The sequence below is a fragment of the Euleptes europaea genome, chromosome 10 (genome assembly GCF_029931775.1).
Source record: "Euleptes europaea isolate rEulEur1 chromosome 10, rEulEur1.hap1, whole genome shotgun sequence".
NCBI lineage: Eukaryota > Metazoa > Chordata > Lepidosauria > Squamata > Sphaerodactylidae > Euleptes > Euleptes europaea.
The window spans coordinates 28077630-28149718 of NC_079321.1; the positions used below are offsets into that span (position 1 = coordinate 28077630).

At 44.2% G+C, this 72089-nt stretch overlaps 1 pseudogene; it reads left to right on the forward strand.

Annotated features, from left to right (window-relative positions):
• Positions 1-35598: 35598 nt before the first annotated feature.
• LOC130483393 (uncharacterized protein K02A2.6-like) lies at positions 35599-39656 on the forward strand (annotated as a pseudogene).
• The last annotated feature ends 32433 nt before the right edge of the window (positions 39657-72089 follow it).

The following is a 72089-nucleotide window of genomic DNA, read 5'->3' on the forward strand; positions in this document are numbered from 1 at the left end:
CCACAATCGTGGTTCACTTGACAGAAATCCTTTGACCTAGGGCACGTCATTCAGGCCTATCGATCACAGATCATACCCACCTGCAGCTTGATTTCTGTAATTTTGAATAATGTGGATCATTTGTCATGGACCACCAAGTATCTGAAACACTGAGAACAGCATGTTTTTCCAGCTGTCAAAGTTTTGCACGCAGAAGTTGCTCAGCACTCCCTGGCCAAATCAGAGAATCTGTGTGAAATTCCTAATCGCATAACTCTGTAGCAGAGGCCACCTACAGTAGCTCTCATGTATTAAAGAGGATTATGAGAGAATAAAAACCAGGTGCGTTGTTTGGATTTAATAAGCACGAGTCTTATGACATTATTAATGGTGTTAAGGCACTGACTTTTCAGAATTTCTAGAGGAAATGGAAACTATTATTACAAGTTTCACTGTGACATGGAAAATAACATGCTAATCAAAAATGTGCAAGTGCATTACTGATTTTTTTTTTTTTAGGAGCACGAAATAATTTTAGTTCAGTGTCTTCAGGAAGAGGAAGAATTTCCATTCCGACACCTTTAACATCATGCTGATGCCGGGAAAAATGACATATTTAATTAAGAGAAGAAATTCTAACTGCTGACGATTGTGTGGTACAGTATTCAGATGCTCTTTGTGAACACTGCTATATACCTGTTTTCTCAAGGGAGATATGTAATACTGAGCTCTGGATTTATTCTTCCCCTCTCGACAGTTCACATTATCCCATTATTAAAGGGAGAGTCCTGTTTCAATGTGATGCAGCTGTACAAAAGGGGAAATAAAATTCTTGCAAATACCGGGTATGTCATTCCCTGTTGTAATAAGGAACTATTAAATAATGCAAAGATATGATGGGCTTACAAAGTTTGATTTGCAACATTATTGGTTGGGAACCAAAAGGCCCTCTTGGAAATTGACATGGGTCTTAATGAAGCTGCTCACACTCCGAAAAAAGTAACTCCTAAATTAGGGGACTTCTGGACCACTGACCCAGACACTATAGGGAGAAATTAGGAAGCCTTCATGCATGATGCAGAATGTGTCAAGCATGAGCACAGAATTAGTTGGAAGGATCACAGTTATTGTCCAGTTATGCAGAGATGGAACTGCTATTTTATTATTTTAGAGGCTTCAGCTTGGAAAATAGACAGCGGATAAGGAACACCATCACTGTGTAAATAAATCAGAGGAGGAAATACAGTAGAGCAGGATGAGTATTTAGTTGGAAAAGAAGTTCTAATGTCAGGATTTACTAAATGTCTCGGGGGCCACACGTGGCCAGTCCTCCTCAAAAACCGCTGATCCTTCTCTGCAGCTTCAGAATTCTCATCCCAGCACCAGGCAGCCACACAGGAGTTTAGCAAGCTGGCCACAGTGGGGTGGGGGTGATTTTATTCCCCTTTATCCATGGCCAGCTAGCTATCCTCTCGGCAGTCTTGGGTCTTTTTTGCATGGCTGTTTCACTCACCCTCACCCCTCCAATGGCTTCAGGTCTTCGTGTTGATTATGCATGCCGTTTCCGACTGTCAGAGGTCGCCTCGCTCTCCCCCTGTGTTTCCCTGTGTTTTGTCCGCATTTTCAAATTCGAGATAAAACAGATCCCTCAAAATGCAGGGAAGTGCAGGGGGAGAGCGAGGCGACCTCTGACAGTCAGAAACGGCATGCATAATCTCACCTCAGCTACTGTGCCACATGCTGAGGAGAAAGTGAAAAGAGAGGGGGGAGGGATGCCCTTCCCTACAATTCAGACATACAAGAACTGGTTAAGTTTCAACAGTGGTGAGAAAAGATCACCCTACATGCTCAGCAATTAAAAGCTTACACATGCATCGTAGCTGTATCATATTATTATATGTATATGTTCAAGGTGGTGTGCAGGCTATATAGTAGTCACATGGCTGTTTTGGTTGATGGTGATTGCAAATTTGGCTCTCTGTGAGCTGTGGAATGTACCACTGTCCAACAGGAAGTGTAAGTATAGATTGCAAAGTAGGTGGGGGCTATTAAATATATAAAACAATGTTTACTTGTTTTTCATAATGCAGCTAATTTCTTCATTCTTCTCATGATAAGCCTGTAATGTTCAGCAAAGAAATGATGGGTTGGATGGCCCAATCACTACAGAGAATTCTGGAGTAATATTGCAGAGGCTGTTATAGAAAAGAAAAACACTCTCCCTTAAAAATTGGCCAGGAGAAATGGCTTGGGGGTCTTTTACGCATGGCTGTTTCACTTGCCGCCACCCCTCCAATGACTTTGGGTCTTTGTTTTGATTGTGCATGCTATTTCCAACTGTCAGAGGTCGCCTCACTCTCCCCCTGTATTTCCCCGCATTTTGCCTCTGTTTTCAGAGACCTGATTTATTTTGAATTTGAAAATGTGGGCAAAACGCAGGGAAATGCAGGGGAATAGCAAGGCGATCTCTGATCGGTCGGAAACGGCATGCATAATCAACACAAAGACCCGAAGTCATCGGAGGGATGACGGCGAGTGAAACAGCCATGCATAAAAGACCTTGGTTGAAATTATGCCTTTAGCATTAGGTTTGATAATTTGATTGAGAACTTTTTTACGTTGACTCTATTGAATATTGAGGCAGGAGACTAGAATCAGAATGCTATTGTACATTCACATTCAAAACCCAGTTTGATCCTTCCACACATTTTCAAAGATGAAATATAAAATGAATTGTATTGTGAATTGTGAATGGAGACCTTCTTTACATTGTGCTTTATTATAGTACAATTAAATACTGCATTCAGATACATTTAAAAATGGAAGAGTCTCCTCAGAATAGCTAGAATCTCACTTTTTTCAGAAGTGCATGTGTAATTTATGTAGCACAATTTTCATTGTGCTGTATTCTTCGTGACCCACAGTGATCTGAAAGGGTTCCAATCCTTAAGGTATTACTTTCCCTCATTTTCCCCTGGAACTGACAAAACTATATTGTGGAGAAGCTGGATGTGTGCAGACGCTCAACTCATCAGCTTTGTCATTCTCAAAGTCCAACTAGTTGACATATCTGGAATGTGAAATATATTTGTCTCCAGGCTTATGGCCATAGTAGTTGGTTATTCTTTTGTGTTGAGTGTATCTTAGTCTATACAATTGTGGTTCAATTCAAACTCTATACCTAGGGGTCCCTTTGTGGAATGTGGGATCAAGCCAACAAATGCCCCAACTATATATCAGAGATAATGCATCAGGAGCCCTCGCCTTTTGAGATTAGGTGAATGCCAACCCAGAAGAGGCCATCTTCTGCCCGTGGGTGAAGACTTTTTTTTGTTTCATCTGGCATTCTCTCAGTTCTCCCACCTTCCGCTTTATGTTTTAATTGTTATTTTAATGTTTTTGTATGTGCATTTTATGTTGGTTTTAACTGTTTTGAATTAAGTATTCTGTTTGGTTTTAATGGTTTTTAGGATGTGTTTTGATTACGTATGTTTTTAATCTGTTAGTTGCTTTGGTGGCCCTGATGAGGGCAGAAAGGTAGGATATAAATTCAGTAAATGAATAAATATTGTGTGATGGTGCTTGAATACTGTTATAGATGATGAAATTATACAACCTTTCCCTTTCAGAAAATGATACAAATAATGTTTTGGATTGACGGTAGTGCTTGTGCCACAGATTACCTCGTTCTTGCATGTGTCTTTTCCTCTGTGGTTTGTTTAGGATCTTGCTGGTAAATTCATGAACCAGCTTAACTGCATTTATTTGCTCAACTTGCACTTACACTTTCATGTTTCCTGCACATTGTGAAGTAAGTTCTGTGACGTATTTGGGATGCTGATGATTTGAATATCCTGGGTAGTATCCTGTGATGTATGGATAGGAAGGACAATATTATGATTCTGTGCCTTAGGCTGGACTATTTGCAATTTAAAAGAGAATGATGCCTCAAAAAAAATTAACCCTCTTCCAACCATGGATCATTCAAAAGCAGAACTGCTGAGACAGGAAATAATGAAATGGATCCTACACCGAAAAGCAGGGCTGTAACATACACTTTGAAGATGCAATAGGCTCAAATTAGTGTATGCAGAAACTCAAGAACCAAATTAAATCTAACATAATGGCTCTGGATATCCTGTTTGCTGTTAGCCAGGCAAAGGTGGATGGATTCTAGAAATGAATGTGATAATCCCTCACAATGAATGTCAAACAGGCAGGACTGATTATTTTTTAGCAGTTAACATGATTGGTAGAAGTGCTTATCTGCGTCTCTTCTAAACATTTAAATTCCTGATAGTCTGATGCAAAATTGGGGGCGGGGGTAGGGGGAAAGGGGCTTAAATTGCATTATTAACAATAGGTTAAGTCTTGACAATGTCGATTAAATCAGCTGGTGCTTGATAAAATCATAATAGGATGCATCTGTATCTCTCTGACAAGAGACATGTCATTGGTAATGTTTAGTGTTGTCTTTAATGAGTCCGATTGTCATCTTCAAAAAAGGGGGAAAGCACATGAGGCACCTGCAGGTCTGCATGAAAAGAATCACTTATCGATCGAGTTGTCAAGCCTGTCAGGCACTTAGTAACAGCAACACCACTACATAAAATCAATGTGACGGTGTATTTATATGGAGGCTCCTAAGACTCATCAGAAGCTGGTGTGTTTTATAGATCCAGTGACGTCCAAGATACCGCGACTCTCTTCCCCTCCCCACCCCAGCTCCCTAAAAGGCTTGACTATAAGGAAAGTGATGGCTCATTTCACAGAGTTTAAAATACCCACACTTAAGGAGAATGCAAAGTACATTTATCCTGTGTGAGTCCTCTCTCTATGGAGAGATGTATCCTAATAGCCGCTATTTGTCTTCTTGGTGTTTGGAAGGTTTCCAGGTTTCTAGAGTCTGGCCTTCTAGACTCGGTTCCCCAGGATGCTCAGGGAAGAAAAAAGATGGAAGAATAAGAAAGAAGGAAGGGTTTAAAAACAGAAGAAAGATGATGCACTTTCAGAATGATTTCTTTGCCAAGAACAATAAAAACAAAAAGTTTCACCTTGACATTTATGAAGCTTAAATGACTCCCAGGTTGACAATCTCTGAGGCGGGACATTTTTAAAATTTTATTGAAATGAATTCAAGAATACAAGTGATTAGCCAGTGGTTTTCTGGTGTGTGTCCCCATTTAATGCTTGGATGTTCATTTCTAAGTCATTGGTATTTTACCTTTGAGTGTGCCTTCATTTCATTGTACTTGATGCTATCACCAGCTCTCTGAAAAATCCCTAAATTTCTGCATAGAAACTAGAGTTGGAAGGGATCTCCAGGGTCATCTAGCCCAACCCCCTGCACAATGCAGGAAATTCACAACTCACTCCCTCCCATACACCCCAGTGACCCCTATTCCATGCCCAGGAGATGGCCCCCCCCCCAAAAAAAACCACCCTCAGGATCCCTGGCCAATCTGGCCTGGAGGAAAATTGCTTCCTGACCCCAAAGTGGTGATCAGCATTTCCCTGGGCATGTAAGAAAGGGCCACGAGAGCCAAACACTGACGTAATTCTTCCTGCCCTCCCTTTCATGATCTGCCTAAGTTCATAGAATCGGCATTGCTGTCAGATGACCCTCTGCATAAAAACCTCCAGTGAAGGAGTGCCCACCACCTCCAGGGGAAGACTGTTCCATTGTCAGGAAATTCTTCCTAATGTTTAGCCGAAAACTCTCTTGATTAAATTTAAACCCATTGGCTCTAGTGCGACCTTCTGGGGCAACAGAAAACAACTCCACACAAGCCTATATGAGAGCTCTTTAAGTACTTGAAGATGGTTATCATATCACCTCTCAGTCATCAACTCTCCAGGCTAATTATACCCAGCTCTTTCAACCTTTCCTCCTAGGACTTGGTCTCCAGACCCGTCATCATCTTCGTTGCCCTCCTCTAGACACATTGCAGCTTGTCTTCATCCTTCTTAAATTGTGGTGCCCAAAACTGAACACACTGCTCTAGATGAGGTCTAACCAGAGCAGAGTAAAGTAATACCATCATTTCACCTGTTCTGGATACTATACTTCTGGTGATCCTAGGCTGCAACTCCCTTCCCTCATCATGTGTTCTATTTTCCCTCACAAGAGAAGACTGAGGAAAAGTAAGAATTAAGCAGTGCTGCCCTCTCTTCATCACCTGTTAAAATTTCACTTTCCTGTCCCCACAATGAGCCTACCATGTCCTTACTATTTTTCTTTCTTTGAACATAACAGAAGAACCCTTTTTTGTTATGCTTATCATCTCTTGCTAGCCTAAGCTTTAGCTTCTTCATCTGAAAGTCTCCCCAAAGTACATCCCGTATTCTTAAAATCCATTGTACACTGGTTGCCTTGGTTATGTTGATCAATTTATCAGAGTCATTCGTGTGTATATGTGTGGGTGATGGATTCTGTTGACTGAGAAATCTTCTCTGACATCATTGGCAATGTTGCAAACAGCAGAATTGCTTCTGGGTTTGGATATGTTCAGCTCACATTGACGGACAAGTGTTCTCTGATCCCATAGGCTCTATTGCACATTCCATTTGCTTCCGCATCGCAGGCCTGTGACCATTGCTAGATTGTCTCAGTATGAATTCACACTATGTAGTTCTGGTGCAGTATAGCACTGTTACATGTAAAATGTATTGAGAATGAAGAGATTGCCCAGATGATTTTATTTTACAAAAATATTAGTTACATTATTTCTTTATTGATAACTTTTTTCAAGCCCTTCTTCAGTGGGAGATCAAGGGAACTTTGTGGGGTTTTCCCATTCTATGATTAACTAGTTATACTAGAACAGCCACTGGTTTAACTCACATTCACTGGTCGTGACCCAAAAATCCGTAATTTCATGCATCCAACCAAATTCAGTTGAGCCCATTGGTATGAATAGACTGCCATCCCACCGCTGTCAGTACCCTATCCATCTGCTGCTGCTTTCAATGATTAAAAGGCACGTTTTTTAAAAAAAAAAAATCTGTTTTTGAGTTGATACTTACTACTTAGATACCTCACTTTTGCTATCTGTCTGCCAATGACCCTAGGTAACCTTACTATCAGTTCTTGTGATGACTTCATGAATTGATGTCTCTGATTGCACAGACACAAATAGCAGGTGATGAAATGTATCATTTAAAGAATGCACCCACCTTTTCACATGCAACGCAGTGTTTTCATCTGCACTTAACGTACCGTAATAGTAGTGGTTTCTGTGCAGCTTTACCTTCTCTGCTTGTAAGCTGACAAGCAGGTCTCCCTATGCATTCATTCTTGGAGCAAGACTTAGCAGAACAAGCTAAAGCTTGGTTTCCCTGTACATTTAGGATCTTTAACAGGGGTTTGACAGCATAACATGCTTAATGGTAACTATGGCTAAGTATAATGTTTTGAATCCAAAGGTGCCATTTTGTGAACAGAGACTCTTCTGCTTATTCAAGGAATGTCTTTAGACTTGCCAATTGAGCTTTGATTGCATCCCATACTTTTTTTGAAGACACTCAACTTCAGGGGGCTATTCCATGTGCAATTCTTTGGATATCTGCACTGAGTTCACATGTGTTATAGGCGAGGTCCAGGACTGCAAAATAGATTGCATTGGTAAGAGTGAAGAATTTATCAAAGTTCTTCTATTTTTTAATCACATATCTGTCTTCATTGTTTTCTTTTCTATTCCTAGTGATTTTCTCTCCAAAATCTCTCTCTGTGTGTTTGCCCAGTTTACATCACATCACACATTTACATCACAAATTTTCTCTTCTGGCCACTGTTTTGTTCCCTATTTATTGAAGGTCAGGTGAATTCTCTTTTGAAACTACTGGAACTCATAAAAAGGATTTGTTAAAAAAAGCAAGTTGCATTTTGTCAGTGTTCTGAATTATTTTATACAGCAGACATAGAGATGAAAGGAGAGGCTTACAAAAGTCCCCAAGGCTGCAGGGGTGACAGCTTACAAAAGAATCATTCTACAGCTAGCCTAGGATGCTATGACTCTGTCACTCTATGTCCTTTTTATACATCACAACCAGATCACCATGGGCGTAGATGGCGAACTAGTGGAGTCCCTTACTATAAGGGGAAAAAAGCTTATGGATTTTAAAACATAAAAAGGTGGAAGTGTTTCTTATTCTACACTGTAAAGATTAGCAGTAACATTTGCCTCTTACAGAATACAGTGGTTTAGAGAAAATAATTGTGATGCAATTGTTCAGCATTGCAAAAACCTGGAGAGTTCTCGTTAGCATACCAAACTTACACATTTGGTTAAGAGCTGGCTTGATGTAATTCATAAAGAGCTCCTTGCCTCCCTAGCAGTATCTTACACCATGCTCTTTGAGAAGCAACAGTTGTCTCTATGTTGTCCCTCCATGCATCCACAAATTCTGTTATAATTTTTTCTTCATGTATAGTACTTTAAAGCTAAAGGTAAAGGAGCCCCGTGGCGCAGAGTGGTAAGCTGCAGTACTGCAGTCCAAGCTCTGCTCACGACCTGAATTCGATCCCAACGGAAGTTGGTTTCAGGTAGCCGGCTCAAGGTTGACTCAGCCTTCCATCCTTCCGAGGTCAGTAAAAGGAGTACCCTGCTTGCCGGGGGTAAAGGGAATATGACTGGGGGAGGCACTGGCAAACCACCCCATAAAAACAAAGTCTGCCTAGGAAACGTCGGGATGTGACGTCATCCCATGGGTCAAGAATGACCCGGTGCTTGCACAGGGGACCTTTACCTTTACCTTTTTATAGTACTTTAACTTTATTGCATGGATGTATGTGCTTATGTGGCAGACATGTGTTTGAAAACAAATTATCAATCAGATCCACTTATCAGAGAATTATGGGACAAGCCAACACCCCTGTTGAATGCATACCCTGTAGCAATTAGGAATGTATTGTTCTTCAAAATAAACATTTATTCATTTCTCCAAGGAGCTCAGGGTGGCATGTTCCATTCTTCCCTTTGCCATTTTATCTTCACAACAACCCTATGAGGTACATTAGGCTTAGAGAGAGTAACTGGCCCCAAAGTCACCCAGCAAGCTTTGTGACACTGTGGGGATTTGAGCCTGGGTCTCTCAGATCCAACACTCTGACCACTACATGGGTGGTTTTATAACAGAACTGCATGGTTTACAGTGCATTGCTTGTATTGCTTGTCATTGATGAAGTTGATTCACTGAAGCCAAGCATGAGTGCTTGTCTCCCCTAATTGATTTTTTTTTACCCTAATCAGTGTCATGGTCTCCCATTATCTCCTGATCTATGAACGCGCCTCCAACTTTAGCATGAAAGCTTCTATGATTAAGCAGCACATTAGTTTTTGGCACAAACTTCATGCCCTCCTCTCTTTAAGGAGGAGTGGACGGACTACGAGTCAAGGAGTCTGAAGCTCTCTATCACTGCTGAGGGCTTTTGTATCTTCAGCATCCTTTGTCTGGGGTAATAAGCCTTTCTCTCTCTGAAGCATCCCATGCTATACAATATGGATGAAAAGTGCTGTTGAACTGCTATTATGATCCATTTGGATATATTTTGACAGATTTCATAGCTTTGCACTCTCCATTGAGGGTGAAATTCACTGGAACTCCATTAGGGAATGCTGAACATGTTGTTATTTCAATCCTGAAATGTTACAGAATCCCATCAGATGGCTTTTAAAGCTCTTAGGAACATTTGGTGGGGGGTGCCAAGTATGATTCATATCCTACAGAATATTCAGACATAATTCTCAATCCCTGGTTTCCACAATACTGAATTTCCATAATAACAATACCACAGTTTGTCCTTCCCTTATTATTATGAATATTTTCATAGAGTCAAATTGCATATGTATTGAGTTCCCACTCGTTATAAGTTAATAATATTTTTCAAAACATCCATAGCATTTATCTTCGAATGAGATCTTCTGAAAGTATGTCTTCTAATGTCTAGTTTGATTGAAATGATGTAACATCAGTCCTTGTTAATTTATTACTTGCTCCAGCATCTATACCTACCATGAAACCAAAAATGTGTTTTACAGTGCAATCCTAAAGAGAGTTACTCCAGGCTAAGCCCATTGAAACGAAGACTGGATTTTCACAGCTCTGACAACAACCTAGATTTGCAACCTAATTTTCACATTATGCTTTGCTCATGTGCAGACATATGGATGTTTCCTTTATGTATAAAATGTGTGATATATGCATTGGAACTTAGCTCATCTATGCTTTATTTTATTTTAAAGAAGACACAAGTGCAAACAACTGTATCGTTGGAGATGTGTAAACATAACTAGTTTGGGTATAGTAAACACAATTGTTTCCAAAGAAAGGCAAAACAATTTCAGGCCTCTCTCTGGAATTTTGCTTTGACTTGTTGCTTCCCTCTGAATCTGGCATGACACATTACATTTGTAGGGAAGATCCATCTAATATGGGTCTGTCATCCAGGCACTATTCACTACCCAATCAACTTCTTGGAGTGCTAAATCAGCAGAGGATGGGGACACTGGAGGATACACTGGAAGATAATGACCTGAGTAGATATGGCTTCCATCAATCACCTCCCATGCTGATGCTGCCTATGTCCAAGGTGACCTGACAAAGTGCTGCTTCTAGACCCCACTGTGTACCAGGCACAGAGCTGGAGAAAAATGCACCTGGGGCAGGGGGAAGGGAGGGGTTGTGCTGCATGCACACACTGCAGACAGGTGCTGGGGTAGAGACAAACATGTCGGGCAGGATGCATGGCGGCTGCCCCCGCAGAAACAAGACAAGAGGAAAAGTAGTGGGTGGTGTGTGCGCACCAGCAAAGTTGCGGGTAAGCAGCTGCTCCCTTGCCGCCACCGCATTCCTTCCCATGCCCATGCTCTCCATGGCCGGGAGGCTCAGATCAGTTTAAAGGGCAGCCCGAGCCTCTCCAGCGAAGCCCGCTGAAGGGGGGCGGGCTGCCCTTTAAACTCATCTGCGCCTCCGGCCGGGAGGCGCAGATCAGTTTAAAGGACAGCCCGAGCCTCTCCAGTGGAGCCCGCTGAAGGGGGGCGGCTGCCCTTTAAACTCATCTGCGCCTCCCGGCCGGGAGGCGCAGATCAGTTTAAAGGACAGCCCGAGCCTCTCCAGCGGAGCCCGCTGAAGGGGGGCGGGCTGCCCTTTAAACTCATCTGTGCCTCCCAGCCGGGAGGCTCAGATCAGTTTAAAGGGCAGCCCGCGCCTCTCCAGCGGAGCCCGCTGAAGGGGGGCGGGCTGCCCTTTAAACTGATCTGCGCCTCCCAGCTGGGAGGCGCAGGTCAGTTTAAAGGGCAGCCCGCGCCTCTCGCTGAATTCGGCCCCCCCGGTTGCCCGCCAGTTTTGAGTTCGGATCCGTCCGAACAGAAAATCACCGAATCAGGGGAAATTCGGTTGATTTTCAGTTCGGACCGAACCGAATTGACAGCCCTAGGTTTTTGTTCTCTACCACCTTTGGAGCAAAAAGAGTTAGTAAGGGGAGGGGGAGACATTCCAGGTATCCATTTTTTAAAGGTTCAATTTCTCAGTGTGTGGATGTGTGAATTTAGCTCATAAGGTGTTAAGTTTATTATTATCATTCTCATTTGCAACATTTATATCCCATCTTTCTGCCCTTACAAGGGCCACCAGGGGAGCTAACAATTTGAAACATTCATGGTAAAATCCCATTTTAAAACCATTACAATCAAGCCCCCCAAACATATATCCTTAAAAACAGAGTTAAAATATGTATAAAGACATAAAAATAGCAATTAAAACGTTGGTAAGGAAGGTGGGATCACCAAGCGAATGCCAAATAAACAAAAATATTTTTTTTTCACCAGCGGGCAGAAGATGGCAACATAAGGGGGACAGGCAAATCTCCCTGGGGAGAGAGTTCCAGAACTTTGGTGCCATGACTGAGAAGGCCCTCTCCCAGGTTTCCACCCACCTAATCTCAGAAGGTAGGGACACCTGAAACGTCTCATCTCTGGAATGCTCTCTCCCTTGAGGTTTCCCTGGTATCTCTTTTACTTTCTTTCAGGTGCCGGACCAAAACATATATATTTTACCTGGGCTTTTAATTAGAGGTTTCATTTTGCCAGTTTTTTTTAACGATCTGCCTCTGTTTTATGGATAGTCTTTATCCTGTCCAAAGGCCTGTTTTAAGGGCTTGTTTTTTAATAGGATGACATTTTAATTGTAAGCCACCTCAAGCAGGACTCTTAAGAGGCAGCAAAGAAATGTCTTAAATAAAGAAACAAAGACCTTCCCAATTACATCTTCAGAACCTATGGAGGGCACTTACAGCGCATTCCTCAAATGCTCCGGTGGCCCAACCCAAAGGCCTTAGGAGACTGGAAGACGCACGCCGGCGTGAGTGGCCCCAGCGCCGGCGTGCAGGCCCAGACGTCGGTCCCTGGCCGCCGCCATGCCAGAGCTGGGCCTGGCCGCCGCCGCAGCCTCCGGCCACCGGCACAGTCCACAGTGGCAAGCCGGGAGATGTTCCGACACCCCAGAAGGCATTCCCGGGGCATTCTGGTGCCCCGGGAGGCGTTCCTGGGGCAGTCTGGCGCTGGCCAGGGGGGTGGGGCGGACATTAGTCGGCCTCCCGAGCCGAAACGGCTTGGGAACGCCCCCCCTTTTTTTGCTGGCGTATCTCCCGTGCAACCCTCATAGGGTTGCACGGGTTTTTTGTGCCAGGCGGTGCCGAAACCTCCTTAGGAGGCAACGCTGCTAGTTTGCCTCCTAAGCCTGGCACAAGCATTCCTTTCAGGAATGCACTGTTATGCCTATATATGCAAAATTTTCTATGAGCTTTCTCATTTTCCTTATATTACCTGTATGCTTCATTTCCTGCCAAGGATAGATTTTTGATAAGGATTCAGTACTGCATGACCCACAGAGGAACACTGTATGACAAGGTAGCATTTCACTTACAATACATGGGACAACACTGTGCCTTGTTCAGCTGCCTCTATGTGTGTGCGTGTGTTTCCCTTGAACATTACTGCTTGGAAGCTTCGTGCTGGAAGCTTATATTTAGTTTGCTCATTTCCCCATCACTCATGGTGGTTTCACACTTGCTGCTTTGCAGAGAGCTATAAATTGGTTGGGGGAATGGCTGTGTGTTTTATTTCCTCCCAGTAGGAGTCTGTAAATCATACTCAGCAGGTACTTTCCCCATATTCAGAAGATCCTGACTTTTTTTTTTTGTTCCGTCGACACTGCCAGCTATTCAAGATACATTTTCAGCCATCAGGATATTTATTTGCATAGAATATTTTAAGATAAAGATCCCCTCTTTTTATATGAAAAAAAATCTATAGCCAGACAAATTGATTGCCATGATTGCCCCGACACACTCTGAACAAACAAATGCATCAAAACAGACATGCTATTGTTCTTGGTGAATCAGTATGCGGTTCAGCACTGCATTTTTCACAAGCTTCAGATAATGCAGTACAATATATTATCTCAGGTGCACTTATCTGAAAAAAATTAACATTTTAAATTATGTTTTTTTTTTGGTTTTGTAATTATTTCTGCAAGAATTAAGTGATTAGAGCAATTTCTAACTCCTTCTTGCTGCATCCAGATGTGAAGCTGAATATGGATTTGCCGGAGGAAACAGTAATCTTCTCAAGTGCTCCGGTCCTTCTGTAATACATAGACAAATGCATGATGTGGCTTAGACACACGTCTAACTCCATTGAAGCCAATGGATTTAGAAGTGTGTAACCTCTTAGGATTATACAGATAATCATCTTGTGTGTTTCCCCATTTCCTCAGCACAACACAGGGGTGGGGTGGAAAGAAAGTATGAGATGATGTACCTCCCCCCACCCATGTTATCTTCAGAAGCTTTGCTTTGTATGCCCCCATGTACTCACGCTGGGTGGATGTACACCAGAGAAAGGAGCTTCTCAGTATTTCCCTCATTCTAGTTCTGCAAGTGTTTACTGCTGTTTTTAAAGAATAGTGGATTAATGTGATTGTGCTTCATGGTCTTTCTTCAAAGGATAAACACTTCCTGAAATGGCTAATGGCTGATGCAGAAAGCTTTTTCTTATGGCAGTCTTTATTTGAAGAAAATTTTGTTGGCAAAAAACTTGGTGGAAGGGAGTTATGGGATACAACTTAGAAGAAGTGAGTAATAGAATCCAGCCTTTTGTGTTTTTATTATTTATTTTGTATATTTAAAATATGTATATACCCACCTTTCTCTTGTGTACCTCGGCACCCAAGGAAAGTTATTGGGTGGGGCTTTAAAAACCTTTCTTTTATTCTGTTATATATTGCATTGACGTTGTGTGGTTGCTAGCATTTGGTGTTTTAAATAGTGGTATTGGTAACTGTAATTTTAACACATTGTAAGTTTCCTCGGTTACAGTTCTGTTGATTAGCATGGTATAAATATGTTAAAATAATAACTATATGATTATATAATATTGAACGTGTAAATATTAGGGGGAGAAGGAGAGCAACTCAATATCAGATGGCCATTTTGGGCAACAGCCTCCATAATCATTATCATGTCGGACTCCATGCTCAAAGAAACTATCCAGTAAATTGGAAAGGAACATTTCCAACCTGATCTTAAGAAGAGAAGAACAGTTAGTTTTAATATGCCAATTTTCCCTACCTTTTAAGGAGAATCAAACCGGCTCCTTCCCTTCCTCTCCCCACAACAGACACTTTGTGAGGTAGGTGGGGCTGAGAGAGGTCGCAGAGAACTGTGACTAGCCCAAGGTCACCCAGCTGGCCTCATGTGTAGGAGTGGAGAAACCAACCCAGTTCACCAGATTGGAGTCTGCTGCTTATGTGTAGGAGTGGGGAATTAAACCCGGTTCTCCAGATCAGAGTCCACAGCTCTTAACAACCACACCACACTGGCTCTCCATGTTTAACCATAATATTTTCTGGCAGGGTATGAGCTGAAGAAGTGAGCTGTGGCTCACGAAAGCTCATACCCTACCAGAAAATATTTTTGTTAGTCTTTAAGGTGCTACTGGACTCTTGCTCTTTTCTTCTACTGCAGACAGACTAACACGGCTACCCACTGTGAATTATGTTTAACCATGTTTACTCAGAAGTAGTCTCATCAGGTTTATTTCCAAATACATATCCTTAGGACTGCAATATTGCCAAGGTAAAACAATAAAAAAAGAGAACGCACAGAAGACTTTCTCAAAGATTCTGAATGCCTGCCTACATGTTTTAAAAGTAATGAATTGTGACATGAACTGGGGGGATGTTGAAGCAACTTCAATTATTTTGCATCTGCTGTTGTACGCCACCTGCATGATGAGAGAGAAGCAGATTTATGGTTACTGAAACCTATTTTCAAAGTGTTGTCACACAAGTGCATTTTCCCCCTTGCCCTCTAATCCGATAAAATACAAAGCTAGCAAGTCTCAGCATTCCAGAAAAGAACACTCATGAATTTTGAATTGTTAGAGGATGCTTGGTATATATGTAATTATGTAAAATAGCCTCTCTTACACACATTCAGGTTTATAAGTGAACTGTACTTGTGACATCATTAGTCTCAAATAACTGCAGGTGCTCACTATCATGATTAATCTGAAGCTATTCTTCTACTTATGAAAAAAAATCGGGTTCTATCCAACAAACCGTAAACTCTGCAAGTCGGGTTCTACTCATGGAAAAGAGCCTCCCAGTCTCCCCTTTCCCACAGCAGCCTGCTGGCCCCCTCCCAAAATGGTGCCCTAGAGGTTCAGGGGATGCACTTCCATACCTGGAATGGTGCTGGGTGTGATATGGGTGGGAGGTCTAAATGGAATGCAGAACAATTATTGGGTACAATCTATTCTTTGTTGGAAAAGTTGTACACAAAATTATCACAAGCCTTCTTGTCTACCATGTTTCTTGGAGGGAACAGATCAATCCTGTCAGGTCTGTTTTGATGGATTTCTGTTAAAAATCAGTTCTCATCCAATAAAAATTCAGTTGGGGACCTATGGATTTTAACAGAGAGAGGATGTTAGCCCAGCATGGTGATGTTTGAAAACTGCACAAGCAATTACTTTGTAGCCTGTTTCTGGATTTGATCCATAACTGGTCATAAACGGGTGTTCCATGTCCTGTCTGGACTCTCAGTAAGAATTTGGGAATCCAGCCTTAATTCTAGTTGGAACTGAATTCAATGTCATCCATACATTTTTCAAGATAGGACTACTTGAGAAGATGTTGGCAATGGATGTAAGAAGGCTAACTATGTGTTTGTTTCTCCCAAGATAGGCAGTAAACTCTTACGTAGTAGCAATCTTTGGAAAAAGTAAAATCCAGTGTTATATCCAAATGGCCTCAGAGAACCCATGTTATGTTCTCATTCTCATTGTTATGCTGTGGCTTAGTGATAAAGTGCATAGTTTCCACGCACAAGGTCCCAGATTCAATCCCTCACATTGCCAGTTAAAAGGGTCTAAGGAAGCAGGTGGTTGGAAACACCTTTCTTTGCCTGAGACACTGGAGATCCACAACCAGCAAGAGCAGAGCATACTGCACAAGATGGGATAAGGCAGCTACGTATGTTTAGAGTGCTTCCACACTAGCCAGTTTTGGAGCAATTGCCATCAATTGTACATGCAGTTACAGTGGTGGTTTCAAACGACATTGGTAATAAATCTGTTCAGCCATTCTTTACCTGTTGTATTTCTGATTTTTCCAGGATCTGATTTGTTGCCATTTTGTTTCTGTCACTGTGGACCAAAAATGTAATTTTGGTGGCGTGATTGGTCTCTGTGCTATTCTTCTGCCTGATTCTTCCTGCTCATTGCAACTTCCTACCCATTTTCGCTGAGCAATGCAGCAGAACCTGCCACAGTTGTGCACTAGAATGTCATATCAGTACAGTCCTTTCCTTTTGACCAAATGTATGAAATTTCACCATTAGTCTGAGTGAATGTTTATGTCCAGTTAATAAATTTCTCAAAGAAGGTGAGAAGTTCTGAGTGAACTTTAACTCTATCAGTGCTCCACTACATTGTTTATAGCTGAGGAAGGAAGAAGAGCTGAGTCTTTCACTTTTGATATTCACCTAATTCATTACTAAAGGATTTTTTTTTTATTTATTTTTTTGCTAATTGTCACTCTTTTTAATACTAAAGGTTTTGGTTTAATTATCACCTCACAAAACAGTTAACATCAAACAACAGCTGGTTTTATCTTGTAGTTATTTCAAATGACTCAAAACACCATATCCCATCAAACACAAACTTCCTAATGACTTCAGCTAAACAACTTTGTGCATGTCTCTGTTTGCAAAGTTTCTCTTCCATATCTAGAATTGCCAACCTCCAGGTACTAGCTGGAGATCTCCTTCTATTACAACTTATCTCCAGCCAATACAACTCCGTTCACCTGGAGAAAATGGCCACTTTGGCAATTGGACTCTATGGCATTGAAGTCCCTCCCAAACCCCACCCTCCTCAGGCTCTGCCCTAAAAACCTCCCGCTGGTTGTGAAGAGGGACCTGGAAACCCTATCCATATACCACTGTAATATTGACTGTCTTCCCACCATTTGTGGAATTATAAAACAACAAATGAATGGACATATCTATTAATTTGGAAGTGCAGTGAACTATAACATTTAGACGAAGTCTGGAAAATTAAATATCCTGTCATCAAGGCCATTTATTGTGCAATCCTGAAGGGGGGGGTGAATGCCCATAGGAGCCAACGTGCACACTGGCATAGACGCCAATGTAAGGTGATTTACGCCAGTGCCAGTGTGGCTCTCAGACACCATCATGGCCTTGTGCCGGTGTGTCCCGGCATATCTCCCCTGGCATCTGGAAAGGCATTTCCAGGGAGTTTCTGGAGGCAGAGCTGCCTGTAGGTCCTAGCCCCTTCCGGCCTGGGAACGCCCCTTCATGCTGCAGTATGGCTATGCCAACTATGTTGCTGGCATATCCTTGCTAAAGTGAATGGGGCTGTTTTTCAGATTTCTAATGTTTAAATAGATTTTCCTCCCTTTTTTCTGACTGGGAAACCTTACAGGGATGGCATGGCTGCGCTGTCCATGGCCAACTGCGTACCCCCACCACCCCACTCAGGAATGGGCTGTCCGAGTTGAACTGCTTGTATCATTGCATGTGGCCCAAATATAACTGTTTATTAAGGACACTAGTAACTAGTGGGAGAGGTGGGAGGCAGGGACTTATAGTTGGGGGGGGGGGCAATCAATGTCCCCGGCACAATGACATCATGTCTGGCACAGGCTGGAAGTTATATTATCAAGCCAGAGGAACACTCTAGCATTCACCTAAAACTCTGTGGTTTAACCATAGTTTTGAGTGAAGGCTAGAGCATCATCTAATGTATTGATGTCACTTGCAGTGAGCTTAGACTGGAGTAACGCTGCATAGGACTGCACTTATAAGTCATTGAAAAATATAACTTTTTTCCTTTATCACAGACAACAGCCTATCGTTCTCCATGGATGAATGCTGCATGAGTCATCCCATCTCCTATTTGTCTTCTCATCACTGCCAAACACATTGCAGGAAGAAGTGCGGCTTTGAGGGTTTGCAGTTCTGGGGTCTGTAATGGAACAGACACAAAGAGAGAATGTGTCGATGAAAGCTTCTGAAAATATGCTCCAAATATGCCCAGAAATACAGGGAGGGGCTCAGTAGCAGAGCATCTGTTTTGCATGGAGAAGTAACCAGGTTCAATCCCTGGTATTTTCAACTAAAACGGATCAGGTAGTCTTCTGCTTGAGACCCTGGAGAGCTGCTACCAGTCAGAGTACTGATAAATGAAGGGTTTTTATTCAGTATAATGCTGCTTCATGTGTTCATAGATTCAGAGGTGGCTCAAAGTTTACTGCATCCTTGACCAACGAATCCTGGAGTTCTGGTAACAGCAATAGTTAGAAGGCAAGGCCCATGCAGTTAGGCTGGATATTTGCATCTCTATGAAATATCCCCTACTAATCTTCATAAGATCAGATAGATTTATTCTTCCTAGTTTTGTTTTGTTTTGTGTTTTTTTTTTTTTTTTTTGGCACGGCTCAAAACTTGCCAGTGCTAGTATAGTTTGGTCTGGAATACTTCAATCTTGACTTTTGGCTAGTAGCAAAGCTGGGCTGTGCCCAGGCTTTACATTACTTGCAGAAAAAGTGGGACAGACGCTCAGCCTAGGACTTATTCAACTGGCTTAGGTTTCCTCTTCCCTCTCCTCCCCTGAGGTTCAAAATCTCTGCCTCCTTGAAACCCAATGGCTTTTAAACTGTCACCAGTGTAAGACTAGAGGGTGTGCAATTTATGGCAGCTTGGAAAGGGCTGACCATTTGGTGACATCCCAATGGCAATTCTGATTTGAGGGCGGGGGGGGGTTACATTTAGAAATCCTATAGCAGAGGTAATTCAGGGCAAGTAATTTTAAAAATGCAGGACTTTACAGCACCAACCACATAATGGGCCACTTATCTGCACTAGGAAAGTCCAAATTAGAAAGGATTGCACTGAAATGTTGTTATAGTGCTGTGACCGAAAGGCCTGGCCAGAAAGCCTTGACAGGTGTGGAAAGATGACGATCAGCCAGATTGGAGGGGGAAACCAACCGGCTGAAAGTGATTTCCCAATGCTGATGAAGGGGTGGGGAAGGGACAGCCAGGAGAGCCCTTCTAAAGCCGACCCAGGGAACAGCTTGAAGCTATCTGGAGGCAGAGATGCTGTCAGAGAGAGGGAAGACAGAGGGGCCACAGGGAGAAAAGGAAGGAGGCAGACGTGGCTGAAAGGAGGCAAGCAGGGGGCTGTGCCAAAAAGGAGAGAGCCGTGGAAGGTATCCGGGAATGAAGGAAAGAGGGCTGCCACAGAGAGGACTCAGAGGTCATTCTAAGGAAGGAGACCCCAGGGGAGCTGACTGACCTGGACCCAGGAGGCCTGACTCCTGTCCTTGGAGGGAAAGCCAGAGAAGAGAAGCAGCCAGGCAGAAGGGAAGCAAAACAGCAGATAAAGGGTGCCTCTGGTATCTCATTGGGAAAGTACTCAGAACCCCCAGAGTAGGGTTGCTAGATCCCTCTTTGCCATCAGTGGGAGGTTTTTGAGACGGAGCCTGAGGAGGGCGGAGTTTGGGGAGGGACTTCAATGCCATAGAGTCCAATTGCCAAAGCAGCCATTTTCTCCAGGTGAACTGACCTCTATTGCTTGGAGATCAGTTGTAACAGCAGGCAATCTCTAGCTAGTACCTGGAGGTTAAATAAATAACAACAAGCACTGATGGCACACAACTTATATAATGGAAAAATCCCATACAATAAATCACAATTTACAAGATGTTCTGTAATGCCCGGATACTATAAAGTATATACAAAGCATGATGTTACGCTGAATGGCGAAGTGGTTCTAACTGAAATGGAGGCAAGGTGGCGCTCCAAGAAGAAATGGAAAACCCGGGTAGGAGTCCTGTGGTGTTGTAGACGCGTATAAGGGCTTTCAACAATATATTCTTGTGCAAAAAGCCTCTATATGATGTATTTACTTCATCCCGAGATGGGAGACCGGTAAGACCCATTTCGCCGTGGCTTTGTCCATCGAGGAAGTATAATGCAGCAAGAGGTGACTATCTATCTCAGATGCTGAAAAGCATGTAGCTAACAGATCATAGGATGGCTGTTAGCAGCCATTTTCTCCAGGTGAACTGACCTCTATTGCTTGGAGATCAGTTGTAACAGCAGGAGATCTCTGGCTAGTAGCTGGAGGTTGGCAACCCTACTCCAGAGGCTTTGCTGACATGGGAAATGGATGGACCAGGGGAAGACTATAGGGCACGGGTGACGGGCCAAAGGGATAGAACTAGGGCACAGACGCTAGATAATAGGCTTGTAAGGAGCTCTAGGTGTGGGGGAAACTCTATATGTAAAAGGAGAAGGCCAGGGACAGAATTAAGTGTAAGGGTTACTGGTGTTACATTAGGGTGGCTCATGGGGATATTGGTAGGGCATCCTGCTGATGCAGCAAGGGTTTTCCTGGTCTGAGGCCACCATAAACACCACAAGTGCAACTTACAGTTCCTAAAAGCTTACGGAACCCCTGAAATATTTTAATCCAAAACTCAACAAGGAACAAAATAAACAAATGCAATGTATCTCCTCACTAAATGGGATCAAATCCTTTATCGGAGTACATCACTTGTGTATGTATGTTTTGTAGGCCATTTATTCCCTCACCTGAAAAGAATGTTTACTTTACGGGGGTAAGACTGCTTTTAGATAATATTCATTTGTTATGTTTGGGTGTGATTTAAACTGTATTTCTCCACTTGCTGCAATTAAAGGTTTAGATTTCTGGTTTGGGCATATCCGAGTATTCATCTTCAAAAATCTGTTCTCTGGAGGCAAATGAAATTAAAGAAACTTCCTTTTGCGCAACTCCTCTGTTTAGCAATTTGATGCATTTTACATACTACCATTTCCAAAGAGAAAGCTGCAATACCTCTGAGCTCAAAATTGGTAGCAGCTAAGATTTTCTGAGGAACTCCAACCCTAACGATCCATTTTCATGCATCTTAAAGGATCTACAGTCTATTCAAACGGTTCTGCCTCCCAGGTACCTGCTGTTGACAAAATAAAATGAGTCCAGATGCCCCAATGAGTGCATACATTTTAATGGTAAATAAATGAGTCCCCAGTAGCTCTCGTACTGTTACCGAGGGAGCTGGTTTCCAACTGTTTGTTTTTCTGCCAGCAGCTGAATAAATACATTCCTGGTAGGATATGATTTTTAGCAAGAAAATGATTACTCGGTATCTTGAGCTCCAGATAAATTTCAACTACTGTTGTTTATCTGGAAGCAGATGGGATATAGCTCACCTCCCTTCCAATAACTTTTCAAATTCATCTCTGTGAAGAGCCAAAGTCATGAATCAACAAGTCTCATGACAAGAGGTTCTAAAGATACACCTGGAATTCACACACAAAATGTATCACTGCCATTAGTAGGGTTGCCAACCTCCAGGTACTAGCTGGAGATCTCCTGCTATTACAACTGATCTCCAGCCGATAGAGATCAGTTCACCTGGAGAAAATGGCTGCTTTGGCAATTGGACTCTATGGCATTGAAGCCTCTCCCCAAAGCCTGCCCTCCTCAGGCTCCGCCCAGAAAACCTCCCACCAATGGCGAAGAGGAACCTGGCAACCCTAGCCATTAGCTGTGATAGCTAGGGACAGCCTCCATCTTTAGGCGATGTACTAGAGACGGATAGCAGCCATAGAAGGCAAGGCCTTTGCAGGCCACTCTTAGAAGCACAATGCATGAGAAGTGGACCCAATCCATCAAAGTTTTTCTGTTTCCATTTCATTTTGAACTTTAACAAATCACAAGAAAACAATGTGCTTCACCATTATTATCCATTCATATAACAAAAATGTTAATATAATGTTGTATGTATAATACAACATTAAACAAACCACATTTAATCCATTTGCTGACTAACCTAGACAGCATAGAGACAACACTGAGGCTGCAATACTAAAGACAATTTCCTGGGAATAAATCCCTTGAGACTTATTACTAAATACATTTTTATAATTTTTTTTCTACATACAACTCTAAGGATCCATAATCACTTCAAACCTCTAGGTGCCTATTTTGCTATATTTGACCATGGGACAAACATCCTTTCTTTCTTCTTATTTCAACATATTAAAAATGTTGCCAATGAGTTCATGCTGAGTATATAACTTTTCCTTCTCTAATACGGCAATCCTAAACAGAGGTTTTCAATGGATTTAGAAGGACACAAGCAGGGGACCCGCAAGGACTTGTGAGGGGCATCTCATTTCCCCCTTCCCCACTGTTTCATTTTCCCTTCCCTAGCAAACCCCATAGCCTCGCCCCTTTCCTTGCTTTCTTCTCTCCTACCCACCCACCATCCAACCTACCTTTGTCTTAGGGTTGCCAGGTCCCTCTTTGCCACCAGTAGGAGGTTTTTGGGCCAGAGCCTGAGGAGGGGAGGGTTTGGGGAGGGGAGGGACTTCAGTGCCATTGAGTCCAATTGCCAAAGTGGCCATCTTCTCCAAGTGAACTGATCTCTACGGGCTGGAGATCAGTTGTAACAGCAGGAGATCTCCAGCTAGTGCCTGGAGGTTGGCAACCCTACTTTATCTGCCTCCTAGTCTTCAGCTTTCCTGGCAGCATCTCCTAATTATACCCTGTTTTCCACAACTGGGACCTAAAACAGCATATGTCACTCTTTTCTCCTCCATTTTATCCTCATAACAACCCTATGAAGGAGGCAAAACGGCATGTGTGTGACTGGCCTGACATCACCCAGAATAAAAAGTTGCCCAGTGGTTGCTGCCAGGCCTGGCCCCGATGTGTCTTCCCTGAAAGGCCAAAACAGCTCTAAAAAAAGCTGTGTCCTCGACTCTTCTCCCCTGCCTTTTACTGACAAACCAAGGCTTGAAGGCTGGCAGTTCCATTGTGGTTGCCTAGAAATGGCCTACAAGGGCATTCATTTCTTAAAGCTATAGGCACCGTTTCTATAATTTTGGAAGGCTTTAACGCCCCAATGTTAGGAGGGTTGGTTTTTTGTTAGTTTGTTTTTAGATTTCAGATTTTTCTGCAAAGCTAGGACTTTTCTCAGGTTTGTAGAAAGAGCTGTCGTGTCTGTGCATGGCCTGATTTAAGTGTACACAGATGGGGTCATGTTGAGAATTAAATCTGTTGATCAGGGCTGGCATCAGCAGTAGGCAGGGTGGGGCAGATGCCAAGGCCCACTCCTGCTGTGAAATAATTGTGTTTCCTTTCTCACCACAGTAAAGTGGAGAATGGCAGCTTTATTACTTTATGGTAATGGAGGCTAAGCTCTTGCCTAAGCCAAGGGAAATGTGCCCCCTGTAACTGTACATGCCTCCCTCTCTTTGTTAATAGCAAATCTATGGACATCAAGGAGTTGTTGCTTTAGAATTTTTGCAAGTCCCAGGCACAACAGGAGAAAGTCTAGTAAGCAATGTGTTGGACAGGGTAGAAGAAATGCATGGATTGTAGGTGTCTAGTTTTTGTGGCCGATGCTATGGTGATGGTGCCAAAGTTGTGCAAGCTATTGCTCTGGAAAAAAAAATCCTCAGGCGTTCCTTGTACTTTACTCTCCACACAACTGAAATCTTGTATTGGTGCATGGTGCAGACAGTTCTCGCCAGACAAATGGTTTTTTTAATATATATATATATATATATATTACATCACATGCAAACCTGGAATGAACCCTGATATGGATTACTCTGTTTAGGATTGCACTGTATGTCGGATATTATGCATTGGCTTTCAATAGGTGAAAGCATACCAGTGTCTCTGATTTCTCACTCTTCTATTATGGGTGTGTGTGTAAAGTGCAGTCAAGTCGCAGCCGACTTATGGCGACCCCCTTTTGGGGTTTTCATGGCAAGAGACTAACAGAGGTGGTTTGTCAGTGCCTTCCTCTGCACAGCAACCCTGGTATTCCTTGGTGGTCTCCCATCCAAATACTAACCAGGGCTGACCCTGCTTAGCTTCTGAGATCTGACGAGATCAGGCTAGCCTGGGCCATCCAGGTCAGGGCTCTATTATGGGTACATCTTGCTTTTTTCTAATATTGTGCTACCAACTCCGTTGCTGACATTATTAAAGTCAGTATCTGCTCATTTTCCAGTTGTGTACCCAAATTGTTCAGGTATCCTAGAACTATAATGTCTGTATCCAATGGGAGTACAACTCTCAACATTTATTGATTTTTTACCAGATACTAACACATTAGGATCTGGAGAAAAAAACACTAGATATATATTAGATTTAGTGCAACTACATCCTAATCCACTCAGGTATTGTGTATTCTAACAAAACTGTGTGAGTTTAAACTAATAGTGTGGTTGAGACCGAAAAGAAGATAATCATGTCGCTTTTTGCAGTATTTAACCAGATTTTTTTTTTAATTAGCTTTGGAACATTTTGACTACCCTACAATTCTTCCACCTAATGTACTTCAATCAAATTCTCCTCAGTGAGGTACATCAAAGATCTTATCTTCCAGGTTCTGGAGGATGAAAAGTACTTATCACTGGGGCAGGGCTTTTCCTGTGGGGTAAGTGGTATTCCAGCCTTAAACATTTGTGTTTTTTTTTCATTGTCAATTACAACATTTTCAAAAATGAGGTATTTCATGCTTATCTTAATTCATATGAAAATTAAACAAAATCCCCATCTAACCCGCCTATAACAGAAAAAACAACCTCAAGATTTTCTTTCATTTTGTTCTGGTTTCTTTGTATTGCAGTTTCTGCCTCTGTTGGTTCACTTTTGCAAAGTAGATGACATTTTTCCTAATGAGGGCATACAATGGGGTTGCCAGGTCCCTCTTCGCCACCAGCGGGAAATTTTGGGGGCGAAGCCTGAGGAAGGCGGAGTTTGGGGAGGGGAGGGACTTCAATGCCATAGAGTCCAATTGCCAAAGCGGCCACTTTCTCCAGGTGAGCTGATCTCTATCGACTGGAGATCAGTTGTAATAGCAGGAGATCTCCAGCTACTACCTGGAGGTTGGCAACCCTACCACACTCTGAAACCTCAAGATAGGATCAGAACCACTGCAGAACAGTGCCTTTTTAAAGGTGCTTTAAAAAAAAGAATTATACTGTTTACAGTATGCATTATCTTTTTGCTGTGTGTATGATGAACCTGCACCCACCATTTTGTGCATTGTTTAATATATAATGCCTATTTTTTTTTGTTTCAGATTTCTGTAATCCTAGTACAAATATGTTGTTTATTAGATGTCTCATGCTATTTGACTGCATTGACTTACACTGTGAACCCTTCCTCGGTTCTGAATAAGAAAGGCAGACTATAAATAAAGAAATTGTCAGAGTATCAAGTTGATTGTAATAATCTGACAGTAACAGCTGTGTGAGAGCTGTCAGATCTTGGAGATCTGGGAGGCCAAAGATGATGTCAGCAGAAGCAATAGCCTTGCTGGTACCAAAGGGAACTGCAGGAATCCGGATCTGGGCAGTTTGCTGATGCAATGCTTTGCACAGGTCCACAGGTGGCCTAATTCAGATCAGCTGCAGTGAGTGTATATAAGGCTGTGTAACTGTGCTTCTGTAACACCAATAACAGCCTGGAAGTAGTAGTGGAGAAGTGTACGTGATGGTATGTTTTATCTGTGCACTGTAACTAAAAGACACTGTTTCTTATAAAGCAAGACTGCTGGTGGTTATGTCCTGGAGGAACTCCTAATCCACTTGCTTCCACGTCAGAAATAATCCAGGTGATTTGGTGTGTGGGGGGTGTTATCTCCTTTGGATGGAAACACTGATAATTAATAATTTGGGGAAGCCAAATTACAACAGGGAAAGGCTAAGGAAACAGAAGTGCTTCCCTGCCAAAAGCTAGCTTTTGTTCAGCCCTCACAAATGAGAAAAGATAGGCAAAATAAATTCCCAGTGAAATATGCATGTCTCGCATCCTTTTCCTGGGCTTGTTTACATTCATGCAAATTTTCTTCCTGAGCAGCAAACTGCATCAGTTTAATGGTATGATGATCCTGAACATGACAGCTCACCTGCCGGTGTGTAAACGCCAGGCAAACAATCAGGATGGAAATTATGAGTCATCAGGGTCCATCGTTTACAAGTAGCCTGAAGTCTTAAAAGCAAATGCATTTTCACATTGACTCAGATGGAAGCTTCCTGAGTCGATGCATGTGAGCAAAGGCAAAGGAAATTATATTTCAAAACACAGTGCTTCTCAAACAGCCGACTGCACTCAGCCACATTTCCTGTGACAGCCAGATAGGAGAATTTGATTTGATTTTGTATTTTATTTCTATCGTATTTGTAGAAGGTTGTGGGTGACTTTCACGGAAGACAAAATATGGTCTTGGTTAAGACAATTCTGTTTTTTTAACCTGCTTCATGGCTTTCTGCACATTCAGCAGATAAAAGGCCACCTCTGGTAAATAGGGTTGCCAACCTCCAGGTACTAGCTGGAGATCGCCTGCTATTACAACTGATCTCCAGCTGACAGAGATCAGTTCACCTGGAGAAAATGGCCGCTTTGGCAATTGGACTCTATAGTATTGAAGTCCCTCCCCTCCCCTCCTCAGGCTCCGCCCCAAAAATCTCCAGGTATTTCCCAACCCGGAGCTGGCAACCCTACTGGTAAATCAATGGATTGAGGACCTTAGAACAATATTTGAACGCACGGCATATAGACGGCCTACTGGCAACCCTACTGGTAAATCAATGGATTGAGGACCTTAGAACAATATTTGAACGCACGGCATATAGACGGCAAGTGTACATGGACTTGTTTTTAGATACCTGGAAACCATTTATAGAAACTTATGTCTAGATCCACCACCACTGTTATTATATTGTTGTTATTGAATGTATGTTCTGAATTCCCCTCTTTTAGTTTTTTTCTGTACTTTTTTTTTTTTGGAGGGAAATAAAAAATAAAAAAATAAAATAAAAAAGCATTCAGCTTAGTGAAAAGAAATTTGTCTCTGCACAACAAAGAAGCATCATTTCTTTTCTTTTAAAAAGAGAGTCTGCTTGATGTACAAGGTACAAAATGTTAAATACCTTTTTTTCACCTTGCTAAAAATAGATCCAGCAGGAGAGAAACGAAGGCACTTTTCAACCAACCAATGATCCCCCAGTGATGTTCTGCAGACAATTGTCTGTAGCAGATGATGGTGGATAAGAACTTATGTTTAAACTGAATCCAAGTGATATTCAAATCCTAGTATAACATCAAACTCACAATTAATCAGGAGATAAATCAGATTTGAGCTTGATTCCTAAATGTTTTTTCAAATTCTTCTTTTCCCACACATATGACATTGCATGGATTATAATCAGTAGGCTCACCTTTGTATAAATGGCACATTCTCAGTTTCGATTCCATACTTCAAAAAGTACCTTCTTACCCTGGACCAGAAGGACTTTCTTATTTAAAGAAACCTTTATCTTGTGGAGTGGATTGGCTGAACAAGAGAAAAGAAGGAGGGATGAAAGCCAGAAGTTGATTTTATGATTTTTGCCGGAAGTAGATCACAGCTGTTATCAGCACTGGCCCCTCTCTTGGAAGCACTAAGTAAATGAATAGGCTGTAGTAAAAGTTTCTGTTTTGGCAATCATTATTTATCTCAGACTTAATACCAATGCAATGACTATTATAGGATGCACAGTGTTTCATGAACAAGGAAAGTTCTCTTTAGGTGGGATTAAGCAGCATGTCATGGAGGCCCATAATTCCAAAAGCCTTACACAGGGGTAATTAATTAATCTCATGCCTCTACTTCTGTTTGGAAGCTGGAGTTTCTTTTAAGTGCTAAGATGGGCAGCCCATTCCTGAAGGGGGGATAGTTAGGCCTAGGGTTGTGCGTATCGATAAACCCAAACTGAAAATAAACCCGAAATTAGCCATTCCAGCAATATTCAGGTTTTGGTTTTACTGAACACCAAAACCTGGGCGTCTCCCCGAAGATGAATAGGCGATTCCCGAAAAAGCCGAATAAATATTCAGCTTTTTCAGGTTCAGCTATTTGCCTTTGCTCAGAGGCACGGCTTTGTGCTTTCTCCCATTTTTCTATATTTTTTTGACAGATTTTGAGGTCAGGGTCATGTAATCAGAGCCAGCTTGGTCTGACCAACCATTCAGTGGGTTGATATGGATCGAGCATAAGTGGGCGGGACTTAACAAATCCCTTCCTAATCGCGGTATCTAATGGTTAAAACCTGGTCCCTGTACGGACAGCTACATATGTACAATGGGGTCAGCCACAGTTACCATTTAAGGTTCTGTAAAAATCTGTAGAAAAAAATTACAAAAAATTGTAAAAAAAGAACAGAAAAGAAAGAAATGGGGTGTGAGGTAAAATTTCCCGCATTTAGTCACAAAGTCCACAGGCAGCAAAAAGAACATGGCCAGAGTTCTGTCAGTATTGTGGGTTGTCATAGCAATCATAATGCATTTGAGGGCACTGGCTGGCGATTCTGCACATGGATTCATAGGCTATCAGGAAAATGGTGAGGGGGGAGGACATGAAGAATGTGAGGGAGGATAGGAAAGTAATCTGATTAAGCAACAGGATGCAGGAGGCAGTAGGGAAGTAACAGGAAATTGGATTTTCTCTCTCCCATGATTTCACTCAGACCCCCTTCTTGTATTACTGAATGCTACTCGTTTTCCAGTTTGGGTCAGTTTATAATCATTCTATTTAAGCACAGTCAAGTTCTGCCTGGTTACTGTCCAGCTACATACCCCTAATAATATCCATGCAGATGGTCTGAGCTTCAGCTGGTATCTTCAGTTTAAAAGAGACCTCAGGAGAGACTAAATAGTAGAATAATAAATGTGGAATTATAATGGCATAACAGTTTGCTTCCTATTACCCGTGGATTCTGAGGGCCACTTGCAGGCAGTAGCCCATAGTCAGCCAGCCACTCAGCTACACAAGAATCCCTCTCCGCTCTTAACTTTCATTTTACCTCAGCCAGTCTGCAGCTGCACTGTTTTTAGCTCTATTGACTGTTTAATGACCCAGACAGATGCCTGTCCAACCCTTCATGTTCTATGCTCATGCATGAAAAGCTGGGAAACCTTGCAGAGTTGCTGTCTTTTTACAATAATGCCATGTATTTTGTGCTTTTAATAATAATTTCGGGGGTAGACAAAGTTATCCCCAGCAAATATTTTAGATCACAATTTTATCTGCTACCTCCGGCAACCACAAACTGTAGACCATTGTATCCCCTCATGTATTTTTTACTGGCTGTGGCTGATTTCCTGCTTCACATGTACCAAAGGTACAATTTTGTGTCAAGGCACATATTCATTTCCTTACTACATTGTTCTCCTTTTTGTGCCCTCCCAATATAAGAATCTTTATTTTGCAATCTCTTTTTTAGTGTCAAATATTATTCCACCAGAGAGACAGATCATGATATTGAATATGGCAAATTTGGGGCCCAATCCAACCAAAGTTAAACACTTTCAAGGGGAAAGTTAAGCATCACATTTTCTCCCACTGAAATCAATTAACCTTTAAAAGTGCTTAACTTTACCTCGGTTAGGTCTTAGTACTGCTCCATGCATAGTAAACAATTCTATATTCCTGAAATTAGGTTCTTTATTATCCTCATTTTGGTATTTGCATCTTCTACTCTAGATGCTTGTGTTTTTGTTTTGTTTTTTGCAGATTAAGATTCTGCAATGTAAGCTTTCTTTATCACTGCATGTGGAGGAAAGTTTTATTTAAGAATCAATTTACATGTAAATATATTTATTAGGTGCTGGTGCCTTCCAGAGTTACCATCGTTGCTATACCAATGATGCTTACATTTAACAACAGGAACTGAAAATATCACAGCCAACTTGTGCTCTTTGTCTAAAGATAAAATAATCATAATGAATAACTTGTGAAGTTTCTTCATCATTATACTATAATAACAGTAAAATATGTGATTAATTCTGATCACGAATGCCGCAAGATCAGACTTACTCACAGACACAGTAGGATTTCTACATATTCAGAAACTCCCACATATGCAAAACAGTAGGACTGTAAAGTATTTATTTTAATAAATTTCATCCCACCTTTTCCCATCAGACCAACACAGCTTATAAACATGAATACAAGGGAACAAAACACATTGGAAAATTACAATACAACAAAAATAGTAAAACAGTGACAGAAGCCCCACTACTTATAACTGAAGATGGATGCAACTTGCCTCAGATTCCAGCATTAACTAACAGAGTTTCTTTACTCCACATCAGTACAAAGTTGTTTTTGTTACAGGTGAAAATGTGAGCTTTCTAAGAGCCCATAAGAGGTCCATCTAGTCCACCATCCTGTTTCACACATAGGTAGGGTTGCCAACCTCCAGGTACTAGCTGGAGATCTCCTGCTATTACAACTGATCTCCAGCTGATAGAGATCAGTTCCCCTGGACAAAATGGCCACTTTGGCAATTGCACTCAATGGCATTGAAGCCCCTCCCCTCCCCAAACCCCGCCCTCCTCAGGCTCCACCCCAAAAACTTCGCAAGTAGTGAAGAGGGACCTGGCAACCCTAATTATATATTAGATGCATTAAGATTAGGATTGCTAACTTCAGGTTGGAAATTCCTGGAGATTTGGGGTAGAGCCTGCGGAGGAACCTCCACAGGGTATAATGCCATAGAATTAATCCTCTGAAGCAGCCATCTACTCCAGTGGAACTGGTCTCTGTCACCTGGGGATCAGTTGTAATTCTGGGAGATCTCCAGGCTCTGCCTCGAGGTTGGCAAGCCAAATCAACATGGCTGTGATAACAGACCAGAATGCCATCAAGGCATGTGAAAGGCAGCATCAAGTAATACTTCAGAAAAAGGACATCTAAATAACCATATGACTCATCAGCTATATAGGTACAGGAAGCCACAGCATGACATGAATATATTTGAAAAGCCCTCACGGCTGAATTAATTGTTGAGATGGCTATTTCTGGAAAGGAACTGTTTTCTTTTTGAAAGACTGGGAAATGTACAGAGTTAGCAAGTGTACTTTATAAGGAGATACTGCAGGAAAGCAAAATTGTGGTGAATACCGCATCCAACAAGAATGCGCTAGAAGCAGATACTATCTGGATTTGTATAATGTACTTGACAAAGACTGGAGCGAGACCTCAAACAATTGGAAGGAAGAGGGACCTGGCAACCCTCCCTATCGCGTGACCTCCCATCCATGCTCATAGCCACCTGCACCACCAACAGCACTTTCTTTAACAGTGCCGGACACTGTGTGCATGATCTGAGAGTACTACCTCTGTGGCCACCACATGTGCTGCCACCACTGTGCACCACCTGCATACCCTTCCCTAATGGTGGTGGGCAGCATGTTCAGCTGGGAGTACAAGTGGCAATAGCAGAGTGCTCATGAGCAGAGGGGGAAGGGTACATGGGTGCGTGGCAGGGGAGGACTGTGGGTGGGGGAGTTGGTGGGTGGGTGTCTTGCCAGAATTCTTGGGCCCAGGGAGCTGTTCCACCTCAGATGATGCTGGCACTGGCTGTGATACATGATGACGGATGTTAACTTGTCTTGTGCTACACATTTGCATTTCAAGTGTTTGTTTGCTTGTACACAACCTGCACATGCATGACCTAGAGATCCAAGCAGCTATTTTCCAAGTGTCGTTTTCTTGTAAATGTAGGGTTGCCAGGCCCCCCTCTGCCACCTGCAGGAGGTTTTGGGGGCGGGCCCTAAGGGGTGGGATTTGGGGAGGGGAGGGACTTCAATGGCATAGAGTCCAATTACCAAAGTGGCCATTTTCTCCAGGCGAACTGATCACTATCAGCTGGAGATCAGTTGTAATAGCAGGGGATCTCCAGCTAGGTTGGCAGGAGGTTGGCAACTCTAAATAAATGCCTTGTTAAGTAAATGCTTTGCACTTTTTAGGAAGTATGACTGGCCCCCTAGGTCTCAAAAACAACAACAACACCCCTATCTTTTGGTTGAACCCTCTGAGAAAGGGTTCAGCACAAATGATCGAGGACCACAAAATGTATGAACTACTGGCATATTCTTGGGCATATTCATAAATATCTCATGGTTGTCTAGAGTATTCATAAATAATGAATTTTGAATGACCACACAAACCATAAAAATCTAAGTGTAGTGCTTAGAATCATAACATTTTGGGAATGTTTATTTTTTCCTCAAGCCATTCTAACCAAAACAATATGTGAAAGTATATGGCACTCATTCATTGAGATTTCAGGCTCTACTAATGTCACGTCACATTTGTTATTTGACTATGATCGTCTTGGTTTCAATTCCCTGATGGTTTTGTAGGGACTGTGCAAATATAAAAAGAAGAAAAAGGTGTCTGTGTGGTGTGTAACTGCTATAACTTCCTCAGCTGCAGCTTTTAAAAGTATAAAGTTCAAGTGGTTAGAAGTGCAAACAGCAGATTTTTTCAAAACATTGCCCTCGTAAAGATCTTGACAAATGAATGGTTTTACAGATAGGAAATGTATCAGTTGAGGTTTCTGAAACTTCTTATTTTATGCTATTGCCACCTTCCTGTAATCCAAAACGCAGATAAGTGATTTTTGCACTGACTTGATAGTTGCAACCTGCAATTCATTCTTGTGCAAATCACCTGAGCAATCTTAATCACACATTCAGAAGAAAAGGCAGGTATTATTTGCACATCAATCTCCTTTCAAAAGTGCAGACCTGACTTAAATATGCATTGTTCCCCACCTCCAGGTACAAAGCTTTGACTTACTTGTGGATCTTTTGTCTAAGCTAAGATTTAAGAAATTGACAATCTGAATAATTTCCTGTGCTGTTTGTATTATAAATCAAGTTAATGCACCCCATCTAATCACAAGGTTGCAAGTGGGGCGCTAATCCTCAACAGCAAATATACAATTTTCACTTTAGGAACAATAATAAAAAAGTTATAGATACGAGATGTTAATTGTAATAATGATAACATAATATCTCATCGAGTGCATAATTGTCAGGAAACGTCCTCTATTTCAGAACACTTCTTTCTTCGTATGTAAGGTTGCCAGGTCCCTCTTCGCCACCAGTGGGAGGTTTTTTGGGTGGAGCCTGAGGAGGGCAGGGTTTGGGGAGGGGAGGGACTTCAATGTCATAGAGTCCAATTGCCAAAGCGGCCATTGAGGTCCCTCCCCTCTCAAAACCTTGCCTTCCCCAGGTTCCACCCCAAGTCAAGATGCCAAATGAATAATAAATGTTATAAATGAACAAATATATCATGAGAAAACAGAAACATTCCCCGTGATGCATGTTATCATCCATACTAGACCTCAGTTAGGGATGCCAGCCTCCAGGTGGGTCCTGGGGATCCCCCAGGATTGCAGCTCATCTCCAGAGTAAAGATCAGTTCCCCTGGAGAAAATGGAGGTTTTGGAGGGCAGAATCTATGGCATTGTACCCCACTGAGGTCCCTGTCCTCCCCAGGCTCCATTCCCAAATCTCCAGGAGCTTCCTAACCTGGGTCTGGCAACCCTACCCCCCATCCCCTGCCAGTGGCCAGGTGGACCAGGGCAATGCTAAATTTTGTCCATTAAAATCAGTGTGATTATACTGAAGTAACTTTATCTAGGATCGCACTCAAGGGAGAGCAACAACAGTCTTGCCCTCTGGAGCACCAGAAGAAAAAGCAGCAGGCAAGACAGAAAAGTCCAAAAGAACGGCTGATCATCTTCCAGTGTCTGCAGTGCAAAGCCCACCATGTGTACAAGATCAGTTTCTTATATTTAGCCCACAGTGAGAGTTATCCATCTGTGAAGGAGAGACCTACTCTGTCGCTCAGTATCAAGAGCACACTGTCCTCCTTCCTTCTCCTCAACTTCCACTTTCCCCACTGAACAAATTGTTCAGAGATCAAAAACCAAGCTGTGATAAAGTTAAGGACTTGCAGCAGGTGGTAACATATGTGTCCATAGAGTTCCAGCCAAAACAAACCAATTTGCAGAAAAGGGTACAGGATCTGACTGTGACTCAATGCTGAGGGGGCGAGGAAGGAACAGAAGTGGTTCCAGCTCAAGTACTGTGCAGATATTCCTCTAATGGTATTATTCAAAGACATAAACGGCCTAGGACAACACATTCTATACAGTGAGGAGACTAACTGGATCCACAATATTCCGACAGATAGCTATTCTAGGTTTCCACATTAAAAGATCGCCAGAAGAGCCTTGAAGATGTCTTGGAAGCTGCAACTGGTACAAAACGCTGCATCAAGACTCCTGTCAGGAGTCAGCCATGCAGAACATACCATTCTAGTGCAATGTTCATACCACTGGGTACCTGTTCCCAATCCAAAGTGCTGGTTATTGCTTTTAAAGGCTTTCCCAGGCTAGGGCAGTCAAACTTATCATACTGCATCTCCCAATATGCTCCCATTCACTAGTCAGAAACCTCAGACAGTCTTCTTCTTGTGGTGCCTCTCTTGTACCTGCAACAGGTTCTGTCCTCTGGAACAGCTAGGGTTGCCAACCTCCACATTGGGGTTGCCAGATACCAGGTATCGGTGGACAATTTCCCGCCAATTAAGGGGGCTGCTCACTGCCCCTCAACTGGCTGGTGGGCGGAAGCAGGCCAGCTGAAGGGGGGTGTAATGTATGGGCATCAGTTAAGACCATAGCGAAGGAAGCCCAGGAGCTTGAGTCCTGGGCGAAGGATCCTAAGCCCTGCTCGCATGATTGGCCACAGCCAACACATCCTATTGGCCCTAAGCCAGGTCATGCTATTGGTGACCTGGGGGTTGTTTTCCCCCTATCACGGATCGGGGGGGAGCGGCCACCTGGGACCAGGGGAGCATATAAGCAGGGTCAGGTTGTCTAGTTCCCCAGTTCCATCTGTTATTGCTGAAATCAATAAAGCTGTGTTGTTGTTGGAACTCCGTCTCGACCTCGTGTGTCCTCCCCACGCGGACTTAACAGTGGCGACGAAGGCTGGTAGGCAGTCCGGCTTGCTACCGAAATCACTCTCGCTGAAATCTCCTGTGAGTCGCCGCGACTTCACGGTGCCCGGTAGGCAGTCCGGCTTGCCCTTGCTGAATTCACTACGACACACCTGAGACGCAACACTTCGCTGACATGGCTACCCGGGGGTCTCTGGAAAAATTCGACCCCACCAAACCGGGCGGCTGGAAGAGCTACGCGAGCCGGCTGGCCTTCTACCTCGACGCCAACGATATCACCAATGTCGGGAAGAAGCGCTCCGCCTTCCTCAGCGTGTGCGGGGCCCAGACCTTCGACCTCGCTCAGTCCCTGCTGGCTCCCGCCGAACTGGAGGCGACGCCATTTCCGGCGATCATGGCGGCGCTGGGGAGCCATTTCAACCCCCAGCCAACTCGGGCCACTCGCCGCTTGGCGTTCCACCTGCGGGACCAGGGGCCAGGGGAATCTGCAGCTGCATACATCGCCGCTCTACGCACGGCCGCCCGTTCCTGCGAGTTCCCAGACCTCAACGACCGGCTGTGCGACCGCTTCGTGTTTGGCCTGCTGAGCGACAAGTTGCGGCGCAGGCTCCTCACCAAGAAGGACCTCGTGCTGACCGCAGCCATCGAGGAAGCCACCGCGGCCGAATCCTCCGCCCGGCCCGGACGTCTGGGTGACCGGGCCACACCGATTCCCCGCGATCCGGTTCCAGTCCACCACGAGAGCGCCAGCGACGCAGCCTCCAGCGACGTGGACGAGGCTCACAAACTGAGCGACCGCGGGGCCTCTCGGGGGCGCCGGGCTCGGGGCACAACAGACCGACCTTGCGCGAGCTGTGGCGAGCGACACGACCGCCGCTCGTGCCGGTTCCACGACGCATCTTGCCGGGCTTGCGGCAGGGTCGGCCACATTGCCAAGGTCTGTCGCTCGGCGCCGAAGGGTCGGTCCTCGCGCCCAGCTAGGAAAGACGGCGCCCCGCGCCCCACCCACGACTTGGACGCTGACGAGCCCACCAGCAGCCGCCGGGGTCGCCGCGATACCGAGCTGCACAGCGTCTCCCTCCACAAAGTGCACGGGGCAGTCAAGGTCGCCATCGTCGTCGTCAAGATCGGCGGTGCGCCTTGCGAGATGGAAGTGGACTCCGGGTCGGCTCTCTCCATTATATCGATGGACATGTACCGCGACCTGGGCCGTCGCTCTGCCTCCCTCCCCGAGCTGCGACCATCCCGCGTCACCATTTGGGACTATCAGCGGCGCCGGGTGCCGGTCCGGGGGGAGGCCCGCGTGCCCGTTCAATTCCGGGCTCGTTCCGGGCGCCTCCGCCTCATCGTGGTCGAGGGGCCTCGCGCGAGCCTCCTGGGGCTCGACTGGTTTCCGGCGCTCGGCCTTCACATCGGCGGCATCCACCACATCAGCCAGGCCGCCCTCGACGACGTTTGGGCGGAGTTCGAGGACGTGTGGAAGGGCCCACTGGGCTGCTACAAGGGTCCGCCGGTCCGCCTGCACGTCGACCCCGCCGCTGCGCCCATCCGCCTCAAACCTCGCCGCGTCCCCTTCGCCCTCAAGCCCCGGATCGACGCGGAGCTTGACCGTCTCGTCGCTCAGGGGGTACTGGTACCGGTCCCCAACGCCCCCTGGGAGACCCCAATTGTGATGCCGCTCAAGCCCAACGGGGACGTCCGCATCTGCGCAGACTACAAATGTACTATTAATACTGCGCTGCGGCCGCACGCCTACCCCGTGCCCGTTGTCAGCCACCTCCTGGCCTCCCTTGCTGGGGGTCAGGTGTTTGCCAAACTGGACCTCGCTCAGGCTTATCAGCAGCTGCCCGTGGACCCCGAGTCGGCCGAGGCGCAGACGATTGTCACTCACTGGGGTGCCTTCCGGGTGACGCGCCTACAGTTCGGGGTCAGCACGGCCCCGGGCATCTTCCAGAATTTGATGGAAGACCTCCTGAAGGGTTTGCCTGGCATCGTCCCGTACTTCGATGACGTCTTGATGGCCGCAAGCTACGAGGACGAGCTCCTGGATCGCGTCCGCCGGGTGCTCCGCTGTTTCCGAGATGCCGGGTTGACGGTCAAGCAAGAGAAGTGCCAGCTGGGCCGGCCGCAGGTGGAGTTCCTGGGCTACTTGATCGACGCAGAGGGCATCCATCCCACGCCCGACAAGATCAAGGCGGTCCACAACGCCCCGCCGCCCCAAAGCAAACAGGAGCTCCAGTTGTTCCTCGGCCTGCTGAACTTTTACCACGCCTTCCTCCCTAACAAGGCGTCGGTTGCCGAGCCGCTCCACCGGCTCTTGGACAAATCCTCCCCGTGGGCGTGGGGTAAGTCGCATCAACGGGCATTCGAGGCTACCAAAGCCCTCCTGTCTCCCTCCAGCTTGCTCGTCCATTTCGATGAGAAGCTTCCCGTTGTGTTAACATGCGATGCCTCGCCCTACGGTGTCGGAGCAGTTCTGAGCCACCAGCTGCCAGGCGGTCGGGAGGCCCCAATTGCCTTCTACTCCCGGACCCTCTCCACTGCAGAGAGGAACTATGCGCAAATCGACCGGGAGGCGCTTGCCGTCATGGCCGGAGTGAAGAAGTTCCACGACTACGTTTATGGCCGCCCCTTCTCCATCATCACCGACCACAAGCCACTTTTGGGGTTGTTCGTGCCGGATCGTCAGACACCACAAATCCTGTCCCCCCGCATGCTCCGGTGGTCGATTTTTCTCAACGCCTACGACTTCTGGCTACTACACCGCCCCGGGTCCAGCATCGCGAACGCCGACGCACTCAGCCATTTGCCGCTCAAGGACTCCCACCCGGACCCGTCCCCGGCCTACAACGTCATGCTGCTGGAGACCCTGCCTGAACCGCCTTTGCATGCCTCGGACATTGCGGCTCACACTGCGAAGGACCGCACCCTCGCCCGCGTTTTGAACTGGGTGGGGAAGGGTGGCCGGCGGCCAGGCTGGAGGGCGAATTCAAGCCCTTTTTCACGCGGCAGCATGAACTCTCGCTGAACAAGGGGTGTCTGCTCTGGGGGAACCGCGTCGTGGTTCCAGCCAAACTGCGCACCAAGGTCCTGGACGCCCTGCATGCCTGCCACCCAGGCATAGTGCGCATGAAGGCCCTGGCGAGGAGCTATGTGTGGTGGCCAGGCATAGATGCTGCTGTGGAAGAGTGGGTGAGCCGCTGCCAGCCGTGCCAAGAGTCGCGGCCCGAGATGCCGCGAGCCCCGACCCACCATTGGGAGTCCACCCACAAGCCCTGGTCCCGCCTCCACATCGACTTTGCCGGCCCGTTCCAGGGCAAAACTTTCCTGATCGTGGTGGACTCCTACTCCAAGTGGCTGGAGGTTTCTGATGTATGCTCTATGACTTCGCGATTGGTGGTTCGAGAACTGCGGAAGCTTTTTGCCACCCATGGGTTGCCAGACACGGTGGTCTCCGACAACGGGGCCCAATTTACGTCCGCGGAGTTCCAAGAGTTCCTGGCCAAAAATGGAATCCGCCACACGACCTCGGCCCCGTTCCACCCTGCCACTAACGGACAGGCAGAGAGAATGGTCCGCACGACCAAGGAAGCGATGCGGCGCATTGAGCGCAACGACTGGGACAGGGGGCTGGCAGAATTCCTCCTGTACCAGCACACCACGCCCAACTCCACCACCGGAAAAAGCCCCGCGGAGCTCCTCATGGGCCGCCGGCCAAAAACGCCACTTGACCGGCTACACCCCAACCTTGCGCCAGAACGCCCTCGCCACCGAGAAGAACCAGCAACCCCACGGGTCGTAGAGCAGGATGCCCCCGTCTATGCCCGTAACTATGGAATGGGCCCAGCCTGGATTCCGGCTACCGGTCAGGACGCAACCGGCCCAGTATCCTACCGGGTTGCCACCCCCGAGGGTCGAGTCCTCCGGCGACACATCGATCAGCTGCGCCGCCGACTGGCTGACGAGCCCGACCGCGCCGCTGCCACAGAAGCTCCAGAGCTTCCCAGAGTACCGGAACAAGCCGCTCCAGGGGAGAGCGAGCAGAGCGAGGAGCGCCTGTCTGCCGGCATGCACAGAGAGCTCCTGGAAGCCGTTTCTCCCACCTCCTGCGAACCTGGGCCGACTGCTGCCACAGACACGGCCCCACCACCCACAACACCAGTTCCGGTACCGCGTAGGTCGCAGCAGTTACGAACACGACCCCGCCACCTGAAAGACTTTGTGTGCTCGTGAGTGTCTGGACTTAGGGGGGAGGGGTGTAATGTATGGGCATCAGTTAAGACCATAGCGAAGGAAGCCCAGGAGCTTGAGTCCTGGGAGAAGGATCCTAAGCCCTGCTCGCATGATTGGCCACAGCCAACACATCCTATTGGCCCTAAGCCAGGTCATGCTATTGGTGACCTGGGGGTTGTTTTCCCCCTATCACAGATCGGGGGGGAGCGGCCACCTGGGACCAGGGGAGCATATAAGCAGGGCCAGGTTGTCTAGTTCCCCAGTTCCATCTGTTATTGCTGAAATCAATAAAGCTGTGTTGTTGTTGGAACTCCGTCTCGACCTCGTGTGTCCTCCCCACGTGGACTTAACAGGGGGGTGATTGACGTAACTTTCAGGTTTACCCCAGAAGTGATGCGGACACTCTAGCACATTCCTCCAAAAACTCCATGGAAACCATAGAGTTTTGAGAGAAATGTGCTAGAGCATCCCTGTCATTTCCAGGGTAAACCAGGAAGTTATGTTATTGTACTGATCACCCCCGTGCCCAGCCACACCACAATGAAGCTCCCTCCGGTGGTGAGGGGGGACCTGGCAACCCTACTCCACATGGGACCTGGAGATCTCCTGGAATTTTTGCTGATTTCCAAGCTATAGAGATCAGTTTCCCTGGAAACTGCTTTGAGTGCTTTGGAGAGCGGACCCCATGACATTATACCCCCCTGAGGTCCCTCCTCTTTCCAAACACTGCCCTCCCCAGCTGCACTCCTAAATCTCTAGGAATTTCTCAACCCAGAGTTGGCAACCCAATGAAAGGCCTAGCAGAAATGATGTGGAGTACAGCTTCACTGGCCACATTTAGGATTATGGAGGCATATGTGCAACGATCAGAAAAGTATTTCGGAATCTTATGCAGCAGTGAAGTAATTCATGTACATATGTAGGCTTCACTTTCATGCACTGCTGGGAAGAGGAGGCATGAGCCCAACACTGTCTCCAATGTCCCACCTTCTGTCAAAGCATGCCTATCATAGTGTGAACCAGGCATCAGTTGTGGTCTGTTCTGCATTTAAAGAGTTTTGTCTTCATGCCAAGATGCTGTTTTATGTCTTCTATGTAGGGTTGTAAAAGAAAATTGGGTTTATTGGGCCCGTTTTTTTAAAACCTGGAATAAGCCAGTAAATATCGCTATTCAGCTTATTACTGGGTTTACCAAAAAATTTGGGCCCATTATAGTCTATGGGAATTTTTTTCAAAACTCCTGAGAAGGGCATTTTTGGAGGTAGAGTCCCCAAATTTGCAGTGTAGCTGCAAGGGGCTCTCCTTAGATCAGAGGTGGGGAACGTCAGGCCCGGGTGCCATTTAAGACCCGTGAAATCATTTGGTCTGGCCCTTCGTGGGTCCTGGCAGATCTCTAGCTCAGAAGGATCTAAGACTGGTGATCCACCCCCTCCCACGGACAGGAATAGCCTCTATTCAAGGCGGATGTGAGTTTGGAGGAAAAGAACCTTTTTCTCCCTTGCAGAAGAGTCGTTAGCTATGGAGCTGCTAGGACCGCCCAAGAAACTGTGTTAACCCTTTCCCACCCGGGCCGTGGAGAAACATATTCCCTCTGTACTACAAGAGGGCTGGGGGGAGAAGTGGCAACAATGGAGGGGTTAAAGAAGGCAGGGCCAGAATGCATGGGGGGGGGGAGTTCTTAGCCAGTGTGTCCTCATTTCATCCCTGCAGCTAGAGGTAGCAGGAGCCAGCTGTAGAATCCAGCCCCGACCATGCAGAGCAGGAGCAACTCTGGCGCGCGGCTAGATGGCTACACCCGGATGGTGCAGCAGACCATCCTGTGCCACTAGGTGGGCAAGTGCACCACCAGTTGGAAGCATGCCTGCTTGCCTGAGCTGAGGGGGGGTCATCTGGGGCAGCTGCCTGCTTGGGGCTCGGTTGGCTTATTTTTAAGTTGATAATTTTGTATGGCCCGCAAATGATGTTATAAATATCCAAATGGCCCTTGGCAGAAAAAAGGTTCCCCACCCCTGCCTTAGACAATCACCAAAGTTTGGTGAACTTTGGGACAGGGGTACCAATTTTATGGGCCCGCAAAGGGGTTACCCCCCGTCTTCCAGGCATTTGCGAGCCGAGCTGTCTGTTTTAGGTTCAGAAGTTCAGTGTTGCCGAAGACTGGTGGAAAAAGCCAATTGAGAGGATGGTGCATCAAAGTCTGGGGCTCCCTTCATATCTGGGGCGCATAGCATGATGTCCATGCAAATCAGGTTCCAAACAGAGGAAAAAGGCTTAAATGCAAGAGAAATAAGGCATGGAAAACATTTCTTTTGGTGACAAATGACATCCCGTGAATATTCCTTTATTATGGTCACCAAAAATCTGATTTCAAGAGCTGGTCACAGTGTGGGGAAACAAAGCCTCTACTCGGGGAGACCTTCAGTTTGAGAGCAGGTTTTCAGGGGGTTGTGAGATCCGAGCCAGCCAAAGTCTTGACCACAAGGGCTGTCTGAAGGAGATTGCTCATCCACGTGGATGAAGAAATCTCCTTCGCAAGCCTAGTGGTCAGCAACTGTTAAAGCTGGCTCTTTAAAGTTGGAGGGTATATCCCTCTGGATGGGACTTGGTGAGCCCCGTCTTTTAAAAAACCCTTATGCTTGATCCAGATCAACCCACTGAAAGGTTGGTCAGACCATGCTGGCTCTGATTACATGATCCCCATCTCAAAAGGGCCCCAACTATGGAGCCTTAACAAAACTAGTTTTTTAAAAAAGATATTTATTCAGCTTTTTTGGGAATTGCCTATTTGGCTTCAGGGAGACCCCCAGGTTTTGGCATTTGGTAAACCTGAAGCCCGAAAATTACCGAAACGACTAATTTCAGGTTTATTTTTGGTTTGGGTTTATCAATATGCAAAACCCTACTTCTAAGTCATCAGCAATAGACACAACACAAGATGTGTATATAAGGTAGGGTGGGTACTAAAGAAGGTTTTTTTTTTTTACTGGTGATTCTAGAATAATAAAATCAAAGTTCATCCAACTGCTTATCCAATTGGAAGCAAAGAAGGGTGTTTTTTCCCCTTCAGACCAATTATCTGATAACTGGGATGGGAAAGTGGGAAACTGGCTTTTCTTCTGCTTTTAACATGACTCATGTGTTGAACCATCTGGGATTGTTTTCTTAAACGAATTCCCTCTTTATCCAGCACAGTGTACTTTGGTCTCTTCTGCATTTTTCCTATGAAATTATAATAGGAATGAGATAGAATAATCTTCTAGACATAAAGTATGTGTCCTGAATCCAATCTTCTGTCCACAAAATATATATTATATAATGTTATTAATGAAATACAATTAGAAAATCTGGAAGACGTTAATGTATTGCTCAAATACTACCATCTTTGAACTGCTGTTTCTTTGTTAGATGTTTATACCCTGCCCTCATCCAATCAATTTCCCCATGTAGAAGTTCAACTCTCTAACCATTATACCACCACACTGCTTTAAAAAAAAAAAACTCCCTTTATCATCTTTCAATACATTACCTTCAGATTTAAAAAGCCGCACCCAGGCACCTTACCAGATAGATATTATATCTGTTTTTTAGAAAGAAAGAAAGAAAGAAAGAAAGAAAGAAAGAAAGAAAGAAAGAAAGAAAGAAAGAAAGAAAGAAAGAAAGAAAGAAAGAAAGAAAGAAAGAAAGAAAATCTGTCTGGGATCATTTTACACTACAAATCCCCAAGGTAGGCTCTGAAAGGAAGAATAAGGAAATTGCTTTCTCCATTTTGGCATGTCATGACCTTTTCATTTGAATGGATTCCATACAATAAGAAAAAAAGAAAGGAGGAATCACATTTTATTTAAACAGGAAGTAACTGAAGGCAGTTTGTGGGCTCCTGGGAGCATTTAAAATATACACAGAACAAGCAACTGAAAGCACAATGGTTTCAAGAGCATGGATCTGTGCCTTAAGTGTAATATCTATTTTTCTGACACAATGAACAAAAAATAACATTCATTCTTTTATCAGCACACTGCATTAGTAATGAAGGTGTCTGTTGGGAGAGAAAGGACACTTAAAATAAGGAGACCTCTGTGTCTCTCTGTGTGTGTTTTCTAGCCTTCTAACGTAAATGAGCACTTTTGGTGGATTCCATTAAAAGTTGCATTAGAGTTATTTTGTTCTTTGCTACTCAAGTTCCATTCACTGCTTTTTCCATTCTTCCAGCCTACAGATTATTGAATCAATAGCTACTAAAGCAGATGAGACTGTATAGGGGGAAATTAAATGCCTTTCCAGAAATGTGTCCTGGCTCACTACACTCAGTGTAGGAATATCTTAAAAGGGAAACTGGTTTTTTTAAAAACTGGATTCTGTGGAGACCCCCTCTCAAGAAAAGGAGCAAGGCTTCTTCTTCTTTTTTGTTTCATTTGGTATTTCCTCAATGTTTCCTCCTTCCTAACCAATGTTTTTGTTTTGTATGCATTTTAATTCTGTTTTGTATGCATTGTAACTCTGTTTTTAATTCTGTTTTAAATTGTTTTAATGTATGTTTGGGAGGGGGTTGATTTTAATGGTTTTAAAATGTAATTTTTATCATGTATGTTTTAAATTGCTAGCCACCTTGATGGCCACTGTAAAGACAAAACGGCACGATACAAGTCCTGTAAATAAATAAATATTATGCTTCAATCGGAATACAGACTCCCAAAGATGTTTTGGGGACCAACACAAGATTCAGATCTAGATTCAAAGGTTTGCTCTAGGTTATATTCAAAACAGAAAAACAAAAACAGAAAACCTAGACCAACAAACAAACAAAAACCCTCACAATATAGTGACAAATGTACATTGAGGAAGCCTTTGGAAGGTTGTTTATCATTGTTGTTGTTTTCCTCTTTAATCTTGAATATCTCCAAGAGGAAGTGGTTACTCTATACCTTACAATAATCAGAAATAATGATGTTCCTAAGGAATAATTTAGTGTGATCTGAAACAGAGGCTCCTCCCCACAATGGTATTCCAGATTCCCAAATGGCAGACTTTGTGGAACTCTTCTTTTGGTTGAAAGGTCCTTTAATTATTATGCTACATTTCTTCTTCAGGGGTCTTTATGAACCCGGAGAACATCTCGAATAGAAGACACACAGGCAAATTGACTTTCCCCCTTCCACTAACAGCCCATTCCTGAGCTTGGGGGCCGAATAGGCTTAGGAGGTGCTGTGACCCCTACACCGGTGTCCATGCTACTTGCACCATGCAAACTGGCACAGATGCTGGTGTGGTGCCATTGCGCCGGCCCCCCTGGACTATTGTAGAAGAGTGGCCCTCGGATGCCAGCTTGGCCTCCCACAAGCATCCTGCTGGCTCAGCCTCCCGCCTGTGTAGTCCTCACGCCAGTATCCCAGGAGGTGTTCCCGGGGCATTCTGGGGTGCAGAGCTGCCAGTAGGCAGCTTCCTAACCCCTTTCAGCTAGGGAACGCCCCCTTTAGCAACTGCAGTGCTGCACCAGCTTTTTGTTGGCACAGCATTGCTGTTTTCAATGGGGCTTTCCCCCCCTCTTCTGGTTTTTCTTTCTAAAAATGGCCCTTTCCCCACCCCCCTGCTGCAGTGGCCAAACCTCTGGAGGCACCACGGTGCTGCCACAACCATGCCGTGCCGTCCCCGGCCGCTGCAGCTCTCAGGAATGTGTTGTAACTCACCATTCAGTCACTCCGCCTCTGCTTGGCTAGACCAACCAGTTCCTGGGGTGTTATAGTAATATTTTTTAAAATGTATTGTTACAGCTACATACCTTGTAAACACAGTCCATTGCCAATAATACAGTATGGTGGGATGGACTTGCTCGTAGGAGGATAGTCATGTGTAACTTAAAAAAAAAACGAATTCTGGAGATTTTCTTTCCCATTGCTAACTGTGTAAAGTTTCAGGCCCCTAACCTTTTTTGTTTAATGACTAATGAGAAAAAATTGTGAAGCTAGCTTTGAGTGATTTGATAAGGCATAGGAATTACTGTTTCCTTGTGCTATTGTGGCAAACTTTAGCAATCCTGATGCTTCCTTTGGCACCAAAGAAACTTCCCATACTGGGTGAATGGCTGGTACAGGCGGCATAGAAATTTGTTTTTACCACCCTTCTTTCCAAAAATTCTGAAAGGTGTAGAATTGCCATTTTAGCCTTGCAAATGGGTTAGAATGAAAGGAATCAATGTGTAAATCTGTTGCAGTTGGTTTTAAATTTTGTGGTTTTATCTGTGCAGTATACCACTTGGAGTTAGGGTTGCCAGCTCCAGGATGGAAAATACCTGGAGATTTTGGGGGTGGAGCCTGAGGAGGGTGGACTTTGGAGGAGGGAGGGACTTCAATGCCATAGAGCTCAATTGCCAAATCAGCCATTTTCTCCAGGGGAACTGATCTCTGTCATCTGGAGATCATCTTCTGGGCATGGGGTAGGGGCCACTGGGGATGTGGGGGGGAGGTAGTTGTGAATTTCCTGCATTGTGCAGGGGGTTGGACTAGATGACCCTTGTGGTTCCTTCCAACTCTATAATTCTATGATCAGTTGTAATAGCGGGAGATCTCCAGCCACCACCTGGAGGTTGGCAACTCTACTTGGAGTGCTTGTCAGGAAAGAAAAGGTATACATATATTTAAACTAAATAAACAAACGCAGGCTTTCAAGGTTAGGTAGTGATTTCAACTTGGGTCTCCTACATCCATGCCAAGAATTTTGTACATTGCTCCATCCTATTCTTTTCTTCTCCATGAGAAAAAAAAAGAACTAATATTGAATAATATTCCAATACATATTCAAATTGCTAGTTGTTGTTTTTTTAAAGATACCAGATTTCCTGACTTCTTTCTTAAATCATGGGCTAGTTGTTTCATTTATTAATCCTGCCTACCATTTAGGTTTAAATCTGCATTGGATGATTGCTCTGGGAAGTTTTACCAAGCAAAACTCTGTAGTCAGCAACGTGGTCCTGGATGGATGTGGTTCAGAGTATAATGGGCAGAAAGTCTGAAAGCACTCGCTGAGTTTTGCTTCAGGCTACCAGGAATAAGTAATGATATGGAAGTCTAAATTGATGGCGAGACTGCTTGTTTTACATATAGATATTAATTATAGCGCAGAATGAGGCAAGTGACCTGAAAAAAAATTCAAATTAGGAAATTGCCCATTGCACATGTTCCATAAACTGTGACTAGAATTACAGGGAGACTGGGTTTTTGAGCAATTTTGTTTTATTTATGCAAAGGAAAGAGAGCTGCATGGTCTGCTGACTGCTGGGTCTTTTAAAAGGCAGATCGTGTTCAGTAGGATTACATAATTAAGGTTCGGGGTCCCTGCAGAATCTGAACTCAAAAGCAGAACAAGGCAGATTGCCATGAATAAAACAGCGATAAGAGTTTTCCCCTCATTTACTAGTTCTTTGCATTTTCTCAGGCCATCAATTATCGCTTTCCATAAAACCCGTTTTTTTAATTTGGTTGGGAAATGATGGATTTTTGTTAATTTTTTAAGCCCTGAGGGCAGTGAGCAGGGTGGGAAAGAGCCTGTTACTGTACAGGTTTATATATGAGCATTTCTGATAACATCTCAATTTCAAGTGCAGGTGGTTGATATCACTGCAGAGAGCCAGCTTTTGCAACCATGTGTAACTTATATATAATTTTCACGTGTTATATTCTAATAAAAGTTTTTTTTTAAACAGAGTAGAGAATCACATGCATAAAATAAAATTAACTGACATAGCCTGTTCCACATGATAATAGCAACTTGTACTCTAGGATCACTAGGACTCACTAGAAAAGACAATAATGCTAGGAAAAGTTGAAGAAGAAGAGTTGGTTTTTGTATGCTGACTTTCTCTACCACTTAAGGAAGAATCAAACTGGTTTACAATAACCTTCCCTTCCCCTCCCCACGACAGACACCCTGTGAAGTAGGTGGGCTCAGCGAGTGTGACTAGCCCAAGGTCACCCAGCTGGCTTCATGTGTAGGAGTGGAGAAACAAATCCGGTTCACCAGATTAGCCTCCACAGCTCACATGGAGGAGTAGGGAATCAAACCCAGTTCTCCAGAGCAGTCCACCACTCCAAACCACTGCTCTGAACCAGTACACCATGAAGGCAGCAGGAAAAGAGGAAGACCCAACATGAGATGGATTGACTCCATAAAGGAAGCCCCAACCTTCGGTTGGCAAGACTTAAGAAAGGCTAACAATAGGACATTTGGGGGGGGCATTAATTCATAAGGTCACTATAAATCTGAAACACTTAACACACAAACACTCAAGGATCACAGATCCTAGTACAATTGCCATTTTCTCAGCTGAAGCTGAGGATCCCTTGCCTCCAGCTCCATTTTCCCACTACAGCTCCTATAGCCAGTGGGAGAAAGGTAATGTTAAAAAATGCAACAGGACGAGGTCACTTCTGGGGGAAATCCAGACATTCACGTGCCACACAGGAGCATCCCTCCGCTGCCTTACCTTATTTTTTTCCTTGGGATCTTTGGAAGTGGTGCCTAATGCCCCTACTGTATACCTGTGGATCATCAAAACAGACAATGTACTGGAAGTTAAGGTGAGTTTGCAGCTTCAGAGAGAGAGAAATAGAAGAGGTGGAAATATTTCTCTCTTTCGCTATTTTTTTGTCTCTGTGCTTCTGTACATAGGGAGGGGGAGATAAAGCTGGTTCCCCAACTATGGAAAGTATCATGATTCTGCTGTCCTGGACCCTACTTCAAACAAACAAATGCTCCCATATTTACAGGGCAGAGTGTCTGAGAAGCCATTATTTACTGGGAATTCTGAGATGCATTTGGAGATTCATACTGCCTATCTAGTATGTGAGCGATGTAGTTGGCCCGAGACTGGGGAGACTAGAGTTCAAATCTCCACTTAGCCATGAAGCATACTATGTGACCTTGGGCTAGTCACCCATGCAGCCTAAATTGTGAGGAAATGAGAGAGGGTGAGGAAGTATATCCTTTCATAGATTAATGATATATTTACTCAAATTGTCTCAGTGAAGGAGTTCATGACATCTTTCTTTTCCTCTTACAGAGAACAGTTCCTTTGACTAATATGCAGACTTTTATGAGTGAATTTAAAAAAAAAAACAACCACGATTGTTAATGGCACATGTTTCTTAAAAATATATATATAAATAATTCCATAAATAAATAATTTAATATAGATTATTATGGCTGCAATCCTGAGGGGGGGGATCTCCATAGGAGCCGGCGTGACCCTGTGCCGGCGTAGGTGCCACTTTACCATGGGATAAAGTGGCAAACACACTGGCATGGGGGTAAACACAGTGGCGTCTGGGAGTGACAGAGCTCCACCGGCCCCCGCCACCAGTGCAGCCAGTCTGGGAACTAAATCCCGGAAGAGTACAGCCATGCAGGCATGGGAGAGGCATTCCCGGGGTGTTCCTGGGGCCGGAGCTGCCTTTAGATAGCTTCTTAACCCCACTCACCCCGGAAACACCCCCTTGAGCCACAGTGGGGCTATGCCACCTTTTTGGGTGGCGCGCCCTCGCTGTTTCCAATGGGGAATTTCCCCTTATTTTAACTTTTAAAAATTTTAAATACCCCTTTTTTCCCTCCACAGCGGTTGGGAAGACTCAGAGGGGGCACTGCGGCTCTGCCGCTCCTGGCCACTGCAGATCTAACCCCCCCCCTTTAGAAATCAGCTGTAAGTATGGGCCTGGACCAGCTTCAGCCCCATGCCTCTCCAGGAAATTGAGAAGTGTACGCCCCCACCAGAAGTGACATTGCACTGTCAGAACAATGTTGATTTTCTCTGAATTTTCCCCCTGCCTCCCTTCCAAACAGTGTTGGTTGCTAGGAGCTGCCAGTGGGTTATCTCCTGCTATAAACACTGTTGGACAAACGTGTGGGTGTAAAATGCTGTCAAGTCACAACCGACTTATGTCAACCCCAGCAAGAGACTTTCAAGTGAGAAGCAGAGGTGGTCTGCCATTGCCTTCCTCTGCAGAGTCTTCCTTAGTGGTCTCTCTTCCAAATACCAACCTTGCTTAGCTTTGAGATCTGACAAAATTGGGCTATACTCTGCTGCCTTCCCTCCCCATTGGAAACATAGGAATACTTAAGGGCTTTACTGAGCCCATAATGTCCCATTGTGTGCCCTTCCTAAATACAGATGCTATTAATAATCTCTTGTAGAGATACTTTGGTGAGATGTGGGTTTTTAAGTCATAGGCAGCCAACATGGTTAGCTATATGAGTGTTAGACTAGGATCTGACCTGGTTTCCATTCCCTGCTGTGTCCTGGAGATCATAGGCTGACCTGTGGATCAGTCAGTAACACATACTCAGCCTAACTTACCTTACAGGGTTGTTATGAGCATAAACTGGGGAAGAAAGAATGATATATGGCACTCTAAGCCAGGGATGTCAAACATACGGCCCAGGGGCCAGATTTGCCCCCTTGAGAACTCTTATCTGTCCTGTGAGGCAGCTGAGGCAGCCACCACCACCCCACTCCTGCCCGACCAAGTGACATTTATGTCATATCTGGCCCTCGTAACAAATGAGTTTGACACCCCGGCTCTAAGCTTCTTGGAGGAAGGATGGATAAAAATGTATTAGATAAATAACTCTCATAAATCTATAGAACAAGCCTATGAAATAGACATTGCTGTTCTCATTTTTATAGACAGGACCCTGAAATTCTGAGATAACGACATACACAAGGCCAGACGGTGAGCTCATTTTCATGACACATTACTTAAAATGCAAAGTGTATGCCATGTAGCTACATGCACTTAAACCTGGATTACCCATAGTTGCAAGTATATATGAAGGAAATCACAAGGTTTCCCACTCCTACACATGAAGCCTGCTGGGTGACCTTGGGCTAGTCACAGTTCTCTCAGAACTCTCTCAACCACATGTATAGGGTCACCCACTCCGGGTTGGGAAATACCTGGAGATTTCTGCGGCGGAGTCTGAGGAAGGCGGGGTTTGGGGAGGGGAAAGACTTGAATGCCATAGAGTCCAATTGCCAAAGCGGCCATTTTCTCCTGGTGAACAGATCTCTGTCGACTGAAGATCAGTTGTAATAGCAGGAGATCTCCAGCTAGTACCTGGAGGTTGGCAATCCTACCCACCTACTTCATAGGGTGTTGTGGGGTGAGGAAGGGAAGGCAATTGTAAACCGGTTTGAGCCTCCTTAAAGGTAGAAAAAATCGGGGTATGAAAACCAACTCTTCTTCTTCTTCTTAATTGCTGGTATGTTAAAATTAGATTACGTGAAAGAGGCAATCAGATATTTTATGTTGGAACCAGTCCCATGTAGATCAGTGTCTTAATTAAATCTGGTGCACCTGTTCCCATTTGTGCCAGTGGAAAATGTTGACCATTACAGTAAATCGTATGCATTGCTATTTTTTTCCCAACCCCTTCAGACAGAGCATCAGTTGTACAGCTTGCAAGCAAAATTGAGTTTTGAGAAAGGAGTCATAGTTCTGCTCCCACTCCTGAAGAAGAGACTGCTACTATTCCACTCATCCTCTCCTCTCAGCTAGCGACAAACCACTTGAAGTACAATCAAAAGGCTGCCCACACATGTACTGGCTGACTTGCTTTACATAGACCCAACATTCCTCCCCCACATTAGCAGCAGCAGCCTCTTTTTAAATGACTAAAAGTGAGAGAAATCTACAGTGCACAGCGGTTAAATCTGAAAGCACTGGTATTTGAAGAAATGGTGCAGGCAATTCTCCATTTTAAAAAGCACTTCCATTTCTTATTTCTGCCACTGTGTGTGTACTGAGGGTGTCCCCCCCCCCATATATGTTTAACACATGTAGTGAAAATTTAAGTGCACCATGGCATGACTGAAATCAGCGGTGTGAAACCTTTATGGCTGGCGTGTAATTCTTAGATAGTTTTGGCGATTTGTGATAAAAAAGTAGGAGGTGGTGGTTGGCTATGCTGGATTATTATTTTTTTTACTAAAAAAAGAATGTAATGGTTGCATTAAAAAATACAGCACTAGTTCTGTGTCAGGTGAGATGTGGTATGGTATCGTGGCTCAGGGTACCAACTGTGAAGTCCCCAATTCAAATCACATCTCAGGCATGAACTTCCTAAATTGCCTCAGACAAGCCGTTATTCCCTCAGGGTATACTGTGGGGGTGATGATGATAATAATAGTGCTGGTCTGACTTACAGAGCTGTTGAAAGGATTACTAAGGAAAACTAGAGTTGCCATCCCAGCAATGGCACCCAGTGGGAGATTGGGGGGGGGGGACATGTTAATTGGCATCATTCCTGTGTAGGCTTGCCAGCTCCAGGTTGGGAAATACCTGGAAATTTTGGGGGCGGAGCCTGAGAAGGGTGGGCGTTGGGGAGGGGAGGGACTTCAGTGCCATCGAGCCCAATTGCCAAAGCAGCCATTTTCTCCAGTTGAACTGATCTCTATCGGCTGGAGATCAGTTGTAATATCCCCCACTCACGCCATTAGTACATGACCGATATCAATGAACAAAATTCAGCAATCCATTAAAAAAAAGACTTTTAAAAATATTATTCAATGTGTGCCTCACTCCAGAGTTTCTACAGATCTTAGTCGTACAACATAATTATAAGCAGAGCTCATTTTCTAATACTTCAAGGCTAGAATTATCCTTGCATTTTCCCCAGCTGCATAATTGCCCTTCTCGCTGAGAGGGAAAAACACCTTAATTCACAGAATGAAATACAGTTTTAATATCCTTTCAGGAGGTAAACCTCTCAGATGGTTTTGTGTATTTTATACAAAGGTGGTGAGTCATCCTGAAGGCCAGAAAGCAGCACAGTGATTAGTAAAGAGAGTATTTTTAACTAAGGAAGGAAATAACTTTAATTATCATTAGAGCCACAGAGTACCTGAAAGGAATAGCTGTACCGTACAAAGATCTTCCTGTCCTCTTAAATGTCAAACAAAAAAAAGCTCACATATCCCACATCTTGTCAGTGGAGGAGGAGATGGTTCTTCAGATTGCTTATTGCAGCATGACAAGCAATACAACATGGCAGAAAATACTGTTTAAGACATTGGTTAGGATACCTGCAGAAAGAAACTTATTTAGAAATATCTAATTGAAACGAACTGAGCAAAAGCCAGGAGAGATTTCCCTAAGTACCTTCACACACTATATTTTAAATTTTTTAAATTTTATTTAGTAGGTTTTTATTCCCCGCTTTTCTCTAACTTAAGTGGTTTACAGTCACTAGGGTTGTGTGAAAAAAAAATTGGTAAATTTTGGGTTTTTTCGGCCTGATTTTTTTTGTAAACCCGAAATAAGCTGAGTACCCATACCAGTAAATATGGGTTTGGGGGTTATTTTCGGGTTTCCCGAAAAATTCAGGCCCATTATAGTCAATGGGGATATTTTCGAAGCTCCAGGGCGGCATTTTTGGATGTAGAGTCCTCAAATTTGAGGTCTGGAAATTTGTTGTATTTCTGGGAGATTTCTTCACACAATGCATAGTTAAACTGTGGAACTCCTTGCCCCAGGATGTGGTGATGGCTGACAACTTGGGAGGCTTTAAGAGGGGAGTGGACGTGTTCATGGAGGATAGGACTATTCATAGCTACTAGCTAAAATGAATACTGGTCATGATGCATACTGGTCATGATGCATACCTATTCTCTCTAGGATCAGAGGAGCATACCTATTATACTAGGTGCTGTGGAACACAGGCAGGATGCGGCTGCAGTTGTCTTGTTTGTGTGCACCTGATTGGCTACTGTATGAACAGACCGCTAGGCTTGATGGGCCTTGGTCTGATCCAGCATGACTTTTCTTATGTTCTTATTTCCAGGCCCCACCTGGTGGTTGATGACCCTAAGAGCAACCCCTTCTGTGTTACTTATTCAAAAATGAACAGCTGCCCCTGGGTGCATCAGTGACCAGCGTCAGCTCAAAGCTATCATGGTCTATTGCACTGCACTCTTCATCAGAATCTTGAGGCAGCCATCACACAGACAGCAAATATTTCCATATGAAAGGAATTAAGCAACCAGAGTTGCACTTTGGGAGTTTGGAAACCATTGGTATTTCTTCTTTGAAGACTTGAAAGATGAGCAGGCATCAAAAGAGCATTTGTCCATTGCAAATTAATATTTATGCTCATTTCCCCCCATAAAGAATGGTTTAATTTTTTTTCTGTACATGATGTACAAACCATCCTCTGATGTATTTAATTTTCACGGTTACAGCTTTCTGATTCCACAACAACAAGCCTAGCCCATTTACATTCTATGCAAACCAGTACAACAGACTTGCCCAAGAAGTCATAACCTTTTGTTTGCTTTACAGTTACTGATGAAATGAATCAATAGCTAGAGTTAACATTTACAGTGGCAGGAAGACCGTGAGTCAAGTGGCTTTCAGTTTAAGCAGATCTAATTGTTCTGTGGGTAGCTCATTACCACTCAGTCAGCAGCTTGGTTCTAAGGGTTAGAGGCTTTGAAAAATACTCTGCTGTATTAAGCACTACTAGGGGAAAACATGCCATTTTTATTTGTGCTCTGATGCTAATGTTACCCCAGTCTGGCAGTCTCCATTTTTAGATGGGGAAAATTAACGTTTGGAGACTCATAACCCATTCCTGAGCCTCAAGGACAAAAGTCCTTAGGAGGCCAGGAAGGGCCTGTGCCAGCGTTCATGCCCACTGCGCTGGCGCCCATGCCACTTACACCATCCAGGGTGGCACGGATGCCGGCGGGGGACCCGGATGTCATTCTTTTTAAACCCTTTCAGTGGCCGGGGAATGGTTTTGGAAGTGCTGTGGCAGCGGTGCGTACACACCGTCCCCAGCCGCCAAAGGCTCAGGAATGGGCTGTCAGCATAGCGAGAGGTTTGGGTACAGGATCTTGTTACCAGCTTTTACAGAGATGATCCTCCTTGGAAAACTCTTAAATAAAAATGTGTTGTTTATAATCTTAAAGGGTTTTATTGAAGATAATTTCAAACACACACAGAGAGCAGCAAAATCACGCACCTGTTACACACAAGAGCCTAAGAAGTAAAAGGGAAGAAGGGGGTGGACACAAGGACATGAGGGGTTGAGGGCGATATTTACCCAGAACAATGTGGCATCCAAAGGATAGAAGCGTTTAGCAGCAGAGAAACGGACCAGCATTTCCTGGAAATAAAAGGACCTTACATGCAAGTAAGTGGTGAGTGTCGGATCAAAAAAACAAAAATCACATGTTTGAGTGGTGAAAAAGCCACTACATAGCAAAAATGAGCCCTGAGGCTGCATGAGGCAACTGGCAAAAACAATGGACTTTACCAGGGACAAAAGGTTTAATTACTTCTATGGTGATATTAAAGTATGAAAAGGCATGAGGCAACATGGAAGAATACCTTAGTTTGCCTGATTAAGTACCAGCAATGACTTTTGTGTAGAGTTTTAGATATATGAAAATGTTGTTGATACTTTCCCAGGATGGAATTGAGTGGCACCAAGATTTCTGGCAAATCACACAGCTACTGACAACACACACACCCCGACACGTAGACACATTCCTTCTCTGCCATCCACCCACATACCCTTCTCCCCCCCCCCACAAACACTCTGCAGTTGCCACCTGTACTCCCAGATTATCATGCTGCCCAGCACCACCATGGAAGGGTGTGCAGTGGTGGTAGTACTTCTGGTGGCCATGGAGGTAGCACTCCCAGTTTCATACACTACCCCACACTGTCAAGGAAAGGGCTGCAGGTGGTTCATGTGGCTGTGAGCATGGATGGATGGGAGGGCTTGTAAATAGGTGGGGGAGTGCAGGCTGGAGGGCATGGAGTGAGTGGGTGGACAGGAAGAGAAGTACAAGCAGAGGGCCTAGTGGTGAGCAGAGGAGAGAAGGAGGGCCCTGAGCACAATTTGCTAGGACTGCCAAGGCCTCCCCCCAGTGGGGGAAGGGATCCCTTGCCCTTAGTTCCCACTCTGAGCAGTGGTAGGAGAAAAATTAAAAATGGCCATCAGTTAGATGGCATCACATCACATCTCGGGAAACCCAGAAGTGACATCCGTCCTCGGGAAACCCAGAAGTGACATCAGTCCTCTCTAGGAATTGCCAGAAAGTTTATGGTTTTACCATAAATTTTCTGGCAATTCCTATAAAGGGCTGACATTCTTTCTGGGTTTTTCTATGGAAGTGACATCATAACATAGTTTACGGTTCCTTCCCCCATGTCTCCTTCTGTCTCCTGCCAGTTGCCAGCATAGCAATCCTACTCTCTGCCTCGAGGTCCCCTCAACCTGTAACTAACCCTGATTCTGCCTTCCATTTATCTACTATTTTTTCTTGCTCAGCTAGATGGGGAGTGCTAAATAGAACTGGCAAGGAAAACCTACAAGGAAGATTCCATGTTTCCTTGGCCAGTGTTCTAGTGGTTAAAACTGATGCTATATTCATCATCCAAATATTCGTACCTCTAATCATAATTTAATATACAAAAGGAATGAGTAACAAGACATTTGTTTTCAAATTAAGCAGACATGTCAAGATTCAACCCTAGGAAGTCAATAAATGAAAAACATCTTCCTTTGTTACTGAAAGGAAACCTTCATCCTGAGACCCCAGGTAATTCGAGCTGGGGATTGTGATGCTAGAACCTGTCTTACATCTGTGATCTGATGGACAGAAGTCTTTTCTCAGAAGACAGGATAAAAATCCTCATGTGACTAGTGTGTATTTTCTACAAGCTATTTGTCTCTGTTAAATCATTCTTCACATATGATCAGTTTTTGGAGAAAACACATTGCTGTTCACATTGCTGAAAATTTTTTGTTTTTGGAGAAAACACATTTGTTTTTGGAGAAAACGCATTGCTGTTCACCCAAATGAGCAGCATCAGCTTTTCGTCATCTAACCTTTGGAGGCAATGTGGAGGAAGAAAAACACTTTGGAGAGCATATAAGGAATACATTTTGCACATAGGAGGACCTGGTTTAATCTCCGGTTTAAAAGTATCTCAGCCTATGAAATTCTGAAACCATAGAGAACCACTGCCAGTCAGGGTACAATACAGGCCTAAATGGTTTGATATGCTATAAGGCAACTTCATAGGTCATAGATATGTTCAATCCTAATATTGATATTACACAAATAAAAAATGCAACAATCAGTGAAAATTTGGTCAATGAAACTGAATTCAACCTCAGTATTACAAAAACAGTTACTTTGCTCTGCATGGCACAAGGGGGGGAAATGAAGAATTACTAACAGCTCAGAGTGTTAAGCTGCAGTACTGCAGTCAAAAGCTCTGCTCACGACCTGAGTTCGATCCCGACGGAAGTCGGTTTCAGGTAGCCGGCTCAAGGTCGACTCAGCCTTCCATCCTTCCGAGGTCGGTCAAATGAGTACCCAGCTTGCTGGGGGTAAAGGGAAGATGACTGGGGAAGGCACTGGCAAACCACCCCGCAAACAAAGTCTGCCTAGAAAACGTCGGGATGTGACATCTCCCCATGGGTCAGGAATGACCCGGTGCTTGCACAGGGGACCTTTACCTTTATAACAGCTCAATGCCGTAGCCTCCAAAGACCACACAAAAGAGTAACACCCCAAACAGGAATATGTGTGTAGGATAATCTTCTGACAAAAACAAGGGAGAATCTTCTAAGTCATAGTAACAGCCTGCTGCTTATTATACTGTCAGGAAGTCAGGACCATCCCTTCTGACTTCAAGTGTAACAAAAGATCAAATTAAAGACTTTAGTCTCATCTCTTTGTTCCTGTACAATTTAATCAGCCAACGTTTTCTTTAAAAATTAAGAGAAATTTCAAAATAATAATAATATGTGATCAATCCAAAAATGTTTTTTTATGCAGGCATTACGGGTTGATAGGAATTTAAAAGGAGTTCTGGAGTGTGTTTAATAATTGCTTTTATAGTGTCGATTTTTCTTCCCAGGGCTAACCCATCCTGGTTTATCATCGCAAATCCAACTTCTGACAGTAAGATTCAAAGAGAGCTGAATCCTTTATATATGATGCTAACTTTATTCTAAGCCACTGTCATGCACTATTATTTCCTTTTGCATTGCACATCATGGTTCCCAGCAAATTTGCCATGCGACTCCATAGAAATCAGGAAAGTTATTCAAGGCATGAATTTGCCTTGACAGTGCTTAAATGGAAAATCCACATGAATGTTCTCCTCTTGGGCCTTCATGGTGACTCATCTTTCTTCGTTTTAACAGTGGGGCTGCAACAAAGCATGGGGAAGGTGTGCCCTGAGGAGGAGAGGGAAGACCATATAAACATGAAGCATGTCAGATTGTTGAAAAGCTCTGTTTTATCTGAACAAATATTTCAGTGAACAGGGGTGGGGAAGTCCTATTTTCTGCATGAATTCAGCCCATTCGCTTAAGAGTTGGATGCGTTGATAGCTGAATTGCCCATCTGCCATATAACCAGATATTTTCCACCCCTGCCTTAAAGACTCTTATTTTCATAATCAATTTTGGTTCCAAGTAAAAACAGCTTTCAAGAAACCCTGCTTTTCTTCTTATGCTGCATCCCTCTTGACCTCTCCAATTTAGAGATTGCTTTATCGAATTAGCTGATTTAATGTGAATTTACTTTCTTTGATGGTGCGAAATGCACTGCAGAGTTTCTTCACATCCCTGTCAGCAATGGCACACTGCAGGCTTTCCTGGAGCTCGGCAGTAGCATTCCATCTATAATCTGAGAAGCCATAATGCTGATACTGAAAATAATTACCTCCTGCCATTACCCACAGGCTCTAAAGTAATTATTAGTTTTGAGTTCTCTATTTGATTCATTAATTGGCTCCAGAAACGTTAGCCGGATGTCTACGCCTTGAAACACAACTTGCATTGCCATAAACATAGCCTGGATGCATGGGTTGCAATCCTAGAAACCTACCATGCACATCTGGGACAGCACTGTATGCACAGCCAGTCTTTGAAGTTTCTTCTCTGGCCACTTCTATGGCCAAACACATAAGCTAGGGCTGCCAACCTCCAGGTACTCATATTGTAATCTTTGTGTATAAAGTCCATATAAAGCCACAATCATCAATGGATACGGCCGTTTCAGATCCACATATGTGATGTACTTTGCTGAAGTCTGATTGAATCAATTTGTACTTACCCTGCATGGGAAGGAATTATGAATGTATAACAGCACTTTTTTGAAGGGCTGAAGAAAGATTTCCACTGCTGTGGATCTGAAACGGCCCTATCCATTGATGATTGTGGCTTTATATGGACTTTATACACAAAGATTACAATACTAATACTTACCTGGTACTCTGTTGAGACCTTTGGAATCATTTCTGCTTTGTGCAGATTGTACATATTGTATATATTTGTGCTTTGTATGTGTCATGTATATGGTCCTTGTTTCATCTCAGTAGCTTATAAAATTTGCACTTTGTGTGTATATATATCATCCTGTACTGTTTTCCTAACCTCATGGTGGTAGTACAGAGTTGCCTTTTTTCTCCCCCCCCCCAACCTCCAGGTACTAGCTAGAGATCTCCTTCTATTACAACTGATCTCCAGCTGATAGAGATCAGTTCACCTGGAGAAAATGGCCGCTTGGGCAATTGGACTCTATGGCATTGAAGTCCCTCCCCAAACCCCGCCCTCCTCAGGCTTCACCCCAAAAACCTCCCACCAGTGGTGAAGAGGGACCTGGCAACTCTAACGTAAGCCAGTTTTAAACTGAAAAGTACTTTTCCTGTTCAGCTGTGTAAAGGGATGCAGTAAAATTATCACAGGGTGTCATTTGCATGCATATTGTTCTTTTGTATGCGCAGATACCATTGCCAAGATGGTGCATGCATCCATGGTTTTTTTAGACTTGATGATAAATATTTTTGTACCCTGCAGCTCTCCGTACACAAATTCTAGAGGCAGCACCTGAGGCAGACATCTAAATGATTTGATTGCTGCAGACAGAAAGAAAGCTCAATGGCAAAATGTAAAATTAGTATCTAGAGCTAATTAGATGATTTCCTGTCACTTGTTTTCTCTTTCCTTTCTTGCATATCTTAAAGTCTTTTGCGTATCAGACCATAACTAGTTTATCACAAAATAAATATGATAACGCCCCCCCCCCCCGCCCAAAAAAAAGGACTGGCAGAGGGGTAGTTATGATGTAAAATGTAAAAAAGAATCTTTACATTGATTAAGTGAATAGCTAGCAGGCAGCAGTGTAGTTTACTTTGAATGGTAGCAATGTCCACTTATGGAACCAGTGGCAGATCTACTATGAAACTAATGAGCTTAAGCTTCAGGGCCCCTAATCCCGGAGGGGCCCTGAAGCAACTTTTTTTAAAATGAGTGAATTTTCCAACAAAATCGATGGAGTTTTTAAAAGTGTTTGTTATTAAAACAAGGCTATTTTAGTGATTCCCTGACCTGGATGGCCCAGGCTAGCCTGATCTCGTCAGATCTCAGAAGCTAAGCAGGGTCAGCCCTGGTTAGTATTTGGATGGGAGACCACCAAGGAATACCAGGGTTGCTGTGCAAAGGAAGGCACTGGCAAACCACCTCTGTTAGTCTCTTGCCATGAAAACCCCCAAAAAGGGGTCACCATAAATTGGCTGCGACTTGACAGCACTTTACACACACATTTTTATGACTCTAAGCCAATGGGTTGAAGTACTTGATATTGACCTTAGAATATGCTCTAATACCCATTTCATATGGCCTCAAAATGTCCCTGTAATCGGTCACATTTCAAAATTTTCTTTGGAGCTTGCAGCACCCAAACCCCTAGCTATAAGGGCTCACTGAGCTCGCCAGAATCTATTCATAGCCTACATTTTGGCAGCTGGATCCTCGAATCCTTTGTTGGTGCACTGCTTAATAGTTCTACAGCTAGAACTAGATTGGATAGAGCCAATTGGAACCATAAAGAGACATCTGAATTCTCAATTCAGGCTGCACTCATCCCAAAAATCAGATTTTCAACTCTTTATCCTAATGAGCCCCCTCTGATGACCTTCTAACCTCTATCTTAGAGAATGAACCAATGCATCTGCCATAGGACAGCCCCATTGAAGAAGATAACAGCGGTTACCCAGACCTCGTTGCTGGATATGGCCCATTTTCAACGCCTCCACCCCACCACCCTGTTCTCCGCCATTTGGGCCACAGGGTCCTTGCAAGGGCAGCAAGGCCCTTTGGTCCTTGTTGGATGCTGCCCTATGTTGCTGGTTGTGAAGGGGCCCCCATATCAGTTCAAGCTTCAGGGTCCCAAAAATGTAGGTCCACCACTGTATGGAACAGAGAACAGCTTTCACCTGACTATTTAATCAGCCATAGTTGAACTGTAAGCAGTGCCATCTCTTACCAGCAAAATAACATTTCTGGAACAGCAATATTCTTCCTTCTTCCTCAGGCGAGACCTTAGGGAATGATGTCAGAATATTGTAATGTCCTTGTTCATAAGTAATAGTATGGATGTCAAAATATACATGTAGTCACTGGGCAAAATTATGCTGAGAGAGAGCTCGGTACCCACAGGGAACTCAAGGACATACTGAATATAATCTCATTAAAATTATGCTGTAGAGTAGAATGTATTCCAAAAGCCATTTGCAGTCATAAATCACAACACTTTTGCATACACAAATCTACATACCTTACATATCACTGAAAATTACCTTATATAGTTCTGCCTTGAATGAAATGCTGATGAAGTGTCTTTGACAGCCATGCAATTTATACTGGACTTTTTTTTATTAAAGAGCTCATATGGTATTTTATACACTCAAGGCCATTCTTTGTCCTTTATCCTCCTAAATAATGCAAGCATAAGACATTATTTCAGCTGAAGGAAAAGTCAAAACAGAATGCTCTTGCTCTGGATTGGGTCTGTTTGAATTAAGAGGCAAGTGATCCCAATGAGTAAATGATGCTGCCGTTGGCATTTGCATTGGGACAGAAACCATGCATTCCTGAAGGGGAGCAAAGTTCCATAGGAGCCGGCATGACCCCATGACGGCATCCATGCCATTTTACCATGGTGCAAAGTGGCACAGACGCCAGCGTGGGGACAAACACACCAGCACCAGGAAGCCATGGAGCTGTGCACTTCTACGCTGGCAGGGAAATTCCAGAAGGGAAAGCCCATGCCGGCAGCCGTGTATGTGTGTCCCTGGGGCATTCTCAGTGAGGAACTAATGTTAGACAGCTTTAGGGTTGTCAGGTCCCTCTTCGCCACCGGCGGGAGGTTTTTGGGGCAGGAAGCCCGAGGAGGGCAGGGTTTGGGGAGGGGAGGGACTTCACTGCCATAGAGTCCAATTGCCAAAGCGGCCATTTTCTCCAGGTGAACTGATGTGTGTCGGCTGGAGATCAGTTGTAATAGCAGATCTCCAGCTGATACTTGGAGATTGGCAACCCTAGTCAGCTTCCAGACCCCATTTGCCCCGGAATGCCCCTTGTCACTGTGGCATTGCCACACCAGCTATGTTGCTGACATAGCCACATGTAACTCCATGGAGAAGTTACATGGTTTATTTTTTAAAAAAAAATACCCTTTATAATATTTCTTTTGCAGCCAGGAAGCCTCTGAGGAGGCACCACGGCTGTGCCACTCCCAGCCACTTCCTCTCAGGAATGGGCTGCCCGGGTGGGTCACTCTTACTTTCTATTTTGCCCTTCTCTGGGAAGTCCAAGTAGGGTTGCCAGGTCCCTCTTCGCAACCAGCAGGGATTTTTGGGGCGGAGCCTGAGGAGGGCGGGGTTTGGGGAGGGACTTCAATGCCATAGAGTCCAATGGCCAAAGCGGCCATTTTCTCCAGGTGAACTGATCTCTATCGGCTGGAGATCAGTTGTAATAGCAGGAGATCTCCAGCTAGTACCTGGAGGTTGGCAACCCTAAGTCCAGGGTGGATTTGAATTTGGTTTCTATCACACTATCTGATGTTCTGGGATTGCTAAATCTAGGAATTATTGTGTGACATATATTTTTATTCAGAAAAAAACAAATAATTGGGGGTTTTTTAAAAAAAGATTTGCATATATCTTTAAGACCTAGTTCTTTATTGATACAATTATTCATGTTAGGCTGGAGTGAACGCTTGTTCATGAAGACTGCCAAAAAAGATAATTTTCTTAAGTTTGGCATTACTGGAGAAATCCCAGACCCCAGATTTCCTGTGTAATGGACTAGTCATAAATAGATACTAGTGGAAATTTTCTAGAGTTATTGCCTTGATTCAAAATAAATGGCTACAGATGTAAAACCTATCACAGATTGTGGAAAATGTGTTAGTTACATTTTACATCCATAATGTTTAATGACTCTTGGCATTGGCTAGGAGAATAAATATGATTTCTACAGAATTTATTCTCATGAGTTCTGAATGACCCCAGTCATATATTACCTATTCCATACCTTTTCTTGATGCCATGAAATATAGGGACATAATTGCAAAAACATTTGCTACTGCAGAATAAAGCTGTTCAGTAAAAAAGAGTTGTTCAAATGCATTGGATCAAAACATGGGACTTGCTCAATAATGTGTGCATTATTGTATAAAATGTGTATTTAATGCTCAGAAAAGTCATTTTTAAAAGCATGTACTGCAGGTAGAGTACATGGCAAATTACCCCATCCTGTCACAATTTATGGTGTTATTACATCACGTAGAGATAAAAATCACACCTTACTAGGGCAGGGCTTCTCAGGCAGTGTGCAGTAGATCACAGGGGTTGCTAGGGCACCGTAGATCCGCACATCCTGCCCCCCGTGGCCTCATTTTAGGTCCCTCAGTAGCTCTGACAAGAGCTGCCACAAGACTGGGAGGTAGAGTTGCCAGGTCCGTCTTCGCTACCGGCGGGCAGACCAAAGAGGCAACTGGCCATCTGAAGTCCACCTACCCAGGCCTTCACCAAAGCCCACCCCGCCAGCTTCCTGATTGGCTGCTTGGGGAGCAAGGTCACAGGATGAAGACTGCACACCCGGAGAATGGTGCCCAGCCCCAGCTCATTGCTCCATCCCTGCAGAGCACAAAAGGGCCCCCCAGGTAAGTCCAGGGACCTGAACTTAGTGCAGATATGGTTGGATCTAAAGGTTTCAGTCCTCTAATGCTCATGACATTCTTGAGACAAAGAGCTTTCTTTCAGCACAAGGAATCTTCTACCAGTGGAGGATGTCTCTTGCATTTGCCATCTTGCCATATAATTACTGGACTCACATAATACTTATGAACATTGACACTTTGTTCCATGGGACACTTCTGATGAAATTTGCATGGGGTTGCTTATGAATTCTTTCCAAGCTTCTGAATGGTTAGCCCTGTGAAACTTTGTTCAACAATGGCTGCATTTGGTTCAGTTGCTAGACTGGTCCACTAAAGCTGATGTCACTTCGTGGCTGAGAGAAAGTGTGAAGACCAACTATAATGTTTGGGTGGTACAGTTTATTTTTTCCATATTTTTATGCTAAGATGTTGTCATTGTACATTTGGTATAACCAGTTGTCAAGCCCCAAAGCTGAAGGGTGGATTTGACAAGATTTGTGATCACAGTGACTGTCATGACAGATGAAAGTATCAGTCCCCTAATAATTAAGGTAAAACGTTGAGATCATTGTCACGTATGATCTGCCTTTTCCTGCCCTTGAGTTAGTGCCAAAGGATTTATCTGAGATAACTTTGCTAAGACTGACAGGAAAAACAAAGGGAGAGCAGAGAAGTGCTTCTGACAAATTGTATTACAAACTCCACAGCATTTTTTTTCCAGAGGAAATATAGGGAGTCAATCTGATTCTCCACTATCCCATTGTGAATTAACACCTAAGCAACCTCATTTTCTTGAGTAGAACAGGATCAGGCTAAATCTGCCCCCCTCAAGTAACAGGGAATTGATGTATGTCACAGTTCACTGATGTATATCACAGTTTATTCATGCATTTTATTTATTTTAATTGTACCCTGCCCCTCCTCCAACCAAGTCGGGCTTTGCAAAATGGCAAATTTTTGTACCCCATCTCTCTGTTTTGTACTCCACCTCTCACTATTTATCTTCCTTCATTATTGCTGTCTCATGTCTTTCTTGGATCTAGCTCATGGATTTAATGATAAAACTTGGAGATGAATGTACAGCTATCATTAGCACTGCAAGACTAAAGTGCTTCTTGTGGGATGGATCTCACTCACTCATTTCTGTGCCTACCTTACCTCATCTGAACAGGGCAATCAGGGTGATCTGCTCTTTGAAAGAGTTATTAGTGGAGTTTCTATTTCCAGATGTTCAAAACCAACCCACAGTAAATGTCAGTGCTGTTGTACAGTATGCAATTCTTCTCTGGAATCTACGGACACTTGGTCTAGATGAAACTGACCCAAATCAAGACAAACTGTTGGGCCATCTGAACTGTGGTACCTCTTCAGCATTTTCAGAGTGGCTGTTTCCTGGCCCTGCTGGGTGAGATCCTTTTAAAGCGGAAATGCCTTGAATTCAATCTGAGAGCCTTTGGTACCGACAGCATGTGCTGTTCTTAGTGGGAACCAGTTACTAGAAAAACTGGCCATGATCACATTTTACACAAGTACTTTGAAATGTGTTAAGGTTGTTGAAAATGGCTGCTGTCTTATGTTTCTTTGTAGTAATAAATCTTTATCACATAGGCCATAATGTGTAACTAAGTGTACATAGAAAAGCAATCATTAAGACAAATAATCTATCACTATAACAGAGTTTCTGGAGATTATGAATAAAAGTTGATTTTTTAAGGAATCGTTTTTGAAAAGAAAATTTTCTTTTTACTCATTTAAAACTTCCACAGAAACTAACTTTTTAATCTTCTGCACAGTTCTGTGTCCCACATCAAACATTGCTCTCACACTATGGTATCCCTCAGGAAGCATCTGGTACAATAAAAGTGCAGTTCTGTACAAAAAAATCTTGATCTTATTAGCATCCTATGGATGAATACAGGCTTAATCTTTTATCTTATCCCATAAGGATTTGAAAAATACCAATAGAGTGGTATAGTCACTGTGAAGCAACACCCTCATTTCATTGATCCATACTCGCTAGAATTCCTTGGAATCTCTCCATAGAAAGAACAACATAATCCCAAGAACCCTGACTGATGGAGTATTTTCTAAAGAGCTGGAAAAAGAAGAGGGCGGCCAAAATGATTTAAGGAGTTGGATCAACTTTCTTATGAGGAAAGGCTGAAGAGTTGGGACTTTCAGGTCTACCAAAAAGACAGCTAAGGGGGGGACATGATCAAATTTTATTAAATAATGTGTGTGTTAAGTGCCGTCAAGTCGCTTCCGACTCATGGCGACCCTATGAATGAAAGTCCTCCAAAATGTCCTATCTTTGACAGCCTTGCTCAGATCTTGCAAATTGAAGGCTGTGGCTTCCTTTATTGAGTCAATCCATCTCTTGTTGGGTCTTCCTCTTTTCCTGCTGCCCTCAACTTTTCCTATCATGACGGTCTTTTCCAGTGACTCTTGTCGTCTCATGACGTGACCAAAATACAGCTGGCCGTCGGGGCAGGGAAAGCCGGCTCACACTGGAACGACGCGAGCCGGCTCTGTGCGCCCCGCCCGCCTCCCAGCTGGGAGGCGGGCGGGGAAAGCCGGCTGGCTGTTCCAGCGTGCCCAGCCAGCTCTGTGTGCCCCGGCGGGGCGCACAGAGCCGGCTGGGCATGCTGGAACGGGGCGCACAGAGCCGGCTCGCGTCGTTCCAGCGCGCCCAGTCGGCTCTCTGCGCACATTCGCTCCATAACACGCACAGACATTTCCCCTCACTTTTGAGGAGGAAAAAAGTGTGTGTTATGGAGTGAAAAATACGGTACTTCATTAGTTTTACTGTCTATTTTGGGAAGTGTAATTGTGTTTCTTAAATGGAAGACATGTGGGATATAATTTCCCCCCTGTTTTCTAGCCTTCTTTCCCTCCTTCCTCTAGGAACAAATGATGAGCATAAGAACATGGCTGCAGGATTTTACTTAGCTAAGTAGACCAAATGGATAGCAAGAGATCCAAATACAGGAGAGCACATTCTATGAAATCTCAGATAGGGTTATGATTACGACAGCCCTGAAGAACTAGGTGAATTGGCTCGCATCCTTCCCCTTCCCCCCACCCAGAGGAGGATCACTTATTCATACCTACCTAAAAGATGGCAAAAAGAGAAGTGCATCCTTTTATTGCTTTGCGTTTGCTCTGATGGTTTTAATTGGAAAACAAATGTGGTTGTTAGGCGGTGCTGACTTCAACAAGACAAATGTGTTATATTTCTTGCAAAAGAGGAAGGAAACATTTATCTTTATAGAAAGTAATAAGCAGTACAATAGGAGTGAAGCAGTGCACCGGCAAAAATAATCAATTGATGCATGGTTTCCTTGAAGTTATTCTTTGTCTTGCTAACATTAATTCAGCCTCACAGAAGGAACTGTATGATGTGTTTATTTATTGCTTAGCTGAAAGGGGCCATAGTAACCAGCCTATCCCTTTTGAGTTTCATTGCCTGCGCATTTGTTCCGTATCCATTTTTCATGGACCCCTGGCATAACCTAATCCAGGAAGTGTAACCAGGTGAGGTGCTTGCTTCAGGCAGGGGAGCAAAATGGGTGTTAAAGTTCATGTAAGTAACGTTAGGTTGTGTGATTAACATTTCATTTTCAGTATAGAGTAACTAATAGGGTTGCCAAGTGCCCAGTGGTGGTGGGTAAAATCCCGCCAATCCACCGGGCTGCCCGCCAACCACCTGAGGGCCGGCGGGCAGTGTGCACATGCACGCCCACGCAACGCACCCGCGTCACTTCCGGTTTTACCCGGAAGTGACGCGGACGCTCTAGCAACCTCTGCCGAAACTCTATGGAAACGTGGATGTCTAGTGTAGAGAGAAAGAGACTTCCCTTTTCTTGTGCACACATTCCAGACTCAATCAGAACCTCTCATAGCTGTTACTTATAATGGGAAAATGTGCAGGAGATCCAGTCACTGATCCTCCAGCATCTCCTCAGGCTTAGGCTCTATAGAGTGGTACTGGCACCATTTTTCCATGAACGTTGGCCTACAAGCTAGCACACTGTTTGTTTGTTTGTTTGTTTATACATTTATATCCTGCTTTTTCTCTTGGTTCAAGGGGACTTACAATAATAGTTAAAACATTCCCAGCTAAAACCAAAGATAAAAATAACAAGCCCCAAATCCCTCCCCAAATGTTGTGTTCAAACTGAAGAATGCTCAGCTGCTAAGTAACACTGGTGTGAGAAAACTGGAGACTAGGGGGGACTATAGTACTTGTGTGTACTATAATAAATTACTGCTTGGTAACTGACTGGCTGAATTCGCCCTATAATCTAAGAAATTTACAGGGCAGTCCTAAGCAGAGCTACACCATTCTATGTCCATCGACTTCAATAGGCCTAGAAAGGTGTAACTCTGTTTGGGATTGCACTGTTAATGTACTGTATTAGCTGTCTTTTGGAACATGGCCTATTTTGACGTGTATCAGTAATGACAATCTGTGCATGCCTTTGCAAGTACAAGGCAAGGAGACAAAGTTATATTTGGATCAGAGAGGCATTGTGCCCTGAAATATAATTCAGCATATGATGCCTTCGCCTAATGTCCACTAACTTTGGGACTGTGTGTTTCTTAGATTAAAGGCTATCAACATTTTACTGGCCCTTCGCCTGTGCCTGTAGCAACAACCTAAGATGCAAAAATAAAGCGAGACTTTCCCCATCATTTTATGCTAAGGAAACTTTATGATTTCTCTATGGCAGGCCCAGATGAATGGCCAGTGGAAAAGTTGGCAATCCTATTTAGTGAGCGATTGTTACCATGTTGGAATGGGCATCTACTACAACATGGCTTACTTCCAGAGCAGCTAAACCCTGATTTACTCTGGAGTTATTAAAGATTGCTATGGTTTCATTAAATTCTATTTCATGTCAGCTTGTAGATACTGTCAAACACTGATACCATGTGGTAGCTGTCACTTACAATCAAACGTTGGCATCCCTTGCATGTCAGCTGTTAAGTACTGCCTGCTAGCTGTTAGTTATGATCTGCTACCAAATTCCAGCTTCCCAATACTCTCAAATGCTATTTTATTTATTTGTTATGAAAAGATTTATAGGCTACTTTTTCTGCCTTATACCGTATATACTCGCGTATAAGCCGAGTTTTTCAGCCCCAAAAATGGGCTGAAAAAGCCGGCCTCGGCTTATACGCGGGTCAATACGGGGGGAGGGAGGGAGGAGGGGGGAGGGAGGAGGGAAAGGGCTTGCATCCTATGGCCTTTTATGCATGGTTGTTTCCCTCACCATCACCCCTCCGACGACTTTGGGTCTTTGTTTTTATTATGCATGCCTTTTCCAACCATCATAGGTTGCCTCGCTCTCCCCCTATGTTTTCCAGCGTTTTGTTTGCATTTTCAAAGTCAAGATAAAACAGATCTCTGAAAACATGGGCAAAACACCGGAAACACAGAGGGAGAGCGAGGCGACTTCTGACAGTTGGAAACGGTATGCATAATCAACACAAAGACCCAAAGTCACCTGAGGGGTGATGGCGAGGGAAACAGCAATGCAAGAAAGAAGAAGAAGAAGAAGAAGAAGTTTTTATATGCCAAATTTCTCTACCACTTAAAGAAGAATCAAACCAGCTTACAATCACCTTCCCTTCCCCTCCCCACGACAGACACCCAGTGAGGTAGGTGGGGCTGAGAGAGCTCTAACAGAGCTGTGACTAGCCCAAGGTCACCCAGCTGGCTTCATGTGGAGGAGTGGGGAATCAAACCCAGTTCTCCAGATTAGAGCCCACCACTCCAAACCACTCTCTTAACCACTACTCCACACTGGCTCTCAAAAGGCATATGACATTGTTTCCCTTGCACTTCTCTCCAGCTGTTGCAGAGGCTATCCTCTGCTGAGGCCCTTGCTTCCTCTGCTTCTAGCATTTCTGCTTATACAAGGACTCCTTGAAATATGCTAGCATTGTGCAAGCAGAAGGGCTAACAGGCAGCAGCAGAGGGAATAAGTGCTCTAATGGAGAACAGTGCCCACTGTGGCTGAAGAGAAATGCAAAGGGGGAAATGTGATAGGATTCAAGCGTGGGTTTAATGCGATTCAAATTTAAACCAACAGTAATCAGCTAAAAGATGACAAATGACATCAAGTGAGATGTCTCCTGAACCTAGTTTGGAGGGTAGTCTTTGATAAGGGAACCAACACCCAAAAAGTTCCAGTAAGGGCGCTAGCACTAAAATGTGATTAGTACAGCAAACTTTCTGGATCTCAAATATTCACAGAATATTCGCACATCCAGTCAATATTTGGGTAATATTTTTTGCATCAAAAGGTAGAAAAGACCATTTCAAGGGGAATCTTTGTGGCAAATTTCAGTCAAGTCTAACATTTATTTCCCAAAAATTCCAGAAGAAAATGGCTTGGAACAACCATTCACTGGCCACATAGCCTATGTTGTGAAGAACAATTCCCACCTGAGCATCATAATTGATTTTAGATTTTATGAACTTTATGACACAGCAAAGAGGCTTTCAGATTCACTTTGTGTGTTCGATCTGCATGCAAATTGTGCTTCTGCTCTTGGGTATTAGCAGCATAATTCATGTTGACCATTGTTCTAGGAACTGCTCTTGAAGCTAATTTGAAAAAATGATACAAATTCCCCACGGGAAAGTTTGTTTTTTATTAATTGCTGTTTGAAATAAATCTTAGGCTCAAAAATGAGTTAATACCAAAGGAAAGCAGAAGGCGATATCCTGCTGCAATTATTAGGAATTCTTCTCCACTGGTATTACATAGTCAATTATTTTTCGCTTGGTATAAATTGCAAGCTTTATAATACTGCTGTGCTAGAGTTTCAGCAGTTTGTATCCCCACAAAAGTGTAGCTCTTTTTTACCCCATAACTGCTGATAAATGTTTACCATATGATCCAAGACTGGGAGGCTTTATGGCAGCAGTTTTTTTGCTGGAGAAATTGGGATTGGGACAAAGGGAAGGAAGGTGGCAAGCTCTCACCCGAACTCATCAGATCTTGGAAGCTAAGCAGGATGGGTACTTGGATGGGAAACAAGGAAAGCTCTGCAGAGGAAGGCAATGGAAAACCACCTCTGCTTCTCACTTGCCTTTAGGGTTGCCAGGTCCCTCTTCGCCACTGGTGGGAGGTTTTTGGGGCAGAGCCAGAGGAGGGCATGGTTTGAGGAGGGGAGGGACTTCAATGCCATAGAGTCCAATTGCCAAAGCCACCATTTTCTCCAGGTGAACTGATCTCTGTTGGCTGGAGATCAGCTGTAATAGTACCTGGAAGTTGGCAACCCTACTTGCCTTGGAAGTTGGCAATCCTACTTGCCTACTTGCCTTGCTGGCATCTGCTATCAGTCAGTTTCAACTTGACGACTCATAGGTATGTAATTGGGACATGATATCTTTGGGTGGTAGTATAAAACCATGTCACAACAAGGAGGGAAAAGTTTAATTCCTACACAGCCCTGAAATGTCATCCAGTTTGGAGACTCTGGTCTTTTATGCATGGCTCTTTCCCTCGCAGTCACTCCTCTGACAACTTTGGGTCTTTGTGTTGATTATGCATGCCGTTTCCGACCATCAGAAGTAGCCTCGCTCTCCCCCTGCATTTCCACGTTTTCAAATTCGAGATAAAACAGGTCCCTGAAAACATAGGCAAAACGCGGGGAAGTGCTTGTTTTCCCCTCCTTCCTAACAAACAGAATTCTGACCTTGTACTAAATCTTGGAAAAGAAAGAACGCAGGTGTAACTCCTCAGAAACTAATTGATTTAGCCCAGTAGGGGCAGAGTCAGTGAGTGGAGGTTAGCAAAAAAAGAAGAAGAAGAGTCTGGTTGCTGGGAAGTTATGTAAAATTCTGGGCCTTGTATAAGCAACGGAAATGTTTATAGGTGAGATGTTAACTAAAAAGGGGAGTACATTTAATGTGACCGGTATTATTGGAATCATATTATTACTGTAGGTCTGTCATTTTCCAAGCTGGAGACTGAAGCCTGGGGGTTTAACGCATGGCCAATTTGTCTCGCCTTTGTGCCTTAAAAGTAGTGAATTCCCGTGGTCTAAACGCATGACCGTCCAAGGGCTGCGCATCGGACCCACCTTAGGTGCGAATTAAGCACAAAAACAACAGGTTAAGCAATCCTTGTTTTCTAGCGATCTTTTCAGTGCTAAACCGCTACTTTTTTTTATTTCGCAACATTACTGGAACGCTGGCATGCGTGTAATCACATTACTAGCCCGCTACTAACCTCCTTTTGTTCAAGCTCCCAGCCCTGACAAACAGCTGAGCTGCGGGTGAGCAAGGGCGGGGCAGGTGCAAGTCGCGCTGCTGGCTAGGAAAGGAAGTGACGTGACGGGGAAGGAGAGGACTGCATTGGAAGACTCTGGCAGAGCAGAAAAGTTGTGCTTTGAACACC